Source organism: Ascidiella aspersa, chromosome 1 (assembly GCF_963924565.1).
Source record: "Ascidiella aspersa chromosome 1, kaAscAspe10.2, whole genome shotgun sequence".
In the NCBI taxonomy this organism is placed as follows: Eukaryota; Metazoa; Chordata; class Ascidiacea; order Phlebobranchia; family Ascidiidae; genus Ascidiella; species Ascidiella aspersa.
Genome location: NC_139447.1, coordinates 21,574,956 through 21,647,044, shown reverse-complemented (window position 1 = coordinate 21,647,044; position 72,089 = coordinate 21,574,956). Strand labels below are relative to the sequence as shown.

General features: G+C 35.6%; 2 protein-coding genes across 3 annotated transcripts in view; both read right to left on the bottom strand.

Annotated features, from left to right (window-relative positions):
• LOC146168261 (volume-regulated anion channel subunit LRRC8C-like) overlaps nucleotides 1–1,851 on the bottom strand; it is a 12,316-nt gene extending 10,465 nt beyond the window's left edge. Inside the window, exon 1 of the mRNA XM_083389065.1 lies at nucleotides 1–1,851. This exon is cut by the window's left edge and continues 155 nt beyond it. Within this exon, the coding sequence (XP_083245191.1) occupies nucleotides 1–370 (370 nt within the window). The 5' untranslated portion in view covers nucleotides 371–1,851.
• Nucleotides 1,852–35,156: 33,305 nt separating this feature from the next.
• Nucleotides 35,157–71,753, bottom strand: LOC146168260 (ATPase family AAA domain-containing protein 5-like). Of its 2 annotated transcripts, none has more exons than XM_083388741.1 (11): nucleotides 70,665–71,753; nucleotides 60,485–60,649; nucleotides 57,881–58,026; nucleotides 55,057–55,189; nucleotides 51,921–52,060; nucleotides 47,476–47,634; nucleotides 45,119–45,554; nucleotides 42,858–43,169; nucleotides 42,174–42,324; nucleotides 35,790–35,942; nucleotides 35,157–35,696 (listed from the first exon to the last, which is right to left on the bottom strand). In XM_083388741.1, the coding sequence occupies exons 1-11, from the start codon at nucleotides 71,113–71,115 to the stop codon at nucleotides 35,597–35,599; spliced, it is 2,346 nt and encodes a 781-aa protein (XP_083244867.1). In that variant the 5' UTR covers nucleotides 71,116–71,753; the 3' UTR covers nucleotides 35,157–35,596. The 2 variants fall into 2 exon arrangements, with proteins under 2 accessions (XP_083244867.1, XP_083244868.1); XM_083388742.1 differs by having other exon boundaries at nucleotides 42,858–42,968.
• Between the last annotated feature and the right edge of the window lie 336 nt (nucleotides 71,754–72,089).

Genomic DNA, 72,089 nt, shown 5'->3' with positions numbered 1-72,089 from the left:
TTCTAGAAACAAATGGTTTCAAATCCGACAAAATAAAGTTTTTATGGTTTTTAACAATAGTATCTTTATGGTGTTGCTGGCCTTTATTCCTTTGTTCTTCCAGTGGACTAAATGATTGGTTCTTGTTATACGAACTGGAATTGAAAGAGTTTTTAACAATAGCATCTGAAATAGTCTTGTTCCATGAATACCTTAATTCAGCAACATGACAGTTATGTCTTAATTCTTCCTTTCCAATAATTACTCTAGCAAAACTGATAAATGAAATAATCACCAAGATATAAGAACAGTAGTCCAACAATGATTCTCTTGTAGGTTTAATAAAAGAAGCAGTAATTTTAAAAGCCCAGGATGATCCCATTTTGGTCATGAAAGTGTCAATAGAAATGAGTTGCAGCTTCTTGAAATTGTCTACTTATTATAAGCCAGGATTGGCATTCAGTATGTGTTTCTTTTGTGCTAAAAACTACTTAGAAACCTTAATAAATTCCAAAAATCCTAAATCTAGGTGTAAAAATCTAGCGCTGGCAAGCATAGAATCGACTTTGTGGCAATACAAGTCGGATTCAAAACCTCCATTTTCTTCTGCCTTTAAGCTGAGCAAGTTGATAGTGGATTATCTTCAGGTATATAAAAGTTTATAGCTTGAGCCAATCACACAAATCTACCACTGATCTCTATGAAACCTGTAAAATATGGTAGAATATTTTATCTTTTAAGTCAGACATCATAGCAATCTTAAACTGCCAATAAAAGTAGAAATATTGTAATGATATTCTCAAAAATTTTTTATCAGTCTAGTTTGGATATTCATTGTAACTAAGGTGTTTAGTAACGCTGTCCTTAACAACGGCTTCAAAAGCCTATAATATTACATATTATTTAAAGTTAATTAGAACTTACTGCCGGTGTACATAAAAACACAATTGTACACAAGGAGAAAAAGTGAAATGAAATAAATTACCCTATTTAGCAGATTTTTTCATGGGGCAAAATGGACCCCTGGCGGGGCAAAACGGACCCCACTAATAAAAGATAATTTAATGGCCTTGTTGTGTGAAAATCGGATCAAGGATTTTTGTTTAAGGAGGGCATAACAATTTTTCAGAGATATTTTCACAAGCATAATTCAAGTAATGGTATACATTGCACCTTAGGCTAAACATATTTTTAAAAAGTACTACAAAACATACAAAAAAGCTAAAACAGAAATATGTGTAAGTAGCACTGCATCAATAAAAAAGTTAAATGGTTATTGGCCGTACACTAACTGCCTTACACTTTGCTTATGCCATACCAACTCAGTATTAAAACAATTATCAATTGACCTTTTTACAGCAGATATTGTTAAAATTTCTGATTGTTTGCACTTCCTGTAAAACTAATCTAAACATAAAATAATGATGTATTAAGTAATTTTATTCCTGTTCCAAATGTCCTACTGAAAGGCTTATAGAAAAACAACAGGAAGGCTTCAAGTCGATTTACACTAGTATTAACTAACTAACTGGTGGGTCTGTTTTGCCCCGTTCAGGGGAGCGTTTTGCCCCAACACTATGCATCACATGAAACCTCGTTTCTTTAAAATCTTAAAACTTAAAAAGTCCAACTGTCTCGGATTAATCAACAGACCCTTATGTACAAACTATTTAGCAAAAAAAAAGTAACTTTACCTTTACTTGAACTTAGCAAGCACATAATTTTACTGTACTACTATCCTTATATCAACATCCCCCAAACAAATTTTCTCCCCTCCCTGATTTGTCCGAAATCAAATTAGCCAAAGTCTTTTTGGCAATAGTCACTGTTCAGAATTTTAACGCTGGCAATTTTAAATAACAAGAAAAGTGATGGGTCCGTTTTCTCCTGCCTTCCCCTACTTGAAATAATTTATTTTGCAATATAAATATTTAAAATTTTATAAGTTAGAATTCAGAGTTTTTTCTAAACTATTCTTCTTATACATAGTATAAAGCTGCTAACCAATAGATGATTATAGATCTGTAGTGGTTATTTTGAAAGTCAAACACTACTTTATTTCTTCAGCCCAGTCTGCATTCTGTGGCAGGTGTCCGATATTTTTCTAAAAATAAAGGTTTAATTGTGGTAGGATTTCAAACCTCGGGTGGGCAAAAAAACATAACTGCAGACCTAAAATTTGGCTTCTGCACACAACGATCTCGCTGTGAAGTACCATGCAGACTGGTTAGCAGCTCTAGCTTCCGAACATTTTTTAGGTTATTACCAATTCTTATATATAATTTTGTTGTGGTGCATTAATTTTATTTTACTATGGCCTTTGCTAAGTTTGTATCGATAAATTGATTGTAGCACTGAAGAATAACATGAAACTGATAAACTGCTGGACATTAGGAATAAACTACTGGAGGTCTGGAGGCACAAATAAATTTTATGCAACATTTAATAAATTTCAGTACTGGCATATATCCACATTTAAGTTAATTACTGGAATAAACATGATTTGTATAACAATATTTTTTGTTATGTTTTAATGGAAGTACAGCATAAGATGAAAATTGTCCGAATAAGACCTCTAAATCAGTCAGAATAAGGCATAAATTCATTGGAATAAGGCCTAAATTTATCGCAATAAATCCTAAATTCATCAGAAGAAGGCCGAAATAATGCCCGAACCTGTGGGTATGGGACGTTTGGGTCCATCGGTCTGACATGGGCTGTTTTAGTAACTATGCTTGGACGCCCTAGTCTGACCGGCGCTGGCAGGGCGACGCTGTTTTGGCACCGGATTTCGGGTCGTGTTTGGGGTATTGGTGGGATTAGAAAATGGGTTAGTGTTGAAATTCTTAGGGGAGTTAGTAATGTACTTAGGGGTGGAGTTTGGGGTTAGTTAAGGTGTTGTTTAGGTCTGATTCTAACCTTTTAGTTCTAATTCCGACGGATTTAGGACTTATTCCGGTTTAGACGGTATTAATCCCATTAGGTACTAGTCTTATTTTGGCCTTCCGAAATTGGTTTTGTTCTTATATCGGTCTTATGGCTGGAGTCCCTTTTAATATTTTATTGTGGAATATCACCAATGTCACACTTATATATTTATTATGGCAAAAAAATGGCAAATTAGAAGTCACACTTAACTTTGAAAGATTTAATTTCAAAACGAACACACATCTAACTTTCTTGTCTTGAAAAACATTAATAAGTTTTTTTTGTTTTTTTTTAATCAAACGTATGACCAAATAAATCTAGCCTGCATTTCATTGCACTTCACACCGAGATATAGAACAATGAGGTGTACAGGTTGTCAACAAAGTTTTTTTGCACACCTTAGGTTGAAAATATTACCACAATTTAGCTTTTTTCCCAAATTTAATTGCATAAAATGCCTATTCAGGTATGCACACTAAGGAAAAAGCTATTCATGTAGACACAAAAGTAGTTCAAATCGACATAATCACTCACGCCACAAAAATAAGAGTAATCTGTACAAATAGCTAACAAAGTAATTTAAATATATTACGGAATAAATAATTGACATTATCTCAAACTCCCGAAATTAAATTAAATAGACAACCAACCAAATTCTAACCCTAAATATTTTGCGTTGATTTAATAATTGTTTGAACGCTGTGGTATGGTAGGATTCTAGACCAGCTCTCCAGGCCTAAGACTGAGAGGCAGGCTAAAAAATCTGCAAATTTTGAATGTGCGCCTGCGAAATGTGCACTAAACGTGAACGAAATGTGCACTGAATGTGAAATGTACACAGAATGTGTATTTGCACCTTATGTACAGATGGTCTAGAGACCTATCACAACGAACAATATTCGGGTTAGGGTGTGGGCTAGAGTTTGGGTTCGGCTGGATTATTATAGACCCCAACCACCCTCTTGACCCCAGCCACCCTCACCCAAACCGACACCCTAACCCAAATATTGTACGTTGCTTTAAAATCTGATTGAAAGCTTTGAACTAAGGTGTAGTACAAGGTGCATACTGTCAGGTCGCTTATAGATTTCTTGTACATTCACATAATTCGCTTTAAATAAAATAGCTTACAGCGCAGTAGTGCCTCGTTGACTGGTTTTCAGTAGAATTAGGATACAACTAACGTTGCAGCAAAAGGGAATGCGTTGGGGTCATTCCATGCTTAATTTAAAGGGTCGGAACCCATGTTCTTAGATTTTCCTTATATTTTAAACAGTTAAAGAAAAAATAAGATTGCAACAAATTTGAGCGTTCTGTGATGAGCGGTTGCGAATATATGACATTTTTAAATTTTGACCACTAGGTGGAAATAGGTCGTTTTTTGTTCCGCTTGAGTGCTTTTATCGCTCTGGAGGCTTTATTTTGCAGCAGAAGCCTGTAGTAAATTGCTATTCCCCCATTTATTGGGGTGCTGGATTCAAAAATGATGCTTAAAACACTATGTGGTTATTTCTTCTATATGAAAATTGCATTTGAAGTTTTATGACTTCCAAAGACTTTTCCGAAGCTCTCTGCAGTTTTATTTCAGTTTTTATGTTGGAAAAATATTCTTTAGACAACATAGTATTTGGACTTTCTAAAGTGGTTCTTGGTATTTTACAATTAGTAATTGGTTATTAAGTTTCAAACTTGAACACTTTATAACACAATAAAAAGTGACCAAACTTTAAAATGTGTTCAACTTTACATACAACTATAGTACAGACATACAATAACACATTGGCTGAAATATTTCTATTCAACATATTGTATAAAGTTCTAAACAAATACATACAAGTAATGAGACAAAATATGAAACTTCGAAACATTTTGTCAACTAATAATAGTGTGTAGGTCATGCCACTGCCTGTTACTTGTGAGGTTTTACACAGTATGTCATAAAATTAATTATAGCAAATACCATTGTATCAAAGCTAATAAAACCAGGCAGATGGATCGGATGGCCGCATAAATTTGACCAGAGCACATAGTTGCTATTTTACATTATTTTCATCTAGATTTAAATGTTTTGGTATAATTCTAGATGTAATATTCTACAATTTACAAGATAAATATTTGTTTTAGATTACTATTCTTTTAGTTTTCGATGATTAGACTTGCCTTAATTTTTCATAAATATGACAACTAGATACATTTTTTTATTAATTTTATACATTTCAAATTTTCACTAATTAAAAATTTATTAACTAGGTAGAAAAAAAATCAAATATATGTATTAAAGGCAGCATTATTCAATTGTGTCCTTTGGGCCCAAGGGGGGCCACTGAGAAGTCTTCAGGGGGCAACAGGCATGTCGTTTTTTTAATTTTTAGCCAGTTAACCCATTTTGTTTTGGTTTGCGTTATGTCCAGAGATGTTTTTAGAATTCCTAGGCAAAGGGATCCCAAAGTGTTTAGTGCTAATGGAAGGTAGCCACAACACTTAAGGTTAAGAACCACTGGTCTAAGGCATCAAGCAAGACCCTTTAAGCAACTTTATGTGGCAATATGCCTAATAATATTTATATTTTGTAGAAATATATTGATTAACTTTCTAGAATCTAGATTATCTGTAAACTATCTAGCTATTTCTAAATATAGTTTCTTTAAATTCAAGATATTAATTGTTATAAAATTATTACTATGCAAGTACCTATTTCGTTCTCATATACTTATCCAACATAGAGAGTCATATTGACATATCACAGAAACCCTTTAATTACTTTGTTAAAGTTAGACAAGCCATAGAAATTAAAAGTGTAACTATAGCTGGAGTCTGAGGTATTTGTCATCTGGTTTGTCTGGGGCCGAAGCGATATACTAATGATAGGATCTTGTTTCAGGAATAGTATTTCCGTGGTAAACCTTTTTGCTAACTCCTTTCATGTTGCTTTAAGTATTTTGCTGGAGTTTTGGTACTTGGCTATTTCCACCAATGCTAATTTTACAGTAATAAAAAAACATTGTAACATACAGTATTTGATTAAAATGTGAGCATTTTTGACTAAGTCTTTAACAGGGCCACCTACTCCATCACTAGGAGATATTCGTAGCTAAGAAGATATATTCAGCTTTGATGTCAAAGTCCAATGAGCGACTGCATAGATTCATGAAGTTTTATAAATTTCCTAAATGCTGGGAACATCCATCTGAATAATAGCTGGTATTCAGATTTTATTAGGTTCACTAATTATCTCTTTCATTTAAATGGCCTTGATATGATGATGTTTGCTGTATATTCCATGACAAACTGTGTAAATTAAAAAGCTGAAGTGCAACAGATCTACACATAGTTGCATTTCAGCTTTTGAATTTACACAGTATGTCATGGAATACAGATCAACACATAACAAAATATCTGTGAAGTTTTGTACATTGTCTCATTGTAAGTACTTCTTTCTCTGGAATCTTATACAAAGTGTTGAATAGAAATATTTAAGCCAATGTGTTATTGTAGTTATGTCAAAAGGCAGCGTATCAATACATTTTTAGGTTTATCACTTTTTATTTTATAAAGAGAGGCCTAAATTAGAAACTTAATAACCAATTACTAATTGTAAAATACCAAGAACCACTTTAGAAAGTCCAAATACTATGTTGTCTAAAAATTATTTTGCCAACAAAAAAATTGAAAAAAAACTGCAGAGAGCTTCGGAAAAGTCTTCGGAAGTCATAAAACTTCAAATGCAATTTTCATATAGAATAAATAACCACATTGTGTTTTAAGCATCATTTTTGAATCCAGCACCCCAACAAATGGGGGAATAGCAATTTACTACAGGCTTCTGCTGCACATAGTTGCCATTTTTTTCTCACAGTAATCATCTAGATTTACCAAAAAAATAATCTAAAAACATCTAGATTTTTATGGAGAAATCTAAAAAATAATCTAAAAATGATTTTTGAAAATATTTAATACTTTTGGACAAAAAATCAACATTAAAAGCTTAATCAACGCCTGAGGCGTTGGCTTAATGCCGTATAAAGTTGCATAAAGGGACTTGCTTGATGCTTTAGATTTAAGATTTCTGCTTTATAAAACATTTTACTGAACATGACGAGTTACTGAAATTTCGATTTTATATCTCATCATTTTTTTTTTCAATTTGCAAAAAAAAAACTTTTAAAATTACTGAAATATTTTATGTAATTTAGATTATACAATATTTTTTTATAATAATCTAAAAAAACATCTAACATTTAGATTGTATAATCCTACATCTAGATTCAAACCAAAACATCTAAATCTAGATTAAAATAATCTAGAATGGCAACTACTATGCTGCTGCAAAATAAAGCCTCCAGAGAGATAAAAGCACTCAAGCGGAACAAAAAAACGATCTATTTCCACCTAGTGGTCAAAATTTCAAAACGTCATATCTTCGGAACCACTCATCACAGAATGCTCAAATTTGTTGCAATCTTATTTTTTTAATATAAAGAAAATCTAAGCACATGGGTGGACAAATTTTGAAAAACTTTAAATTAAAGATGTAATGACCCGTTGGGGATTAACTCACCAGTTAACGAGCAGGATGCTGTGAAAAGGAAACACGCCAGAAGAACGTTTACAGGCTTTTTGAATAGGCACGATTCACGAAAAACAAACACAGTAAATAACAAATACAGACGCTGGCTCCTTTACAGGGGCATTGTTTAAGACCTTAAAGTCAAAAAGTCAGACTTTTTGATCCTTTGGATGCACTAATTGTCGTAGACATTTTGCTTAGAACGGTTAATACTAATTTACGGAATGATGAATGGTCGGAATGTTAGGAACGCTAACTAATTGAAGTGTTACCCCGTTAAAACAATTATTAAACCAACGCACAATATTTGGGTTAGGGTGGGGGTTAGCGTTTGGGTGAAGGTGGGTCAAGTGTTAATATATTTAATAACTAGACGAAATACCTGGCGTTGCCCAGGTTAAATAATAGAATATTTACCGGGGCGCTGGTCTACAATCCTACCACTTTTTTTTTTTTTTAGCGACAGAAGGTACAGTAGCAAAATGTAGTTTTTAAAATTTAAATTCCAAAGGTTACAATAAAGCTGGTTAGGCTGGCCACATTTTTCCCAAAGGTGACAGCATTTTTCCAATAAATTTGTACAGGGGGGTATTATCTTGCAAGTGACGACACCTGGCGTATTTTATTACAGGTTCACGGTCATTTATGTTTGCATTTTGCCCGAATTTAGAATTGTGTAGTTGCCCTTGTGCTGGGTCTAGTCCATTCTTTGATGGTAATTTTGCTGGAATATCTACGGCCGCCTAGCATACGAAATTGGATTGACGTGCGCAAGTCTAGAATCCTACCACAATATTTCGGCTTTTTGCCCGAATTTAGAATTGTGTAGTTGCCCTTGTGCTGGGTCTACCCTAATGATGAACGCACCGTCAGAAAGAACCAACCCTCTTCTGTACAGCGAGAGCAAAAATAAACCCCTATATGCATGGTGCGACGCCTAGCGGAACTCTTAGCGTACCCTATATTATAAAATACTTTTCACTAGGTGGCAGCACAGAAACTCTGGTCGAGTCTTGGGGTAGCCTTATTCTATTCCTAAAACGTAATTATGAGTGCTTAGTGCATTAGCCATTCTTAACAGAGTCCATTCTTTGATGGTAATTTTGCTGGAATATATACGGCCGCCTAGCATTCGAAATTGCATTGACGTGCGCAAGTCAGAATCCTACCACAATATTTCGGCTTTTTTCCCGAATTTAGAATTGTGTAGTTGCCCTTGTGCTTGGTCTACCCTGATGATGAACACATCGGCAGAAAGAGCCAACCCTCTTCTGTACAGCGAGAGCAAAAATAAACCCCTATATGCATGGTGCGACGCCTAGCGGAACTCTTAGCCTACCCTATATTATAAAATACTTGTCACTAGGTGGCAGCACAGGAACTCTGGTCGAGTCTTGGGGTAGCCTTATTCTATTCCTAAAACGTAACTATGAGTGCTTAGTGCATTAGCCATTCTTTACAAAGTCCATTATTTGAGGGTATTTGACAAACCATCTGGCTGCAAATTTCTGGTTGACGCAGGTGCTGAATTAAGCGTTCCGCCAGTAACGACAAAGGAACGGCGAGCACAACAACAAGGACCTGATTTGGTAGCAACAAATCGAAGCACTATCCGCACATACGGCACGCGTGTTGCTTCCCTCAAGCTGGTTTCAGGCACACTTTGTTGGAAATTCATTTTAGCGAATGGCTCCCGCCCCCTCTTTGGCGTTGATTTTCTCAGAACACACTCATTATTGGGGGAACTGCGGCGCCGACGCCTTGTAAATGCTATGTCGTTCACTAGCATCGCCTTGCACACAGCGTCACAAGCGCCTCAAGGATTGTACACAGTAGCAAAGTTGAAAAGTCGTTACCGCAGGACCTTCGATTCACGCAAGAGCACGAAGACTGCCACCAGAAAAATTGCAACTTGCAAAAGCTGAATTCAGCAAAATGTTGGAAATGGATGTTATTAGGCGTTCCGCAAGCTGTTGGTTATTAATCACCCTTGACCTTGTGGCGATTATCGTCGACTTAATGCAGTCACAGAACCAGATCGCTACGCAATTCCTCATATACAAGATTTTCCTGCGCTCCTGTCTGACGCAAATGTATTTTCAAAAGTTGATCTAGTACGCTAGTATCACCAAGTTGGAGTGGCACAGAAAGAAATTCCCAAGACCGCAAACATAAGCCCATTTGGCTTATTTGAATTCATACGAATGCTTTTCGGGATCAAGAACGCAGCGCAGGCATTTCAGCGTCTTATGAATACGGTTTGCCAAGACCGGACATTTGTCTTCGTCTACATTGATGATATACTTGTGGCCAGCTCATCTGTCCAAGAGCACAGGCAGAATTTGCGACAACTGTTTCGCCGTTTAGTTCAACATGGGTTAGGTATTAACGCAAACAATGGCATATTCGGAGTCGCAGAAAGTGACTTTTTAAGGCATCATATCAACAAGAATGGAGCAGCACCACTTCCTCAAAAGGTATAAATCATCAGATAATGTCCTGTACCATCTACCATCAAAGGACTGCAAGAATTTGCGGGAATGAACCAGTTTTATCATCGCTTTTTACCGTCTGCAGCCAAAGTTATGAAACCAATTTATGAAGCTCTGGCTGGAAAACCAAAAACAGCATTTTTCAATCGGCATTTTCCGCAGCCAAACACGCTCTCGCCAATGCTTGCTTTTTTTTGGGTTTTTTTGCCAATGCTTGTTTGCACAGCACTTACAGTGGATGCTTCGGATAAAGCTATTGGCGGCGTTTTGGAACAGTAAATTGATGGTGTTTGGAAACCGTTAGCATTTTCAGATCGTTGTTTGCGGCCACTAGAAACGAGCTACAGCATGTTCGACAGGGAACATACTTGTCCTTAACCAGGCGGTCCGATATTTTCGACACTTTTTAGAAGGGCGTAGGTTTACCGCATTTACCGGCCACAAACCTTTAACCTTCGCGTTTGCAAAAGCATCTTATCCATGGTCTGCGCGGCAACAACGACATATTTCTGTAATTGTTGAGTTTACTACGGATGTAGGCCTACAGCATATTTGTAAAAACAACTGTGTGGCCGATTCACTTTCTCGCTTGTCGTCCATAAATCTTCGTCAAAATGATGTACTTAACATCGATTACGCATATTTAGCTGCGGCACAACAATGTCCGGAAGTTACCATCTGCACCAAGCTCCGCGCCTTGCAGCTATTCAGAGGCAGTACGTCACTTGAAGCCAACACCCGTGGCATGACATACGGTGCGCTATGATTGAACTTGCTTTACCAAAGCGTTGATAAACGTGACCAGTTGCTAGAAAGGGGTCAAATGGTTAACGAAAGCATAACAGAATACGATTGCGAACCGATGGCGAACAAGCGTACCCAGGCGGCGGCGACAAGCCTACAGTAAAAAATGAGGTTATGTATGGTTCTACTGCGCGGCTTGAGCGACAGAACGCTCGCCACTGCAATTAGAAAGGTCGCGTCAAAAAGCGCGACTTTATTAAATCCGTAAAGATGGCTACGACCAGTATTGCGTGCCAGCCCTCACAGAATGTAGGCCAAATTAGCAAAAATGCTACGACGGAGAGTGTTGCTGCAGACCCCGTCTTATCAGCTTTCCGAAAGGAATTCCAACGTCAAACAGGGGATTTTATGGAAACGATCGACCATTTACGACAATAGGTAGCCGACCTTCGCTCCGGCCAATATCAGCCACTGGACCAGGACGCTAGCAGGTTTGACCTCGGTGATTTACGTAAACAGTCTATCGTACAAATCGCATCTGGTCAAAGGCCTCATTCCTTCGTTAATATTATGATAAAAAACCTATCAGTGCGCGCCCTTGGTGATACGGGCTTAGCAGTTACCATCATACGAGAAAGGTATGGAACTGTTTTAAGGCTAAAGTTAAACGTAACCTGTCGAATTGTCCCGAAATCCTGTCATTTGCCCATGCCACAAAAGGCCACAAACTAAATATGGATGGTTTACTTCCAGTAGCTGCTAAAGAGATACGTATGAATGTTTTTGTTTGTGATTCTATTTCATTCGAAAACGCTGGAGTGCGCCGTTTGTTACTGCAACAAAGTCATGAAGATTGACAACAGCATCGCACCTCTATTCGATATGCCATTCGTTAACACACCCATGTTATTGTAATGACCAGGGATGCGTGGACTTTTCTTGTTCAGAGAGCGTCAGCTCCGTATGCCCAAGTGAAGAAAACCGCAAGGATTTTACAGACGAAATTGAAATTGATGGCGGTCTTACAACAAGCGAGCTCGCACGGATACAGACCTTTTGCAACAGGGTCACAGATCGTTCGCAACCCACTCTGCAGAAATAGGACGAACTGATCTCGTCGAACATGTGATTAACACCAGAAATGCTCGCCCAGTGCGACAACCCTTTCGTCGGATGGCACCACCTGAGAAGAAGAAAGTGCAAGAAATCGTCCACGAGATGAAGACCCAAGGTCTTATACGTCCATCGTCATTCCCGTGGTCGAGCCCGATCGTACTCGAGAGGAAAATTCAGATGAAACTCGTTTTTGCATTGATTTTCAGGGCCTAAATGAGGTGACAAAGAAAAACAGCTACAGTAGACCGAAGCGTCGATATTTTATCTAACTCCACCTATTTTAGTAGCCTACATTATTTAAAATCTGGGTATTGGCAAATTACCATGGATAGGACTTCCCGCAAAAAGAACCGCTTTCGCGAGCCACATGGGTATGTTCGAGTTCAATGTGATGCAAATGGGTCTTTGCAATTCAGCTGCTGGTTTCCAGCGACTAAAGCGTATTGTTTTGAATGACATAGAACGGTAAGAAGTACTCGCTTATTTTTGATGATATCATTGTGTATGGGCGCACCCTTCAGGAGCATATGGAGCGACTGGAGGGCGTGTTACAACGATCGACTCGGGCCTGACACTCAAGCCCAAGAAGTGCGCTATTTTCAAGAAAGAGGTAAAGTTTTTAGGCCGCATATATATAAAAAAACAGCTCCTCTGGTAAATTTATTTTTAGGCCACATTGTTTCTGCCGAACGGTGTTTTGTGTGACCCCGAAAAAATTGCTGCAGTAAAATCATGACCGGCCCCGAAGAATACAAAGCAAGTACGACAGTTCGTTGGTTTAACGTCATATTACCGCAAGTTCATACGTGATTATGCCAACATAGCTGCGCCGCTTCATCGTCTAAAACAGGGGTCGGCAACCTACGGCCCGCGGGCCAGATACGGCCCGCCAGTGTAATTCATCCGGCCCGCCGCCTCTTTGAAAAACTAGATACGAGTCCATTTCACATACTTTTTGACAATTTTAACTAACTTGTGAGAAAAAATTTTCGAGCTTTGCGCGAATGATCTTTATACTTCCCGTTTGTTTAGTTTTGATGCTGTCTTTTAAACTATAGGTTCACGCTTTACCGTTGCGGCGTGAAAGCCTGAAAGACAAGGGCGGCGCGGACAAACGGAAAACGTATTCAAAAATATTGCACATATATTTTTAACATTTTACTCTTATCAGCAATGTAATAAAAACATGTAAGAAATTTAAAAGAAATGCCAGTATACCAAAAAAACGCGCTCGCTTCGCTCGTCAGGTGCGACCGAACTTAGCAAACACTAAACAAGTTTACCCATTGAAGTTATCGCGTTTCCTCAAAGTAGTTTTATTACACTTTTCATTAGTAGTATGGATGACGACGTGTGAACTTGAATTTTAAACCGAACAAACGCTTTTTTCGCGCTTTGCGTCAACACTTTACTGCCTCCTTAAATATAATTAAACACGTTTTTAAGCGCAAAACAATCCGAGGCTCGCTAGATTCACAGTTGTTCTAACACTTTAATAACACAATTCTTAGCTAAGATTTTGTGCGGCCCACAGAGATCTTTCTGAGGTTGTTTTTGGCCCGCGACTAGAAAAAGGTTGCCGACCCCTGGTCTAAAAGAAAAGTTGAGGCCATTTGCATGGTCGGACGAGTGTCAGACAAGCTTTGCCAAACTGAAATCATTTTTGATAAGATCACCAGTCCTTCACTACCCTGATTTCCAGAAGTCTTTCGTATTAGATACCGATGCGTCTTATTTTGCCATTGGATGCGTGTTAGCGCAGTGGAAAGAGAGAAAAGAACACGTTATAGCCTATGGCAGCAGAACTAAAACAGGACGAAATTATTCCACCACGCGCAAAAAATTGTTAGCGGTCGTTTATGCCACCGAGTTATTTCGCTGCTATCTCCTAAGACAAGGTTTTACTTTGCGGACTGACCACGCTTCTCTTAATTGGCTATATCAGTCCAAGGACCTCTATGACCAGTATGCGCGATCGGTCCAGCACCTGTCGCAACACGATTTTAATCTAATACATCGTCCGGGTGTCAAACATAAAAATGCAGATGGTCTTAGATGAATAGGCGAAGAGCAGTTGACCGACGCGCCGAAAGTTGCTACTGTCGATGTTCGTGCCTTTAGTGCAGACCTGGGCAACATACCGTCCACCAAGCGAATTACTCCGGCCCGCGGCCTTTTTTTCTTGCAATACATAAGCTTAGCGAAAACACGGGCGAGTTTCTACATGTTCGGTTATATCGTACACACTCTTTTCGGAGACGGATCTAGTCGTGAACCCTTTATTTTTAGCTTGTTTTAAATACTAAAATTGACATTGCTTTTCGCCCTTCGAATCTCTTTTGTGTTTCTCGTAAATTCCATGCGATTGTTTGGCATCGTTCCAGATAAAAGTCCTTTGCTCTGTGGCCTACTCCCCGACGAAAATTTAACAAACTTAGCCTAATATTTATTTTTTGAATTTCGGTTGAATGTATTCCGTCTTTAAAATATGAACGAAATATCGGCCGTTTTCTAAACTGTTAAACATACCGATTCAAATTTTGTCAACCTAATTTATTTATTGTCATGTTGTACGTTTCACCCGATTTATCGTCTTTGCAATATGGCCATTGTACCGGAAGTAACACATTGGTAACTAAATTTTCAAAAGCAAAACACACTGCAAGTTTTTTGTGCGAAATATTTACGTATTTAAACTTAATTTTTGGGTCACCCACCCCACAATTTTTCAAACGCTAATATATCAAGTAATGTACATTGATTTTCTGTGTTCGATGGTCGACGTCTTGCTCTCTGTCTAAATTAAAGTTTGCTTTTTAAAGCAAATAGCCTATAGTCGCAATTTTTTTCCTTCTTATAAGAGCGACGCTCAACCCCTAACCTATAATAACAAGTTAATTAGCTTATTTGTTTTATAGCATCGTAATATGACGTCATATCGATTGTATTTGAGATCCTATTTTTGACCGACTCGCCACAACATTTTAAGTTTCTCACGCGGTCTGCAGTAAAAAGTTGCCCACCCTTGCTCTAGTGGGTTGACAATAGATGAGATTGCGGTGAAAGGCAAAGGGCATATGGTGAAGGCAAGGGCATAGACCTCCCCATTTAACACTGTGTCAAATACCTCACGCATGATCAGGTACCATTTTGGCCAATTGAAACTTAAAGACGGTTAAATTCATTTCTGCAACCAGGATAAAACACTTTTAGGACTTATAACTCCGCATGAACTAAGGCTCAAAATCCTTGTTTTACTTCACCATACAAAGCTAGGCGGTGGACACCTGCAATAAAATACGCCAGGTGTCGTCACTTGCAAGATAATACCCCCCTGTACAAATTTATTGGGAAAATGCTGTCACCTTTGGGAAAAATGTCGTCAGCCTAACCAGCTTTATTGTAACCTTTGGAATTTAAATTTTAAAAGCTAAAATTTGCTACTGTACCTTCTGTCGCTAAAAAAAAAAGTGGTAGGATTCTAGACCAGCGCCTTTACCGGTTATTCGTAAGATCTTCCTAAATGACATAAATAATGTAAACATATTTTTTTCAATGTCATAACAAATTTGCTTATGCCTAAACGTTTGAACTGAGTGTCACTAAATAGAAATTTCAAATCATGTGATGTGAAGTCGGTTAACTATAGCGCACAACACTTGGCTAAGCATGCAATACATCTTTTAAGTAACGAAAACCTGTGACGTTTGTCAATTGAGAATAACTCCCAAACGTAAAACTTAAGGTTGCAGCAGCAATTGCTTAGACTTGCTTGATAGCGTCATGTTTAAGCAATACCGACACTATTACATCAGGTATAGGCTACGATCCTATATTATCGGACATACCAACTCTCAAATAATCCTGTAAGTGCTTAATATTTAAATAACAGTAAACTCAAATTCCTGAATAATTATGCATATATACCAATTTTATCTGTTCTGGGGTAAATAAAATAAAAAGGTTTGAACATATTATCTAAATACTATATTTTACAAAAGTTCTGTATAACACACCTAACAGCCAATGTTACTGATTGAAGAGGTTTTGCAGTAATCAAACGCTTGATTTGATTTTGTTACAATTTGTGAAGCTGTCATATTGCTCTCTTCTCCATCTGCTAACACAGACACTCCTCCACAAATTGGTAGGTAAATTTTCTTTAGAGAGGCCAGACCATCCAAAGTAGTGCACATCTAATTGAAAATTTTCATTAACAAATATTTCATATTTTTCTTGATCGAATTCAGAGACGTGGGAAATGCAAATTTGTGAGAAATCTTTTGCATGTATTTTCCATGTATCACTTTTTGAAACAAGACATTTGGCTTGTTTTAGAAATAAACTAAAAGTTTTAAAGACAATAGAATTTTCTGGATTTCGTGAAGTGGGTGGTCTGAGAGCTACCTTTGTACTGGCTGCTAACTTCACTGGCATGTTTAATGTTGGAATTGATCCAAATTTTAACGTATCTCGTTTCTGTCCTGTAGATAAATAATAATTTATGTTTTTTAAGTAAACTAACATAATGACTATTTCTAAAATACACAAACTTTTCCAATACAGGTGTAGAATAGATAAGAAATTGTTTAAACTAACCATGAATAAACTGGTCTGCTTTAAAATGACGACCCCATATCTTTACTACATCTCGTTTATATAAATCCCCAATTGCTTTGTCTGCCCTGAGGCCAAGACTAATTTTTTCCAAATAATTTGCCCACTTGAGTTTTTCGCCTGAACAGAATCTTTTTGCTGGCACATGGTAAAGTTGGTCGGGATATTTACCATCACAATCAGGAATACAGCAATGTTTACTCATTTTCAACTAGTCTATGAAAATAGGAACAAAAGTTACTTTGACCAAGGTAGTAAATCTTGCTCAAGGTTTACAAATACTGGACCAGTAAATAAAAGTCATTGTTAAAGGTAAGTAGGTCTACATGTACACATGTAAGAAGAAGTTTGTCCTTCGCCGACAACCAGTCTGTACTTCAAAGCACTTTACGCAAAAATCACCGAGATCTCCTGTGCACACAACTTGCCTAAAAAAATTTTGGGCGTGCGTTTGCCACACCATACAGACTGGGCCAACGAAATCTCGTTACTGTTATATTATTACTTTGCCACAATCCAAATAAAAAGTAACTATATTGTAATTTTTTCGTTCGTGTCGAAACAATGTAAATATTTTGGTCTTTAACTAACTTTATAAACTGCAATCCTAATAAACATATTACAAAATCTAATGAATCTCGCAGACTACAACCAACGTTAATTGTTGCTTTTGGTAAATTCAGTCAAGCGTGAGACGGCAGACTCAAATATACAGCAAATAATACAGCTACAATGGGCGGGGGAATTCCCGTGTCCATGCCTGTGATATAAGCCTTGGTTTAAGCAAATACGTAATCCCGGTGCTAAACTGCGTCAAACGTGAGAAAAATCCTCATTGAAAAAACTTATGCTTACTGTTAACTCCTGCAATAAACGAAATATTTTGCGAACTCTGCTAAGTAATGCGTGGGTAAACACATAGTAAGAAGTCATTAGGCTCAATCACTATCGCTAACAAACGGCTTAAAAATAAAAATAAAATTCTTCGTAAATTTGCGAACTCTACCTAAATTTTACGCGTAAACAGGCATCAATAAGTTCCTAAACATTTAGTCTTAGTTGGAAACATTAAAATTATACTTTACTAAGGAAATATACACACACACACATCTCACAAACTTTCTCTTTTATTATGTAGATAATACTGTGAGCGTTCCGACCATTCATTATTCCGTAAATTAATGTTACCCCTTAGAGGTTCAGACCCACGCCCAAATGATGTAAACGCAAAATTTTCGCGCTTCGCGCCTAGATTCTTTGTTTTATAGTATGTTTGACATTATGGCATGGCAGTGTTTTAGGCATCAAGGTGCCGTGCAATATTTCAACGTAAAAAACAATGGCTATATCGCCCCCCCCCCCCCTCTAGATCCGCCCAGCCCGTGACCCAAATTTGTGTCACAACCCACTATTTGCGAACCTCTGCTCTACAGGACTCGAAAACCAAACCGATGTGCACGGTTCGGTGCACATTCGAAGCAGCATTTTGTGCACATAATTAAAATCACCCGATCCGTTAGAAATTAGTGCAGTTCTCAGTTCTTAACTGCACTAATTTCTAACGGATCGGGTGATTTTAATTATGTGCACAAAATGCTGCTTCGAATGTGCACCGAACCGTGTTTCTGTAAACTTGAAATAGATATACGATCTCTTATAATCGTCACCCTCACGGCTCACACCCGTCGCCGTTAGCAAAGAGACGTACAGACATATTTGGGCCGCAAGTTTTTCCACGCCGAAATAAACCGTATTAAAGGGTTCATAGCAGTTCTGTTCAACATTATTGCACATGCGGTACTAATAACGCTTTCAAAGTTAAACAGCAGAGTTCCTGGCTGAGAAATATTTTTCGCGCTTGCGTATTTTTTTAACGGAAGTGCGCCAGCAAAAAAAATAAATGTTTTTTTTATAAATTCGATCACCAGGTGTCTCCTGGAGTTTACACGGTCACTATTTTGCGATAATTACTAAATATAATACTTTCAGTACCGGGTACCACTTGATTAATTCGCACAAGTAAGTGTCCAAATTAGTTTTATTCAAGTTACGTACGACCAAAAAAGTTCCCGATTTTTTCGGATATGTATTTCTCTTCAAACCTTGTTATAGTTGGGAGTTTGAAAAACATTAAGTAGGCTATCCAAAGTACCTATAATTTATCGTCTGCCAACTTTTATAGAACTTACCAGGTAAATTCCCTTAATTCTCATGAAGTCTATACAGGTGTCATGTCTAAACGGTTATTAAAATAAATTGCCATACAAAGAAGATGTACCGATAGGTCATCTGCCGCGAACGTGATATTGAATTTAGCAAACTCTAAGAAAGTGAAGACTGAAAAAAAAGCGGAGCGCATTTCGATACTTTGCGCATCGATTTTCGTCTGTATCGCAAATTTTTGGCACCGGCACGCGTGATAAAAGATAGAGGATCATTGTTGAGCGTTATACCCCTACAAAACTCTCTGGCAAAGCAAAAGATATATCAGGTATATCTCTACCGCAAATTTTACGTTTCTATATCTAAAGCGTGCTTTATTTTTTCTTCTATTTCTGTTGTGTTATTCATATCAAGCGTTCACGCGGTCAAAATCATTGAAATACGCAAAGTGAGGCAGCGCCAGGGTTACCAGACTATGAAAAGGTTTTAAGGCCAAAATAATACAAAAAAGGCCAAAAAAGGCCAAATGAATATTTACCCGTTTGTATTCAACATAAAGGGGTAAAATATAATAATAAGTAAATATAATACACTGACACCAGCTACAAATTGAAATTACAGTAAATTTCTAGTTTTGTGCAAGCTTGAAGTCAACTAGAATAACCACAATAATAAATATAAATTGTGCTTTTTAAGTGTAGCCTATATATTAAATAGGTTAGGTTAAAATAATAGAACTAGATAACTTAACCTGCATCTATACATATTTCTAATATTTATTATTATGGTTGTTATCCTAGTTAAATTCCAAAGAGCTGAACACTTTTATAAGAACGCCAAATATGAAAGCAATCGATATGAAAATGTCATCAATGAATCAAGCTAAATTCGTCATTGTATTTAGGACTATGTGAGTAGCCTATTACCACCTTAATTAATATACTTGTTACAAACGAGATTCTTTTGTAAAAAAACCAAAAAGGATTTCTCGCACTGTTGGTGTGTCCAAGAAGATGATAGACACTGCTAGGCCAACAAAAGATTCTCTTGTAACAAGTCTATGATCATATTAATGTTACGTACTCATCACAAAGCATGACAATAACGGTAATTTAAAAGGTATTGCTCAGCAACTGAATTTTGAAAGCGTATAGATTAAAAAGTGAACACGTTGCGTTTCTGTATACCACCAAGTTTTGAGAGTTGACAGTATAATTCTAAAATATGTCTATAATATTCATATTTATCGATATTTTATTACTTGTAGTGGATTTCAAATAAAAAAAAAGCCAAATTAAAGGCCAAATCTAGAAAAAGGCCAAATGTATAATTTCTAAGGCCAACCGCCTCTAAAAAAAGCCAAATTCAAGGAGTTTGGCCTTAAAAAGGCCAATCTGGCAACCCTGGGCAGCGCCAAGCCGTGCCTCTCTTCAGATTACAAAAGTGCTATGCACTGCATTATGCGTGCCTTTTTCTTTCGCTAATTCTCTCGGAAAACATTATGAACGATTTAGCTATGATTTGAGGCATGCCTCAATTGTCACGTTCCAGCTATGAAACCATTTTTCGTCCAGCTTGCCCGCATAGTACGTGTACTTGTTGTAGTGTAAAGCTCTAAAGTTGAAGTCATAAATAAAGGCAGACCTGCTGCAAATTTTAAACTTTTGCATCAGACGACTGGACAAAAAAATAACACGCAACTTTCAAAGAGATTGGTTAAAAAGGAGTAGATGTGTAGCTGTCATAGGCGTAGCCAGGGGGGCCATGGTCACCCAAAAATTTATAAATATTGTACTCTTAATAATAAATTTGTTTTGTAGCTTTTATGAGCAGTAACCTACCACAACAGTCGATCACAAGCATGCCACACCTTAAATTGTCATGGACTGTTACGTCATAAACGATGTAGTCATTAATACGTTTGCTATATTAATGTAGTTTTACTTTTCGTTTTGTTTTTGATCTCTGAATGGTTTTTGAGTTTATTTTTTTTTTATTATTACGATACCGTTTTTGTTAAAGAAAAACGTGACTCGAAAAAATTTGTGCATCACCATCTAGGAACGCACGTCACTGGTTGTACTGTATTTACACTTTTTGCAACCAATATCATTGTCAAAACCAAATTAACGAGAATATCGACCAACAATCGACAGAAAAAACACAGGGTAACGAAAAGGTGTACAAGATCGGGTATATTTATGTACAACAAGTTCCAGAAAGAAAATTCTAGTCAAATATTTTAATTTTACAACTTTGGTATTACTGTTGAAATGGATGATTACACCGTATTATTAGTACATCCTCCAACACCTTTTCCGTCATGTTTGTTCGCAGTGGCGAAAGAATAAATTTTAAACCAGAAAAGTTTTTTTAAGTCTTGGTTCGTTGACATAGGAGGTGAGCAGCGCAGCAATTGAGGCTTGTCCTTTTTTATTTTTGTTTAATTCTCCTCGCCGCTGCTCTGCTTCTTTTTCTCGAGCCTTAATAAGCAAGTGTAAATCGTCATCGGCACTTGATGTTTCAGACGAATCCTTTTCTAACCCAGTCAAATCTACGGTGGGCTCTTGCTGCACAGAATTTAGACGAACCGATATTCTTTACAAATGCTGAGTTGCAACACTTTGGTCGCTTTCTGAAAGGGACATTTTGTACCTTGGGTCTAGGTACAAAGAACACCAAAAAATACAATTCTTTAGTAAGTCAACTTCTCTTCTTTCCATGGCAGACAGCAACAATTGTGCGAGAGGAGAAGTTGTTAATTTTGAAATTTGTAATTTACCCAAATTCCAAAAAAGTCACCAAATACAAGCTGCTCACACTGTAACGATTTCGTGGCAATTTCTGCAGGCTCCAACACTGAAAGAAGAACAGAAAACGTGTTCCAGTCAGATTCTTTTATATAAAGATCCAGGTTTGTTGTCGCCATGTCCTGACACAATTCTTTGAGAAGCATAAGACGGCAAATCATGCCACAGGTCGAATGCCATCTAGTTGGACTGTCCAATATAGGTTTTTTAAGTTTAAGTTTTTAAAAAAAAAATGATGGTGTTCTTAGCTTTTTGCACACCGACCGAACCATTTTGGGTTTGAAAGTTTCGGACAGTGGGACAGCGCTAAGTAAAACTTCCACGTTTATAAATTTATTAACATTATCATCATCTTCTTCTTTTTCGTCGGTGCTGTTTTCTATTTCCCTTTGCCAACCGCTGCAACCAGGCTGATCATCAGTATACGTCTGACTGGGGGCATCCTGCCCAGAAAACAAACGTACCGTACAGACTTTAACATATTGGCACCATTGTCTGTAGTAACGCTGTATATTTGGGTGTTTGAAATGCCATACTGCTCAATGGTGTCGTTTATTACACTTTTTAAATAAATTGCTGTGTGACTCTCTTTCAATTCTTTGACGGCCAAAGTACGTAGTTGAATTTTGCCATCTGCCACGAATTGCAGGTTTATGCCCAATACCTGCATCTACCTTAAACGATAGCAGCTTGCCTTTTACTTCAAGCTTTATGTTATTTCGCACTTCATTTGCTTGCTTAGCGATTTTTCCACGTATATTTTCCGCATTTATAGTAAAATTGCTACGCAGACCACCTAGCAATGGGTTTAAAATATTTCGAAACCCCGAGTCGTCCATTAATTTAAAAGGTCGACCATTCACTGTAACCAGTTCTAAACATGCTCTCTCTAAGGTTTGTTCGACCATTTTAACTCTAATTGATCTTGTAAGAATTTCGTCTATGGAACTTTCACGCTTACGTTTATTTTGGGGTCCGCTGAAGCCACTTGAATCTGCTGATTGTTGTTGTCTGCTTTCTTTGTTTTTAATAAATTCATTGTACTCATTTCCATGAAATCTCTTAACATGTCTCTCCAGGTTAGAAGCATGGTTGCCTTTAATGGCAGCTTGACATTCTCCCAATTTACAAACAGACTTGTTGTCCCTCTTGTTATAGTTAAAACACTTTCGTATTTGATTGGCAATAGTGCGCACCATCACTATCACCCTAACTCAACTAATGTTAACAATATGAACCACTGGACGAAAATGTGGTGGGATTAAATTCCAGTCCCGAAAAACTCTTCGTTATCCCACGTACATGCAAATTACAGGTAAACGATTTAATATAAGTATTATAAATCAAAAAACAGCTCCTCTGGTAACCAGAGGAGCTGTTTTTTGATTTATATTACCATGCCTGGTAGCAACAGTTTATATATTAATATAAGTATATTAATAATTATTATACATAACTAGTAAAAATAAGCTATTCGTTTCGAGTTCTGCATCTAGCTTAATTGAGTCCCCATCTAATTTAAAAATCAAACTCTTCTTTACTAAGCTAGTTTTGTTGACATACTTTCCAGAAAGCTGCTTCTGATAATAATCAGCCTACCTTTGTGGTTCGTTTCGTTTTGTTTGTTGCACAATTTTCTCTCAAATCAGTCGGATTATCCCTTTTATTATGTCATAGTAGTAGGACTTGCGCCAAACCAACGACATAGAAACAATATATGTCGTTGGGCAAACCAAAGATTCTGGTACGCAAATCAAACATAAAAAACATATACTGGAGCGAACCGCTTTATTGATTGGGTTCGAGTTGTTTCCAAATATACGGTTCAGTTTCGTTTCGACTCCTTAAAATCTTACAAAAAACGGTTCAGGTTTGGTTACGGTTCGGGAAAAAATGGCCCAAAACCGGTTCATAAAGTTCGGGTTCGGTTATGGTTCGACTCCCTGCTTTGTAGTGGTGTACGAGCTTATGGCGCCATATAGTATATATTTCAAAAAATTGTAAAATTGGTTTCGTAGCGACGGCGACGGCTTAATTTTGCAGCGACGGCTTAAGTGGCCACACGCTCAACTATATAATAAACGAACTTAAATCCAAGTTCGATTAAAAGATTTTTTGTTTTTAATGCAAATCTGTATCAGAACCAGGTTAACACCAAAACATCGGATAATTCATGCTTTTAATTGAATCGATGAACGTAAAACAATAGATGAGCGAAACGTATGCAAATAATAGGAAATAAACACATTTAGGTGTATACAATGAGAACCAATGCCCCAAAACAGAAGTCGCCTTTCACAAGAATGAATTAACGAAACAGATTCGAATCCGGCTTAAACGTGCATATAAACGGGCTTACTAACATTCTCTCTCGTTTTGGTGCTGGAATGAATTAAGTTCTCTCGTTTCTTAATCGGTCAAAAGGAGTGGTTTTCAATCCGATCGCCGCTTAGTCTGTTCGTTTCGCGGACGGCCGAAATCGTTTAATGTAGAATGACCTGCTTTAACGCAGTATACATCACACCATTTTTGGGGCATTATGACGTAACACGAACGGCTAGTCGTAAACAAAACAACAAGTTTAGTGCATAAGGAAAGAATATTACATACACTCGTTAGATACTAATTTGTGACATATAGGGGCTGGTCTAGAATCCACAAAGTCGAACATTATTTGGGTTAGGATGCGGGTTTGGGTAGGTTTAAATAGTAATACTTGGCCCACCTTCACCCAAATATTGTACATTGCTTTAATAATTATCACAACGCTGTGGTAGGATTTTAGGCCAGCGCCAAATACAGTTTTCATTGGTCATGTTTGGTACATCTCATCACTTTCTTTTGTCCACTCTGCCTTGTATATAGCGCACATAAGCTTAACTTTCCTGCACTTATATTCTGTGTGCCAGGTAAACTGAAGCACTATACAGTCAAAAACATACTTCAGCAAACCAAACTCCATCGGCAAACTCAAGTAATTCTTGTTTTTTTTTCAATTTTAGATTTATAAAAACGAACAGCAATAGATTGCTACCGCAAGAAGTAGCCTAAGCCGAAAAATCGGTTGTGCGTCAGAGGTTTACTGGAATATTACGTAATAATGCATATCAGTGCAGTTTGTACACTTAAGCTGGCTTGAATTTCGCGCCATGTAATTACGACGCTGGAACGGATTACTTTTCAATCCGGATTGAACCGTAATCTAATCTAAGTGAGCATTTCAGAGAGGCAAGACACAATATGTGGTAACAGCTCTCTTGTAACAAGTAGAGATTTGCGCCTTTCTACGAACCGAGTTTCACACAGCCCGACTAATTGCTTGCGTCGGGAGCAATTAGTCGGGAGCAATTAGATAATGTTAGGGGATTATTTTTCAATTCTTGTTTTAGGTGACTGTTTCTCTAGTATATTTAAAAAATAATTGAAGGTCTTTTATAGCATCCATGCTATTTCGGATCGCTTACCTCAATTTGTGGTGGCTTTGCAAAGACTGAGATTAAGGACATGCATACAGCAATGAAAGTAATCGGCAAGAGGGGCGATATTTTTAACTACAGAACAACAGAACAGACCCCAACTCGCTCACTGGACATGGACGCTGCGTCATCATATCCTTGTCCATATCGTAGTTCTAGCCCAAGCTTTTGTACATTACGAACTATAGCCTCTCCTATTGCCTTTCCAGTTTTATTTCGTTGTGATTCACACATTCCGATTGACACATTTCATCGTTGGTTGCGATATCACGTATCAAATCTAATATGGCATCTGGGTCTTCTTTAATAATTGTTGTAGCAGCACTTGTTTTAACATAGCGGATGACAATAACAAGCTGTTCTTTTTTGGCACGAATCCCTGTGTATTTCGTTCGTTTTACATCACTCACGATTTTTTTCTGGACAATTTCTCCTGCACACGTAATTAAATCATTTTGTGTTGTTTTGCTTAAGGGTAGAGTTACGTGTGCAAGTATTTACGTGCTTTTGCAATTCGTTATCCCCTCCTCTCAGTCTGAAGCGCAATAATGCTCTAAAGCAGTGGTTCTTAACCGGGGGGGGCGCGCCCCCCTAGGGGGGCGCGAGCTCGACTTCAATATTTTAACTTTTTGCAGTGTCCTACACACAAACTCTGTTTTTTGCCAACTTTAACATTAAAACTGCAAAAATTTTTCGCGCTAGGCGCGAATCTTATAATTCCCTTTTACAAAATCCACGGTATCACCGCCCTTTTAAATTAACTTATAGATAAACGATAAAAGCTATCGCCCTTTCGGACTATCTTTCATCCATATTTGATATATGATAACAGGCTATAGCAACAATCGAACTTTTTTTGCGCGAAACTATATTTGTTTTTGCAATATGGCCGTTGTATTGTGTGTCGTTACATCTTTTGAAACACGATAACGCAATGTTTAATATTTGCGCTTGACATTTTTTGCGCTCGACATCATACAACTCTTACAACTGTGGAGTCAATGCCCTCGCAACACGTTTGTCAAAATCAGCTCGATAAAATCAATGTGTCGAGCTCGCGCAATTTGTTGTGTGCCCAATGCGAAACGACTCTTCTGTTGCAGTTTAGCCAATTCGACCAAATAAAACTCAAAATATTTCGCGCTTCGCGCGACCAACACCACCCTTCACTATTTTCCTGTTTTCTCAGTGATATTTAATTGTAAAATGTCGAAATATTTTCATAGGGGGGCGCAAGGCATGAGAAAATTACCAAAGGGGGCGCGGCTGAAAAAAGGTTAAGAACCACTGCTCTAAAGTTTCCATTATTTTGTTCTGGTTCTGTTCCATTACAATCTAAAGGGCCACCGTCCTGATGACCACGCATTGCAAGTATCGTTTCAATAATAGGTTTTAATGCTGCTCTGTTTTTAGAAATTTCTTCCTGTCTTTGTTTATCAATAATTGACCACATGTCTTCCTCGCAACCATCAGGCTTAGCTCTGTTTAGAAATTCAGTGCATTTTATTACATAAAATTTGTAAAAAACGCTCTGTTGTTGACGGGAAAGATGGCCCCTTTTTCCTGTCAAATTTGAAAAATCCACTAGTGGCTGGTTCACTAACTTACCCATCAACTGGCCCCCGCCTCCGCCATAAGTCGAACCCCTTCCACCCCCGCTTTCTGATGTTTTGAATAGGCGCACCAAGCACCTAAAAACTTAGGCTCTTTGCTTACAGCAAGCCAAGAGAAGGTATTTAAATGATATTCGCTTATGTAACGCCTTGTTGTTAGATTTACCTTGTGTCGCTTGGCGTTTGGGCCTTTTCTTTTCAGAAAACGGAAATTTTTTTTCTGGGAACCATCTTTCCAATATGAACATTTTCTTGTCTTCGTAAGTAAAATTTTCCCCGCTTTTTATTTTTTTCACCGCTTTGCCAATGTCATTTTTAACAAATTGCGACTGAGATGTTGATGCAATTTTGGTTCACCCGATGACGTAGCCTTAAGAGTTTTCAAAAAGAATGTATCCAATTTCCGTTGCTTTCTTGGGATTTTGGACATTTTCAGTCTGGCATTTAAAAATAGACTTTCACAACTCGAAGTGTTACAAGGTCTGCAACAAGCAAAAAAACAACTGTTCAAGTCATTATGATGGTTGGTTTTGAATCAGGGAGTCGAACCGGAACCGAACCGGAACTTTATGAACCGGTTTTGGGCTAATTTTTTTCGAACCGTAACCGAACCTGGACCGCTTTCTGTAAGATTTTTAGGAACCGAACCGGAACTTAACCGAACCCGAACCTGTTGAGAAAAGCGGTTCACTCCAGCATTACGTCACAACATGTATTTTGCAGAGTAAAGCTATGCCATGTTCGAAATGTTATACAAAAAATGAATATTGATTAAATAAAACGTTAATTTTTAAATTTTTTTTAGCAATGTTAATATCAGCTGCTTCTTTTTTAATACGTCACGTAACTTAAATATAATACGAATTGCAATTCAAAATTATTCTTAACATTTATTGACCCACATTTTTAGATTTAGCGCAACCAATATTGTATCCGAACCGGAACTTTATAAACCGGTTTTGAAAATAAATTTAGTCGAACCGGAGGATAACCGACCTTTTGAATTTGCTCGAAACCGAAACCGAAACTGAACCGGATTCGAAAGAAATCGTTGAACCCGAACCGAACCTGAACCGGAAAAGTCAAACGGAACAGAACAATGTTTGACTATTACAATCGTTTTGAAGAGCACAGTTTGTTAAAACTAGGCATTACCCATCATTCGTGACTTTTGACCATGTTTTTAAAAACTCTCTGTGTTGTGGCCCCACATCAGACTAATCCCACGTATTCTAGCCCGGCAAAAAATCTACCTAACCCTGGACTAGTCTATCACTAAACTATCACAAGTTACAGACAGACTACAGTCACTTCAATTACCTTATGATTGACTAAACTAAAATATTTCCATTGTTGTTTTCGCCAATTGTTACGGCCATTATGTGTCAATTATTACAGCAATTATCTCAATATGGTCGTAAATGTAAGGATTTAAATCACCTATCCAATGTCAGGATTAACTCTGCTTTGAGTCTTGCTCATTTCAGCAACCTAATTTGGCAGAAACCAATTACAGGAACTTAAAAACTGTGTCATGAGAGAAGCACAGCCGACCGCTGCAGACATCGCTATGGTTTTATTGCGACGTGGCCTCGGCGCTTTTTCAGGGGGCATGTGCGCCTTTTCGGGAAAAACCAAGATGTGTAGACAATAGACACGGTAGCGTCTTTCAGCAATGTTCTTCATACCGGGTCACACTAGGAAACCGGCCAACTGTACAGGTTAACCCTATTACTTTTTCGTGATTTCAAAAGGTCTGTTTTTCGCGCTACGCGGAATGATTTGTTTAAGAACCTGAATAATGTTATTTTGCATGAATTCGTTTGTTCGGACAGCCGATGTTATTTTTACCTGAATTATGACGTCACGCAATGACAAACTTTTGTGACGTCATATCTGAAAAAAATTTCATGGCCCTCCCCAAACTAAAATCCTAAATCCGCGCCTGGTCACGGAACCATTAAGTTTGAGTCGCAAAAGCATTATTATATATTTTAATAGCAGCCTATATATTTGGTAAGTTTTTTAATGTTTCCATTAGTACACCGAATTATATATAAGAGAGCCGTCTTCTGTGAGCGCGATTAGAATTGTTACACGAAATATATACGCTAAGACCCGTAGAATGTTGTGAGACCTTCGTTCGATCCAGGTATCGAGAAAGAGCGCTTGCAATCCAAATGCTAAGCCGAAATCTGGGTTTACTTCCTTGTATGTGTTTTTAAAATCTCTATTTTACAACTTTTAGCCCGTTTTCTGTAACCAAAGAGTTGTGAGCACGGTAATTGTTGTCTTAAAATTAAAATTATACAAACTTAAATCAGATTAATACTGTTTTTCCTTAACTCAATATGTAGTCTCTATTAATACGAAATTTTTTGCTGACATAGCCTAACTGGCTTAACAAGTTATGCACCTTTTCACAAACTTTATCGATATAAACAAGCTATTGTAAGACGCTTTTACGCGAATCTTTATGTGGTTAATGCGTTTCTATACAGCTGTGGGACACTAACGTGATGGAAATGAAACATAGCTGTGCGGAAATATATTTTTTGTGTGGTCAAGCGTCGTCCATCTTTGTAAATGAAAAGTTTTGCTAACTGAAACCGATGCAGGTGAGGTGGTTAAGCTCTTAAATAAACTAGTCTTGTATAACAATTAAGGGGGTAGAATCTGATTTATTTTCATACAGTAAAATAGTGTTATAAATAACTTATAACACAGGTACTCATTTTGACAGACAGAGCTTCGCTGTAAAAAGAGAAAGGGTAAAAGAGGCCGAATGACGGTAATGAAGGCTTGGAAATTAAGAAAGGAAAAGGCTGAGCGGTTTACATAAAAGAGAAAGGGAGCGAGTGAAAAACGAGTGGATCTCGTCTAGTGAAAAAAGACGCGACGAACAAATTAGCTGGCTTCTGGACGGGAATTGGGTTAGGAAGCTGAGCACGATTGGATTAGCCATTTTAAACCAAACAAACGAATTTTTTTCGCGCTACACGCGTTGCATGCTGTTGTACTATAACTAGACTCAAGTATAAGTATATATTCACAAATCGAGGGAAGATTTCTTCTCTGCGATAAATATGCATACAAACAATATAAAAATGCAATACAGGCAGCAATAAATTGTCATCTGTGCCACTGCCTTCTATGACTACAACTAGTCAAATGGCAGCCAAAGGCTGTCTGTTTTTTAAACAAGAAGTTATTTGTTGGTTGATCAAACCCTTTTCGACACGAACAAAATTCAGATATTCTTTGATAAAAATGCGATATACGATGTAATAAGTGGATATACATGGCGATAAATTTCATGCACAATTCGGTAAGCCTATAGCATTTGGCTTTATGGTTATTAAGCAAACATATAATTTGAGCCTCCATATGTCGCTTTGCCATCGTTGTCAGTCAGCAAATCTGCCGACGGCATTGCCGTGGATAGTCTATTAACATGCTAGTAAGGGGGGTTGGGTTCCTTTAATTTAAGGGAATAGGTTTGCTTGTGTCTGTGAAGGCATATGAGTGTATCGTCTAGCAAATATGCGTAGTCCACTTCTTGCTGAAAGAATTTCATGAAATGTTTGAAGTTTGACGATTTTTGAGTAAAACGACGTGAATTTATAAAATAATTTACCTTATACTGCTGTAGGTTGCAATTCGTTGCAGTTAATAATGTGTGAAGCATATTCACATCAGCTTGTGCTTTGAAGTTTAATAAAATGTTTACGAAGTGCGTTGTTAGCGGCGACGTTGGAGTAGGCTAATCGCGAATTCCAACTGGCATATGGTATTGATCGGTGTGGGCCTACAGAAAACGCCGTTAAAACAGGTAGATTTAGCTTGAGATGTTCTTCCCAAGGACGTCTATCGGATACTAAAGTTACGTCTCGAATATCATATCGCCAGCGATATCACTCGATTTGTCATCCAAAGTCTAGAGCTCAGCAAAAGTATAGTTTTTCTTTTAAATAAGAAAGAAACTCCCTGCAGGGTTGACGCGTGAAAACGCTTGCGTTGTCGTAGTTGCACTTGTTCCACGTTGACGTTTAGTTGTATTGAACTTATCTAGATTTTGACGTTGAGCTGTTGGTTATTGAACGCTCGTCCTACAGGGGAATGTCGATGCAGCGTGGGGTTTGAATCTCCAGGGGAGATGGTCGCAAACAAATGTCGTTTCTTTGAGACATTGTAGGAAACACCTTCGCTGCTTTTTTTCGCTGTTTTTATTGGTCCACAGAGGGAATTCCTCGGAAAGCTGGTCTGACTTCTTTGTTCTTACCGTCAGGTCTTGCGTAGACCGGATTATTACTGCACGCGTTCGGATTTAGTGTGATGGTAGTTCTTTCTTTCTTCGCTTTATTTTGTTTAACCTGTCCATCCATCTTGATTTATCCTCGAAGCCATAAGCTTCTAAAGTTGCTTGTTTTAGTGTTCCGTACTTGTCAGTTGTTTGCTTTCCCGCTTTCTTTACTTCTGAACAGGGACGTGCAGTCAGGGGAGGCAGTGCCAACATCTGGCAAAGCAAAAAATATATATCAAGCAAAAGTTAAGTCTCTACCGCAAATTTCACGTTTCTATACCTAAAGAGTGCTTTGTTTATTTATTTGTTTAAGAAACACATATTTTGAGACGGGTTAGGTCAAAAAGAGGATCTTAAATACACAAAACAAGTGACCCCGAGAAAGAAACTGTTCAAAAGCAGCACAGAAATAAACACAGTGGTATAAACAATTTGCTTAAATTTGTTGAAAAATTGGTAGCACACTTACTAAAATGTTCCAAAACAATACTAGGCTTCTGCTTGGCTTAATCTTTTGTTTACATGGCTGGACAGCAGAAAGTGAATCATCTGGGTTTTTTTCAAATATTGAAGTACAAAAACACTAAAAGTCTGACTCAATGTTAGGATTCGTCGCAAAAGCTAGTTTTGGTATAATCTCATCATATATGGGAAATGTTAATTTAGTCCAAAACATTGTGTTTATTTATAATATCTATATCTAGAGGTATTTTACATCTTGACTCAAAAATCGTCTTTATTGAAAAAAGGTATACTGCTTTTGGTCCCTCCGTTGTAAAACATTTAAAACTATATGTCCTATCATAAAAATTGGTGACAGCTATAAGAAATTCAGGATGATCATAATAACACGCTTCCAAAAAACTAACTATACTAATTCTCTTCTGTAGTTATAGAAGTAGGTTATATTTGATGCTGTTTCCGTACTTAACTTAACTTTTTTTCTGTCTTATAATTATTTAAGTGAATGTTTTTTTTTAGTAAGACATTTAAGTTTTCTATATCTTTACAGTTTTTACAAGCTCTTCACCTACTGCTTACGGAAATATTGATCAAGTCATTCAGTTGCCCTTCACGAAGAACACATACTTTAAAATACAACTGTAAAGAGTGATTTAAAAAATAAAACTGAACCTTAATATTTACATTTTTTGTTTTATTTTCTCGTTGCTTTATAGTTTGATGTGATGCGGTGAAAGGAAGCAATATACTAAAATTGTACTTCATTAGTTGAATCTGCGGAAACTTTATGCATCGACAGACGGTAAAAATCGTTTTTGAAACACTTTAGTATATTGTTTAGAAATACACGTTTTCACTTGGCTGCAAAACATCTTCAAGTCCTAATCATTTTTGTTTCCAATGGCCTGTGTTCTCATTTACCCGCTGAATTCCTAAAACTTAACTGTAATAAATGTTTTTCGGGCAAACATTGTTTTACAAATTATGCTCATTACACTTGTCTGTAAACTATCTATACATGCCAGTTAAACAAGTACATGACATGAACAAATTTAAGACAACCAAGATGTTTTGTAGCCGCTTGAGAAGGTATTTTCTAGAACGTCTATACTAAACATGTTTTTATAGACGTTTATTACCGTTCAGTTTTAGCTGGAAAATAAATAAAACCAAGACGAATTGCCAACGAGTTTTAGACGAGTTAAACAGTAAGCCTTCAAAAAGACATCTTATCTAGATGTTTTTAAGACGTTTATGTCGCTGCTGTTTCAAATACGTTTACTAAACGTCTTTCAACACACGTTTATTACCGTTACGATTTTAGACCTTCTGTAGACCAAAATAAGACCAAGACGAGTTTAAGACGATTTGAAGATATATTGAAAACGTTTTGTGTTCAATGGGAAATGGTTAAACAACACTAACAAGTTAAATGGTTAAACAACACTAACAAAAACTAAAAAAAGTTACTTTCTTTCCTGAAATATATGTTTTTGTCTACAACTTTGTTTGTACTGCACGTAGCCTGCTCAAACTTTCAATGGCGGAAGTGAACCGAAAGGCGCATGCGCATTGTTAATCACGTGATTCTAGTTTGTCCATGGGTGGCGAAATTTAGAGTGTTACAATCGACCCGTGTTACTTTACGCCCCGGTCTCCCCTAATATAAAGCTACAAAGGCACAGTCACCAAATGTTTGTCCTCATACACTCAGTGCAAACCAACTTCACTATTGCAATAAGCAATAAAAACACCAAAAAACAACAGTTCGGTGGCCATTTTGCTGCAGAGCTATCATCCATTTCTGACGGTTCACCCCTGCAAGACTTTTATTCACCCTGGGGTGAACCATTCACCTGTTTAAGAAACACTGGTCTAACCTTCCTGCAAAACCGATAAAATAATGAGATAGGCCTATTAAGTAAAGTTATTCCACTTAAAACTTAAGATACAGTAGTAATAACTAGGGCCCGCAAAAGTCAATAAAGTTAAAAAATTTTAAGGAGCTCGTCTGTCCACGAATCAAAGAATAAAGTTGTTTTCAGCACCTATAGGGGACTGTTTCTAAGAAGTTTATAGGTCAAAATAAAGTAAAATTTACAATAAAGTCAAAATTTGTCCAATAATGACTTTTGACAACGTTTTTGTGTTTCTTGAGAGTAATTTTTGTAAAAATCTTCGTTGAAGTATTGTAAATCAGGAACTGCGACACAATTAAACCATATTAACCCATAAAAGCAGGCAAAATGTCACAATGCCCACTTGGATCAGCAGTAACTTTTATCGCAAATTGTCTATTTTTTTATTCATAGTTACGCATTTAAATATTTCTTATAAAACACTTCCTCTTCATAAACGTGGTCTTTTCGAAGATCAACAGTTTGTATTTTAGAAATAGCCTACTGATATTCTGTAATGCAAAAATGCCTAAGCAAGCTAAATCTATTGCCATAAAACAACTTTTGACTTTGCGACATATTACGTTTGGGTCTGAAATCGGCAAAATATTATGTTTGGGTAACTGACATCATTTCAAGGAAGAACTGTAGCCTCTACAAATAAGCGATTTGGTTAAGTTAAAACTTGATAAAAAATAAAGTCAAAAAATTGTTTTTTTAGGTTAAAATAAAAATGGCCATAGTAATAACGAACTAACTAGTGACCGGTCCGTTTTGCTGCAACACTACTGTATGTATCGCATGAAAACCCGATTTCTTTAAAATCTCGAAACTTAAGAATTTCAACAGTCTCGGTTTAATAAACATAGGCCCTTATCTACAAATCATTTAGCAAAAAACTCATCTTTATTTTATTTTTAGTAGCAAACACATAACTTTACAGTAGGCCTACTAACATGAAGATCCGACATTTTCTCCCGTCTGTGGTTTGATAAAATCATAATCTTGAGTGATATTTGGCCACGAACTTATTTTTCGAAGATTACCGTATCACTGGTAAGCAAATAAATATTGACGCTGGCCAAGAAAAGTGAGGGGTCAGTTTTACCCTACTATGCAGTGTTGTAATGACTTAAGTCACTGTTTTCAAATGACTTGACTTAAGTCCTTTGACCAAAATGACTTGACTTAGGTCTTTTGGTCAAATGACTTGACTTGAACTTGTCATTTTGGAAAATAACTTAGGAGTAAATTGAGTGTTTTTCATTCAAATTTATCTCAAGTTTTGCATATTAAACACTTTAATTGCTGTGTATTATTGCGTATGTGTTTTTTTAGTTAAATTGTTGCTTATAATCGGACGAGTTTACCAATTTCAATAGTTTAATAATTTACTTTTATGTCAATGACATGACTTGAAATTGGCTTGCTCTCATAATGACTTGACTTAGGCAATCGATGATTTAGACTGGGACTTGTTATTTTTGAAAAAGGCTCGACTTGGACTTAAGTTATTTTTCAAATGACTTGACTTGGACTTAAGTCATTTCAAAATGACTTGTTTAACTGCTACTATGTAAATTTTTACGATGCGTCTTTAATCGATTTCAAGTAGCCTAAATCCGTTCATATCAAAGGTGCTACGTATATTACAGCATGTAATATATTGCGCCGTGTTACTAATAACATCTAAAAAGTCCAATTCTGTTAAATTAAGGCATTATTGCCGGTCTTTTTAAGAATATGCGATTATATTTGGCAAATTTTGCCATTTAAGTCATCTCTAACAAATATTCTACTGGCGGCCGTGTGAAAAATAAAGACTTAATGCAAAGTGCAAACGCGAATTTTTCTGGCGACGCCTTTCTTTTAAAACTTACATTTAACAAAATGTTATGTTTCTGCATGTTAGATAATTAAATATATTGAATGTTGTCACCAACTTTGGGTATGACTAATTTAATTTCTGAGTATGACACAAGGCACATATCCATTTCTATAGAGGAGTGTGGTTAAGGTTAGGAATTACTACCATAAAGAAATTAAACTGAGTAATATCGGATCACTACTGTTTGGGATACAAGTTTTTGTCTTTTTAAAGTATATTAAATTTCGCAATCTTGCAGTATGTTTATTAAAATATCGAGGCAGAGAAAAAGCTAGTTAGTTTATCTTAATTTCTAAAACAACAAAATTATTTTTGTTCATTTTTTTCGTGGACAATCACAACTGTAACTAATAAAATTGGATATAAAAAAAACTAATTACTCAATAGAACAGTCACATATTAAGAATTCAGTAAAACAAATATGAATATGGTGCTAAGTCGTAATTACGTCATAAATTCACAACGACAACAGTTCCATAAAAATCTGTTTGAAATAAACATCCCATAACGATGAGGGGAAAAGTGCATCTGATAAAATAATTAATTTTTCGGTTGTTCCTTCACGGCAAAGTCGTTGGTTAGTTTGTGAACAACGTCAGAACCTGGGTGAAGTTGGATGTCTTCTAAGTAGTGAAAAAATCTAAACAAAATGATATTTCCGACAAAGGAGATAATATACAGGGAAAGGGTTCAGCAGTAAAGTTAACACTCACAAATAAAAATAAAACAATACCTTCTTGATGTTTTTGCTTCTTTTCGCTTTTTTTCGGCACGACAAATCGCACGAAGTGCGGGTGCATAGTCAACATTGTATATGCTGCAGCTGAGTTGATTAGCACCCATTCCATTACAACATGATATTTTTTGAAACAGTTTATCCGGTGTGCTAAACGAATGTTAAATAGGTTTATTATTACTTCCATTAATTAATTTTTTTTCGTTAAAAGAAACTCCCAGAAGCGAAAACAACAATATTCTTCTCTATGTTATAGTAGTGATTGCCAATTAGGAATTCACAAGGTGGTACCCATTAAAGCAGGGGTCGGCAACCTTTTTTGCAATGTGGACCGGTTTAAAACTAAAAAAATTGTCGCGAACTGGCCCTAAAAAACAAATGTTTAGTAACGGAAATTTATTACAACTTTTTTCAATGCGAACTTTAAGCTTGTTTTGCGCAGAGAAATGTTCCCATCTGGGAATTATTGGAATTATTGTACTTAATGAAACCCGCGAGTGGCTGACCCGCCAAGCAATTTAACCCAGCCCGCGGCCTATTTCAATTAAACTTTTAAGGCTTTACGTTTTTTCTTAAATTACAATTGTATATCATTAAATTACACTTGTATACAGTGGCGGGATTCAAATTTTGTCAGCCAGTTCTATCACAAATGTCATATTTTTCAGCTGGTTCTGTTTTTAAAAGTCTTATTACTCGGCAAATAAACTAACTATTTGTTTATATATACGGCAGAATTCCGTTTGACAAAGATAAATAGAAGACAGTGCAATAGCAAAATAAAATAGCAGCAGTCGTCTCTGAATTGTACTTATTACGCAACAATTCAAATTTCAGACGAACAATCAGAAAAGGAAATTACTAAAACTATAAAAATTCCCCCCATGTATAACTGTTATGAGCGAACTTGACCATCGCACATTTTGAATAAAACACGTGAGCTACTTGGATCTCAAAAATCGGTGTATCAGATGAGATGCAATAATCCATTGACAGTAATGCTAACCAGTTGGATGATCTCATAAAATTTTGTGAGTCGATCGGTTCTATAGAACCGGCTGAATGCCACCACTGCTTGTATAACATTATTACCTATTCCTACTCTCACTAGCTTGTCAAAATAAGGGTTCTTAAAGCATTCTTTTAAAAGACGTTACACTTTGTACTATATATAATGTAGTTTAGATCTATTTTTTGACCAGACCCTACAAGACATTTTGATTTAAAAATATAAAATAATGGCAATATTAAAAAGCACGAAGCACAGAGCAACACCTAAAAAGTATAAAATGTACATACGTACAAGAATGCCAGATCGGCTTTCTTGACAAAATTTTTTTAAAATCCGGTATATTTTAAACGTGGTTGATGTCAGAAAAATCATCAGGCCTTTTGGCCTTTTTCTGTCATTTTTATAGAGGCTAAAACTATAGTTAGAGGCTATAGATAGAACTTGCTAAAACGAATTAAAAGCATTTCAAAAATTTTTCTGTTTAAATATCAAAACAATAAATTATTTCATCATGGAACATTGTTTACAAACATTGTTTGCATTATTTTATTCTATTGCACTTTTTGGTCAGCACACTTGAACATCAAAAAACATGATATTTTGGCCAATTTTTTGTTATTTTGTAAGTACTAGAAGGGCGAATCACTGACCCGCCACAAATTTTCGATGTCCCGCCACTTGTCTCTCTAGAAATACTGAAATGTTATATATCATCTTCAGCAAAGAATAAATGTAAAAAAGCAATTCACTCTGTAAATCGTGCAAAACTGTTTTAGGGTGACAAATAGGCCTACATTAACTACACTTCAACAAATGTGTGCAGAAAACCTGACAAATAAAAGCATTTTGTTTATCGCTGTAAAACGTAAAGGGTGACAAAAGGGAGGAAAATGATAAGCTCACAAATTAAAATTTCTGAAAACCCTGGTTATACCATGCTAAAAAAACTTTCTGCTGAACACCTGTATTCCCATAAAAAATGCTGCAGCATTTGTTACCTATTTAGGTTCTTAATTTTCGTGGGAATCCGAATTTGGAAATCGTCCCAAGACCTTGAAATACCAACCCCGAAAATAACACTTATAACGACGCATCAGCAAAGTATGACCCACTTGTGCATTTTGTAAGGATTAAGGTCGTGTTTGTGACCCGCGCGACGAAAAGGTTCGCCATCCCTGTACTAGGAGTTAAAATTTGCAATAAAAATGTGCATTTTTGGATGTTGTGAACGTGATAGGCTGTATGTAACTTATATGACATAGCACACTAGTTGTTTTGAAGCTCACAAAAGCTGGTACTATAATTGTGATATTTGATCATACCAATCAACCATGGAGCATATTTGAACGAAAGTGTGTTTTAATAATAAAAATACATTGAATTGTTTTTTGACTTTTTTCAAATCAAAATTTTAATCTGACAACCTTTCTACTGACCAGTAACGGTTGCCGACCACTGCATTAAGCACTAAAATCCAGCTCGGTAAAACCAAACGACGTTTCATTTTAATCTTGCTATAACACTCAGTTTGTGTTAGCTCATTTGGAAGAGCGACAGACCTTTTTATACACCTATTAATTTTAGTAAGCCCAAAGAAAATCGATATCCTATTAGTTGCAACATATGTAAGTGTACCCGTATGGCGCATGTCATAAATGTTGCGAAGTTTCCTTAAGTTAACTGCGAACCTTGATATCCATATATATTTCGGAACTTGTCCGCCAGAAAGAAGGTCGGAATGTTTGCTTTGCAAGAGACGTAAGAAGGTAACAAGTGTCATGCGAAAAAATTGGAAAGTAATTTATCACAGACAAGCAGAAGAACGATGTCTGGCGCGCTCAAACAAGATCTTTATAAAATGTGCATAAGCCAATACCCCGATTTTTGTGCTATTAAAACAACGTAAATGTAACTAGATTTTTGTGATTTTCTGTTCGCTTCTCACGAAACTTATTTGTGTTCGCTTCGCGCCAATGCTTTACCGCCTACTGAATTAGATCCATTTTTAATTTTCCAAACATCATAGGTCGCCCTCAACAACAAAATCTATTTTCAGATTCAAAAATACAATATTGCATTTTGGTTACATGTTACATTTCCACAATATTTTTTTTAATTACAGCTATAACATGCGTGAGTGTTTTTGCATTTCGCGGTGATCGGAGAACATTTAGCCTACATTATAAAACGAAAACAGCGATGTTCGACCCTTGACGGTTTGCTGCTGTTTGTGTCTGAAAACTGAATGCTTTGAGTATTTTGCGTGGTTATTTAAAATAAAACAATTCATTGAGCCGTGGGCTCTTTACTATTACAGATTGCATTGTAACATGTCGGTGTAAATTTGCTGGCCTCGTGGAAATTAGTTTGCCTCGTGGATAGACCATGACTAATACTGTGAAAGATGAATGTCGCAATTCACATGAACAAATAAGTGATATTACAGACTCGTCAGGGGGCTAAATAAAGCGAAAATAGATTCCAAATGGCATAACATTTTTACTTGAGCCTAAACGTTGCATTACGTTGCGCTATACATTCTGTAAATATAAATTTTATAACATATGATATATTTTTTTGCATTTCGCGGTGATCGGAGAACATTTAGGCTACTTGTAACACAAAAATGGCGATGAATATCTCTTGACTGTATGCCGGTGATTGTGTCTGAAACTGAAAGGGTCTAACTCAGGGGTGTCCAACAAGCGGCACGTGTGCCAAATGTGGCTTTTTTTTTAAGAACACTTTTAAGACCTATGTGGAAGCAGCAGCTAATCGACTGGCGTGGTATAAAAGTTTGAAGCCGTATGTTACAATCGATAGATAAATAAATATTGTGACAAATTAACACCAAAATGCAACGTTGTGTAATGTTTGTAAAACGGTACGACTAAATATTCACGCAACACTGGGCTAAGCGTGTCACACATCTCTTGTAAGTAACGAAAATCCGTGACCGTGATATTTATGGATCGGGAATCACTTTCAGAATTAAAACTTTAGGTTGTATAGCAGCAATTGTTTAGACTTGCATGAAAGCGCGATATTCTAGCAAATACGTAATGCTAAAGTGCGTCAACCGATAAATCCCCTTTGCACTTGTGTGATAGCAGTATGTGTTCGTAAGCTGTCAACCGTCAAAAGCTACTACGACTCTACTTTGAAAGCCATTTGCTTTACCGCCACCTACCCGAGAATAACGTAATATGCAATAAAAATAGAGCCCACAGCGTGATGGATTGTTTCATTTTGTTTCACCAGGCGAATTTTAGGTTGATTTCGCAAATTTACGCGCTTATTGCAGGTGAGATTAAATTGCATAGTCGGCACAACTACAAGAGGCATTCATCAGTTAGATTTAAAATACTCTATTTAACCTGGGCCGGGTACGCCGGGTATTTAATCTAGTCTATATAACGAATAATAAGTGTTTGTCTGTCTGTCGGTATGCCTGCTAACATGGCATGGCATACGCCACCCACTCGCTGCGTTCCGGTTGCCGCTACTCCCTAAGCAAAATAGCCTGGCCAACAAAATGATCCGTTGTATGTAAGTGGTACTACTCGCTTTCGTCAAAATAAAATTAAATGTTTTAAATTACTTTTGGGGTCACGCTTATGTTAAAAAAGTGTGAAAATGTAGACTTAATCTGATAAATTTGCAGATCACCGAATCTGTCGATCAATGATGCAAGCAGGACAGGCCAGAAAAACAACTAGCCTGCAGTGAGGTTCGAACTCACGACCCCTGGTCATACCGGGACCGTCGCTCTACCGAACTGAGATACAAAGGCTCAGAGAGGAGCGAGTCGAGAAACAACCATACGCCAATGCTCGCTACATTCTGTTAGTACAAGCAACGTTGGTCAAAAAGCAGATTCAGAAGGGCTGAATCACATGTAAACACACATATGTTTCATTGAATTACTTACAAACCAGTTATAGTTTTTTAACGCAAGAGACCGTTTGCGTTGTTTCCTGTTTGTACCTACAAGAGAACAATTTGGCACCGGGATTACGTATTTCTTTAAAATAACACGCAAGTCGATTAAATACCTCTTCGCTGTTCTATAGGTATAACATAATGGCAATTTCTAGTGAGTTGGATTTAATACGGTAGACGTAAACGGCAACATGAAGTGGTGGAGGGCGATCGGTCAATAACGCAAAAGTTTTCTTAAAACGTAATTTTTTAAATATTTTAGGTATATAATAATCCTTGTACAAAACGTCACGACAAGATACTATACTATAGAGAGGAGAGGTCATTGAGTTATATTAAAAATGAAAAAAGTAATATTAAATTTAAAAAAATCGCCCGGCCAAGTTACTAAACCGTCTGAAAATATATTTTTGGGACATATCTTGTTTTTGCCGCTATTCTTTTTTGGTTTGCTTTGGTAGGTTTTATTTTTGGTGTTTTTCTTAGGGGCCGTAAATTGGGGAACAAAATTCGTAAAATAAGTGTGGCACGAGAAGGGTGGTTTATATTAGATAAGATAGGGCATCTAGCCAAGGATTGCAATTCGCGCGCAATGCCGCCGAGGACGATGAAAATCTCAAACTCGACATCTTGCGCACCTAGGAATGCTGCACAGTCGGATCACGAATTTAACTTGCCTCTCTTGAAAGGTTTAGTTGGCGATAAAACGATGATTGTATTAAGAGACACCGGTTGCACAGGTGTTCTGGTTGATAGAAAATTTGTTTTTATGTTTGCCTTCACAGACAAGCAACTTTGGATGTCTGATCTAAAAGTTTGTTACAGAGTTGATCGCCACTACATGTTGTCCTTTATCGTTTTAGAGCGCTAATTTGCAATTTGTTCAAACAACGCATTGTTTTAATGACAATACATCTCAAAAAGTGCAAACTTAATATGTAAAAATGAAGATATCTCCTCGTCCTAATGCACGTTAATGACGACAATTACTTTGAATGGTTGCAAAACAGTATAGACTTTCTTGTCTCAGTCAAAATCAGTCAAAAAGTTTTAATTTCTACCACCATGGTTTAAGTGTTTACATTATTTTGTATTCGTTTTTTAGAGACTGATGATGCCGTGATTGGCGAAATATATTTCTCTTTTATAAACTAGAACCTATAGTGATTGATTTTGAGTGAGACAAGAAAGTCTATACTGTTTTACATCTCAAAAATATATATTAATTTATTTGTACTATAACTGCAAAAAAGTCAAATAAGTAAATAAAAATTACGACTTTTTAAGCTCCCTGAAAGTATGTTTCACTTAATTAACGCTTATTATTTGGCGAGGTAATTCATATATTATACAACTGGGAATAAAATGTGAGGTATTACTAATAAAATAAATTATCAGTTGGTAACAGAACTCTTTTAATAACTTACCGATCGCAGTAGGAGTTGTCCAAATTCATTGGAAAGGAAATGCATGGAGTAGTATTGTTCATTACTCCTCGAAGTGAATTCACTTGGAGGTAGGCTTGATGTTTAAAGAAATTCAACATTACAGAATCCGGAGGGTAACAATTCATGCCATCTGACGTGTTTATACAAAAAGTAAGCCATTAGTTTCTCTTTTAAACAGGTAAGATGCTTTACTGGATCTTTATTTGGGAAAATTTAAACTATTCTAACTGCAATTGGTTGTTTTACAAAAAAAACAAGTTTTTACTAAAAGCAAGTGTTGTAAAAAGTCATTGTAAAATGACTTAAGTCCCAAGTCCAAGTCAAGTCATTTGTAAAATCACTTTTCAAAAAACCACAAGTCAAGTTCCGTTCAAGTCATATTTAAGGATGTGAATTACAAAGTCAAGTCCTTGTCATAAAAACAAAACGTTAAACAACTAAAATTAGTAAACTAGCTCGATCATGAGCAATATCTTAGCAAAAACGCAACATAACAACCACTTTAAACCAAGTCATAAAGACTAGTCTTTCAGACATAAGTCAAGTAATTGAAAAAAAAAATGTTTACCTTCTGTTCACTTTTTAACCTTTTGTTGATCAATCAAATAAAATAAGAAGTTATACAACAGAAGTTAATTGCAATAGTTTTAAATTTTGCCATACCTGTTTCATCAGATAGTCCATCCAGAAGTTGACATATTCCAGCCTCCTCGGAGCTACCAGGAAATGTTTCAGAATATTTAAACAAAAGCATATCGTTCAAAGATGTAGTTTCTGAATAAGAGCAAAAACTTTCTAGACCAACACTGATTTTACACTCATCTTGAGTTTTCAAGTTTAACAATTCTGCATGGGGAACTTTATGAGACTTTTTATTAATTTTTAGCTGCAGCCTTCCATTGTATGCAAAAGATAGCATGTCAACATCTATCCCACACTCATCAAACAATTCCATTCTTGAACCTGGTATTTCATCTGGATAAATGTTTTACACATTATATTTTAAAAGTACCATTTTTTTTATAGCCGAACTTTAAAATATTTCTCTCCTTTTAAATGAACATTTGAACATCTAAATGAAACTGTCCTTTGGTTATTGATTAATAACACGCAAAACTAGCGGATGTTTTTGCTCCCACTCCCTCTTCTAATCCTAATTTATACTATATTTTTCTTTTTTAAAAACCAATACATGGCAACCTCCTAGACCAGGGGTGGGCATTTATTTTTAACCGTGGGCCGCATGAGAAATTTAAAATGTTGCGGCGGGCCGGGTCAAAAATAGGATCCCAAAAATACGCAATATGACGTCATACTCCGACGCTATCAAACAAATAAGATAACGGACTTGTTATTACATTGTGTGTTAGCACAAAGGTGCAATTAACAAATGAAAAAAATGCGATTATAGGTTATTTGTTTTATAATCCAAATTGAAATTTAGACTTGGAGGGGGAGTGACGTATTGAGCACAGATAAAAGCTTGTTCGACATATTGGCATTTATCCAGTTGTGGGGAGCGTTGATCAAAAAATTAGGTGTTAAATACGTAAAAATTTCGCACAAAAAAGCCTACAATGTTTTTTTTTTCCTTTTGTGGCTTTAAGTTTCCGATATGTTACTTTTGGTACAATAGCCATATTGCAAAGACACTATAAATCGGGAGAAACACACAACATGGCATTAAATAAATTAAATTGACAAAATGTGAAGAGATACAGTGAAGCGTGAAAACACTTATCATTTTAGCATTTAAAACTGGCAAAAATAGTTTGGCGGGGTCATGACTAGATTTGTCCACAGAAAGATTATTTTTGACACAACCAAACATGTAGAAACTTGCCCTTGTTTTTGCTTAGTATACCTATTATAAGAAAAATTTTAATTTTATGTGAAAATACAAATCTTTTTTATGAGCTTAATACGTCAGGTATCCTTTTTTAATTTTGGCAATTTTAGCAAACAAGTGCAATTTTTTCGCAGTTTGAGTGATTAGACTGCTTTCCTATGAATTGTGCTAAAGTTAACTTTGTACTGTCATCTCTTTTTGTTATAAATGCATAAATCTTAATAAAACTACTTTTATGTTGATATTTTGCCAGTGAGATCCACAATCACAACAACAAGACCTGGCGCAAATTGCAACCCTTCTGTGTTCAGTTTCTTTAAAATTAAAAAAGCTTGACCCTAAAAGTTTAGGATCATAGTGATATATATGAAAACTTAATTAAAACCTTCTAAAATTTAGCTAAACATAAAATGATTAAAATATTTTTGTTGCAATTTGTGTATTTACCGTATTTTACGGACCATAAGGTGCAATTTAAATCCTTTTTTTTCTCATAAATTGATCGTGCGCCTTACAAGCCGGTGCGCCTAATGTACTGATGCAGTTATACATGTTTACTAAGACAGGGAGACAACAGCAAATTACGCAATTATATGCCAATGGATCGTAGATGCGTGGGCAAAAATATCAGTATCCACTATCATGCGATCATTTATGAAAGCTGGGATAATCACTGAACAATTAAATACTGATAATAGCGATGAGGCAGGCTCTGACAGTGACGAGACAGAAGAAAACATGTTGACAAAATTTGGCGGGCATGCTCTGGCGGCAGCTAGCGGTACAGAAAGTTAAAGGTAATCGCAACACAAGAAAAAACGAAAATTTGGAATCGTAGCGAACCAGTCAATGAGCTTTAATACGGTAACCCAACTCCTTAAAATATGTTGCGTTCTATAGCCCGGTGCGCCTTATGTATGAACAAAAAACTAATCAAAGCAATTTATTGACAGTGCGCCTTATAATCGGGTGCGCTTTATGGTCCGTAAAATACGGTAGTGACTCTGACAGACGGCTTATAAGCACGAAACCATCCATGAAGGTGCCAAAAACGAATTTATCTAATATTGAATACCTGACTTAAGATGTATCACTAAAGGACTTTCCATATGTTGAGTTTGACCGATGTTAAAACTGTTACCAAGAAGGTAATGTGATGAGTGATAAACTAGTATTTGAAAAACAATATTCTCCAAAGATTGAATAACTTTTTCTTCTGGAGCGATACCCTGTTGAAGTTGCTCAAACAAATTTTTCACTGTATTTAATTCATCAAGCATATTTGGTAAACCACAATATTTTGCTATAGATTTGTGTTTTATAACAGAAGCAGTGTTTTTTGAATTTCTAGGTTTAGGTTGATTTGAACAAGGTGACAGCCAAAATTGCAGTAACAGGATGGAACTTCTAATGTCAGCAACCAAGGAGGTGTTTGAAAATTGACAATCACTGGATAAGAGTGGACAACCTTCTTTTATAGCAACAGAGCAAACACAGGATTGTACTTTGATCTACAATATAAGAAAAAATGCTGAGTTTACAACTTTTCAATCAAACAATGAGATAATGGTTGGAGGTTGAGAAGTAGTAAGATTATCAAAGCCCATACAGAACTACTTCCGCATGGGCTTTAATTTTCTTACTAAGTCTATCGAGCAATTTCATGAAAAAGCTATTAGGTGTTGTTTAAAATATAAGGCATTTAGATAAAAAAAAACAGAGGTAAAAGAGATCTAAAACAACATTATTTAAACACAGAAATACTGCAGTTATGTGCAACGGCATTATCAGTTCCGCTAAAAACTGTAACACAGAGAAAATAAAAAATGCTTTACCTATTTAAAATAGAAATATTAAAAACAAAATGGTGCATTTTTTGTTGACCAACACACTGGTTTTCACATAGTACGCAGGTACCGACATAAATTCTGTAATTTACACCTGTCAGATTACATTCAAGTCCGTTAGATCCTTGTGAAGTGGAGGGCGATTTACCATTTAATTTTAATATTTTCCAAGATTGCCACACAAAGCACATTTTACACATGGGTCCAACATACAATCACCAATTGTTTGGGTATTCAATGCTAAAAAGCGATAATTGGTTAGAATTTATCAGAGTGTTTGCAGGTTTTTAGATGTCATTCTAGCTATGGGTACTAATTCGTTTTCTTTAGCCGACAGTTTCAATAACTAGGGAACTGTCATGGCCAAACTGATATTTCTTCTGTTCTTCTTCAGTAGACCAAAACATTCCTTACATGCACTCTGTACAAATGATGTCATCAACCATGTTTTTGGAAAAACCTGATTAGCGTTCTTTTAATGATAGTGAAAATAGTTTATTTGAAGTCGGATGTTCTATTTAAATTACAACCAAACAATATCATCAATAAATCATTCAAAGATTTTCTGTTCTTTTCCGTAAGTTTGCAACTGAACATATGATATAGTGCATGGCGGTGTTTGCCATGGATACAGTATAGTTGCCCTCTGATACCATATGTTTGTTTAAAGTAGCAGTTTTTATTGTAAAGTTTTATGATTTACAAGTAAAAACATGGCCAATTCTACAACTGTGGTTATTGCTCTAGAAGGGAATGGAAAGTGGTGTTTCAATGCACAAGCGAGCAACCGTTTTACCAGTGTTCGACTTGCATTTGGATAAGCGATTTTTCTACAATATGACTGAAAGAAGTAAGTGCTTAAGAAGTGCCGTAAATCTTGACATAGTGATGTTTCCTGCTGACTGTAACAATCGGACAGGTTTGTCCTGTCTGCAAGTAGACAGTTTGTTTCAAAATCTACGTTATATGTGTGCTTCAGCAAAATAATCTACCAAAGCTAGCAATTCAGGTCAGACACATTAACCAGATCTTAAAACATATGTATATATTTCGCCAACTAAGGCATCGTCAGTATACCTTATTCAAATATAATTAAGGGTCGATTTCAATATGCAATCGTGGCATGGCCAAGGTCATCATCTCTCCTTGGTCATGACGTTCTGGAATTCTTATTTTTTCGGAAGTTGGTCCAATTATTTTTATTTAAACATGTCCACTTTCGAATGAGTCCAGTTGAACTAAACCATTTACCACTTTCAACATTTTCTGCTCAATTTGAGGTTGAAACAAAATTCAATTCGTTGATCAACAACAATTAGTCATTTTCTGTTAAACCTATTTTAGATTTATTTACAATCATTCAGCTTGCTTTTTGTATTTTTTCGGGGTAAAACTAAGGATGCCGTTTTGGCAAAACTGAAGTGTTATGTGTTTTAAATAAAGGTTTTTTAGATCTTTTTACCTCTATGGTTCTTTTTGGATCTTACAATATTTATAAAGATCTGCAACTGACACTGTTGGAACAGGCCTCATATAAGCAACATAAATAATAATAATATTATTTAAACAACTATAAGGTACTTACATTTGACTTAGTTTCAATGTATTCAACTTGATATTGTGACGCTAAATTTTGTAGTACAGAATCATTTGTTGTTGTCAGTATGATTGGTCTTTTGGTAATGCTTGTAAAGGATTGAACAGCTGGCCAAAATCCTTTGTCATCTTCAAGAACAGCTTCTACCTATGATGATACACAAAGGCACATCTGTTTTGTTGATACTTATATTTTTCTCATATCAATGATTTTGGTACTCATATTATCATGTAAAACTAGAAAAAAATCTTCATATTAGGGATATTTTCAACATTTAAATCACGAGTTAGCAACCTACGGCCTGCAAATTAAAACATGTTTAAAACAAAAAAGTTAAAAACTTATTTAACCCATACAATCAACCTCAAGTTAAAAAAAAATGTTGGTAGTAAGTTTAAAAATAACACATAGTCTCAATACTAACTTAATGTCCAATTTAAGGTCTATTTTTGAATTGAAAATTTAATCTAATGACTTCTCAAAAAAAAACTTTTGAAAGTAAACCGACTAATATGTCTGAAATACAACAACTTCCAATACTATTGACTTGTAAGTTATTAGATAGACATATTTTTCAAAACTTTATGCAAAATATATTTTCAAAAGCTGAAATCAGTAATCTATTTATCTACACTCTTACAGTCACACAGAGTGACATTTAAGAATGTCAAATGTCTTTGCATGCTTAGAGTTTTTATGACTAAGGTCTTGACAATTGTTGCAGAAGATGATAACAATCACTACGGAGGTCACATAAATTTATTTCCAGATTCTTAGGCCAAATGGTGCAGTAAGCATGAATTAAAATATTAAGAGGATAAGAAAGTTTAAGAAAAGTAGTAGGCTTTAATAATAATTAATATATTCTCTGAATGTACAAAGCAAAGGTCCTTTTTTATTTTTGGCATTGGCAGCAACGTCAAGATTAAGTTACATAGAAGAGGTCTTCCCAAATGGGGCCATATGTGTTTTCACCTTAATAAAAAAAAAATTGTCACACTAAATGAAATACAATACTTTTAAGATCAGTCAATTTTGAACTGTTTTCTGCTGACACCAATGTGCCGTTTTCTGCTGACACCAATGTGCCACCAGGGATTTGTAGGTGTTCCATAAAACTATTATTTTTAATGACTTGTTGTGGTACAAATATATATATAGGCTAGCATGCAAGGCTGAATGCTTACTATCCATTGTAATATTGATTATAATATGGTATTTATCCATTGCCTAGTCATGTATTATGGCAATTATCAAGTTATGATATTATTGTTTTTCAGAAAGTGTGCCGCGGATATTTATTTCCTGTCTTTATGAACCACAAGCCAAATACTTGAGAGAACCACTGCTTAAGAAAACATTAATTCATCAAATGCGGATAAAACATATTACTATTAAACTGCTGCCATGCAACTGCATATCAAATAAATTCATTAGAATCATAAAAACAAAAACAAAAAAATGTAACAAGCTGTGAGAAAATCCATATCACAATAACAAAGAGTTGAAAAACATCCAGTTTCAACATAAAAGGTGCCCCAAGACGATCCAAATCCAAAATAATTTTTGCCAACAGTACATTGAAAATCATTTAACAGAAGTAATACCTTGAAATAATTTAGCCACTACTGGCAATTGATAACCAACATTTAATATTATTATAAGATCAAACCTGAAAATGCTCACATGCTAAACCACTTAAGTGACATGTTGCTTTTTTATGACACAGCTGTGAGATAGTCTCTGGCTTAAGTAAAACGCCATTTGCAAGTAAAGCACCATTTGCGGGTAACACTAATGATGGCATTTGAGTTGTGAGGAGGAGCTTGCTTTTCATTTAGTATATAACTTAACAGTTTAGTGTTTTATTAGGGTATTGTCATACAATCCTTTGTTGATTGTACCAGAACACAGTAGAGCATGTTGTGCTGACTTTAGGCAGTCAAGGATAAGTCCATGTACCCTTAAGATCTATTGTTGCCAACTTTAACTACCTAAATGAAAACTTTTTGCTTATTGTGCAATCTTAACTTCAAATGGAAACCTAAACCAAGACTGAAATATGTGATTATTTTTGGTTCAATTATAATTTCATCATCAGCAGCGCAGTTTTCTAATTTCCATGCATGAAAGTACGCTAATATATGTGCAGGCCTTTTAAACAAACTTATTTTTCCTGAGTGTTACCTTAGTTGCAACATATGCACCGTGCCTGCTGTGTGCCAAGTCAGGGAAAAATAATTGTGTGAATTGCCCACTAATCATGTGGTATTAAACATGTTTATAAAGAAATTTTTTGTGGTTACTATTATTGCAGAAAATTAAGACCCCAAAATGAGCACGCATTTTAATTTTTGTCTCAAACTATCTGAAGACACTTGACCTAATTACATCAAAAACATTCCAGCTATGAACAGGGAGTTGAAACCTGGTAAAAATGAATTAAAAACAAGATTAACACTTGAAAAATGGATCTGCCATTGGATTACTATGCTATATTATTGCACTTTACACAAATCTTTACGTTGTGATTGTTGTGTTTATTTACAGTTGTGCCAACTGTTTTGCTAAAAAACATATTTTTGTGCAAATTTTTGCCTCATTTATTTACTGTCCTGAAAAGTCAATGAAAAGGTTTACAAACTAAAAACAGATAAACATAAAGTGTTTTCTTGCTCATCTTCAACTAAAACAAGCAAATTTCTTTTGAGTTATTTGTGTTATGACAGCTTTTGACCAGGATTTGCACATGGTGCTGACTATTCAGTTTGTTTTCTCAAAACAGCCAAGTTGAGATTTAGATGCAAAGGAATTATATCATCCACTTGTGGTATTTATAAGTTATATAACCTTGCAAGTCATTTGTAAAAAAACTTAGGACAGAGTCAAATCTTGTCAAGTACCAGTCAAGTCATAATTAGAGCAAGTCAATTTCAAGTCGGGTTGTTTTTCATAAAATTTAACATTAAGCAATTACAAATGGTAAATCAGTCCGAATATGAGAACTCAAAAAAAAAACTACTCAAAATCAAAAAATCAAACTCGAAAACGCGACACATACCAAGCAAAACTTAACATAAATTACCCCAATTATATAATGAAAAATGCTTAATGAAAACACATTATTTCAACAATTGTCCTAAAGGCTAAGTCTATTCAAGTCATTTGTCCAAAAGAATTAAGTCAAGTCAAGTCATTTGAAAACAGAGACTTAAGCCAAGTCATTGACTTAAGACAGGGATGTCCAACCTGCGGCCCGCGGGCCGCATTGCGGCCCGCCTGATATTTACGTGCGGCCCACCACTAATTCTCACTTTCAGTAACCTTTATTAAAAACAGTTGTTTCGAATATCATCAAAACGTGAAGATCGCGCAGTATTTGATGTAGGCATAATCTTGTGTTTTTTATAATCGAGTCTAATGTCGCATTTCAACATCCATCGAGCACTTTGTGCACCCATCATTGCTAAGTAAGATGTTTGTTTTTCTGAATGTGTGTTTTTCCGGACAGTTTTAAGGAAATATGTCAGCCCAAACACGAGAAAACTTAAATTTTTGCATATTTGCGCATAAGTTCACTCTTGAAGAACGGGTGTTTATAAGTTAGGTTGTTTTATGACGTCACGATATGACGCAACTTATGACGTCACCCCTTTAATTTGAGAGATTTTGCGGCACATCGAAATTTTTAAAGTGGCAATGCGGCCCATTCTGCTAAAAGGTTGGACATCCCTGACTTAAGACATTGCAAAACTGTAAACTCGCAATGCTTTTGTTTGCTTGCGAATAATCAAGCAACAGATGCTATTAACAACTTGTGCCTTCAGAACAACTGAACACCGAATTTAGATGTCTCAGTAAAAATAAGACATTATTATTTGCCAGTTTGTAGCCTAATAACATTCAAAATTATGTCAAAAATAATGAAAACAAACACTCTACACAAAACACTTTTACCTAAAAACAACTTCTAAAATATTTGGTTCGCATAACAATATTGACTAAAATTTTTGTGTTGCGCCATAAAACATTTGCGGGTCACTGTCATAGAGCTGGAGTCACCAAACTACAGATCGCCGGTTCAATTATTCTGGCCGGCTACATATTTTCTTAATAAAGTACAGTTGAAATGATGAGTGCAATTCAAAACTAAATTTCAAACTCTACAACAATTTATCAAGGCCCACTACAGTTGTTATTTCATAGTTGTATATTTCCTTCGTAAAACAATAATTAAATTATTAAAGTTTGACAATTTTTGTTTATATCCAGCCCGGAATAGTAATTTTTCAGCTTTACGGTTATGCAAGTTTGGTAAACCCTGCCATAGAGGATAGTTTTTAAAAACTTAAAGCTGTCTAAAAAAAGGTTGGAGATAAGGGTATATTGGTTCAATAAAAAAGGATGAAATGTTATTTTCTTTAGTTAATTACCTCGTCAAACAAAATCAGTGAAGATTGATTCATGCTGTTAAAGTTTGTTTTATGGCCTTTGATCTTGTTTGTCACTGGTTTATGTCCAAAGAAATGATTCATCTTAGACGTTGACTTTCGATCAATCTGCATTTTTTTATCTGACAACAAGGTAAGCATTTCTCTTGAAAACTATTATTTAGGAATATTAATAATGTCTTAAAAATGTATCACAGCATACTTAGGTAGTGGCAAAGTACACCAACAAAACCACCCACAGATAAGATATTTAAAACAGACCTTGAACTTGGTAATAAGCTTTAGTGAAGTCAGACCCTAAATTATATTGCATTTATTTACAAAAAACTTTAAATTTGTACTCATTAAAACCAATTTCTCATAAAGCAATTATCATTTACACCATGGGTGTGCACCCTGTCGACCATTGGCCAAATACAGTGGCAAAACTAAAATATGTGACTTTTATGGCTTAGGTTTGTCTTACAAGATTAATACTCTTACTTGTAATTCTATAGCCAATTTAATTGAACATGTTAATAGCACAGCTTATTTAGCCAGCTTTTGATCTGCATAATGACTAGGAATAAAAGCACTTATTCTGATTAATGTGTCATGGCTCACTTTTAAATTGATACAGAACATAACTTTGCAAAAAGTTTATTATAACTGTCTACATTTCAGTAGTTTTTACGTGCTTAATGACTAATGTGTTGACATTAGTACTAAGGAACTCATTAAAGTATACATACATTTATTTAATTACTAGATTATGGGGGTTGATATTTAGACTATAAAAAAAAACAGGTATAAAATTGTAAATTCATTTCATAAAACTTACAGAAGAATATATTTCGCCATCTTAAAATAGCATCTTTATTCTCTGTACAAAAACCAACCTGTAGAAAAATGCCAAAATGTAGTTGAAAATTATGATACTATTACTTAACAGATACCCTGTGTGTAACCTTGCAAGATAATGGGCTAAGGTGGAACATTGGTAATGTTAATGTGTATTAAGGAAAAACATGCTTATCACAACAGCGATCGGCAATGTTACAAATTTGGAACATTTATAAATGCCCCATAACATTACCAAAACATGTCAGGCTAGAAAAATAACTACAACAAACAATCCTGTATTGTTTTCAAACTCATAACCTTTGGCCATACCGGGACCAATATTGCTACACGGGCTCAGGGGAAAGCAAGCCGAAAACAACAAAAAAGCCATCATAGCATGTTACTACAAAAACTTCCTGTTAAAGGGGATTATTCGCTTAGGGCTCTGTGTTTTACTCCATGGCCTATGGTCAACTGTTGCTTTTGGTATTATCCTGGTTACATCAGAAAAATCAGAAAAAATTCTTATTTAAGCCCAGAATTTTTGCTACATGCTAACCTGGTGAATAGCCTTAAATATCTTGACTCATAGTGCACAGTTAAGCAAACTTTTTTCAGAAAAATAAAACATGAAATGTAGTAGTAAAAAAATTGGTCTACACCAGGGGTCGGCAACCTTTTCCTGCTCGCGGGCCAATCCAAACTCAACAATTTCTCGGCGAGCCGTAATAAATTTCCACCAACAATTTTGTTATAAAAACATGTGGCTTTCAAGCATTTTGATGTTACTCCTAATCCTGGGCGAACCTAAATTTTCATGCAATTAAAATTAGGTCAAAATGTACTCAAATAGCAGGAGACGCGCGAAGCGCTTAAAAATGCGTATGTTTGACTAAAATTGGTAAATCTTTTGATTTACAAGGAGACGTTGCACATTGGAAACACATAAAATAAAATATTTCTTAAATCATAGATTAACTTGGAGGAACTTTAATTTTAGAGTTCCATGCTTTGAAAATTCCACTTAAATATAGCTTCCATGCGCATGTCGCTTTTGGTCTGAAAAACCTCTCTCAAATCGCTATCGCTAGCCTATTAAAAACTCAAATACAAAAACGATTGCAGAGCTCGAAAATTTTTGGTCATTTAGTATACTGTAAAACAGGGGTCGGCAACCTATGGCCCACAGGCCAGGTCATCCGGCCCGTCGTGTTTTCGCACCATTAGACACCATTAACATACTTTTTGACTAGTTTAACTACGTAGGTGCAAAAAATTTGAGCTTCGCGCGAATCATTATTCTACGTCCGGTTTGTTTACGTTTTGATGCTGGGTTTTTACCTAGATCAGCACTTCTTTACCGTTGCGCTGTGAAAGGCAGCAAAGTGCGTCACGGTAAACGTATTCAAAATATTGAACATATATATTTTAACATATTTTTAATTTGGCAATGTAATAAAATTTAGGAAAAATTTAAAAGAAATGCTGATGTACTGCCAAAAAAAATAAATATATATAAAATGATTTTATAAACATTATTGAATACTTTTAGATTTTCTTTGTAATCAAGTCAACTAAGTCCGAAACAAAATTTTAAATCTGGGCTGCGATTTTTAATTTACATTAATCAAACCCTTACCAGTCTTGAAAGTTATCCAGCCCTGAAAAAAGTTTGGGGGCCAATGTTCTAGATTTGAGTACCGATACTACTGTCACTTGGCATCTGGTATTGCCTCTGATCTGATAGCATATAACAGGGGTATAAAACTTAAATGGTCTAAAGGCAAAATAAATCATGTATATTAAGGGCAAAAAAACACTGGAATCTATTGCTTATTGAATAGAAATTATAAAGCAAAACAAACACATTGTTGTGCATGTTAATGTCATATTTATTTGTCCTCTTTTATGATGCTTCCACACACACTGAGCCTAGCTTAACATCAGCATTTGGATGCACACCTTGTATGGCCCAAAACAATGACAATGAAAATTTGATTTAGGCCTAAGAACACAAAAACATGGTAAGATTTAAAAAAAACACAAGCTGCAGAAAATGAGTCCAAAGGTCACACATTTGAGACCCTGGGTTTACAACAAGCTGCAACAACAATGTAACAACATTTTTAAATAGAATAGTTTTATTTTTATATTTCCTAATGAGTTTTTCAAACATATGCAGTTGGACAGTAGTCCAATTTTAGTATAAATATACTGTTGATATTTGATTTTCTTGAAAATAGTGTGAGTGACCAGTACTTAAATCTATATATGCACATTACTAATATTTACATACTTTTCATTTCTAGATGTTGTTCACCACCGAAATTGTCAGATTTTGTCATAACAAGGTGTGACTGGGTTGCCTCTTGTAGCTGACACATAACTTGCTTGTAATTCCTTTGACTGGATGCATTTATTTCTAAGACCTTAAATATATATATTTATGTCATGAATTGGGTAATGGGTATAGATTGTAAGGTATAAAAAAATGAAGAATGCTAAAACATACCAAGACCCCAATTGAAAAGCAGTTTAGCCAGAACTAAACAGTAAAGCCTGGTATTTTGTTTGAGATATAATTAAGCTTACCATTTGGTATGTAAAATAATAAGCATATTGCTAAGTGATGACAGACTTATTTAATGCAAAGTTTTACAAAATTGTTGTCGTAAAATTATTGGGTTTACACATAAAAAATGTTTAAATATTAGCTATATAATAGGCTTATTTATGCTTAGCATCAGGATAAATATAAGCTTTACAAAAAAGTGAGCAAGTTTTATTTTTGATTCAACATTAGAAAATTATTTTTGCATTTTTCAAAAAAATGTGCTTTTGCTTACTGTTTATAGCACTTGTCTAAATCTACAATCAGCCCTGGCATAAACAAACAGACATGTCAGTATAGGTTGCTAAACTAACTTTAAACTGAAAAGTTTACTTGTTAGAAACAATCAATTTCCATTACATGATAATAAACTTTTTTCATCTCTTTCCTATTGTTATTCGTTCCGATTGGCTGATTAACAAGTGTGTATTCAACAAGGGACGATGCAGAGTCAAGCATTCTTCCTTTTTTTCAGCTAAAAACGTTGAGTTAGGCAAATGTTTCCTGCTTTCTTTAAAGGTGGTCTAATTGTGACTGTTCAAAGTCACCTTTTATGTAATGATAGTTCCACCTAAATTATTCTCTATAAGCATATCCTAAGGCCACGTGTTTAGTGTGCAAATGACACTACTTATTTTCTCTCAACCGCATGTTGTATTTTGCTGACTTGACACACTGCTCAGTGCAGATGTTGTTGTGCTAATCGTGGCATACTAACACCTGGGAAAAATAATTTTGGTTTAGTATTGCAGGTGGCAAAAGACATGTTTGTAATTTAGCGTAGTCCCGTATATGGAACTTAGGAAACTGCGCTGCTAATAGTCTAAGCATGATTCTACCAAAATCAATCACAAACATTTCACCTTCTTGGTTTAGTTTTTCGCCTGAAGTAAACGATTGCACACTAAGCGGTTTTGATCCAAGTGATCACTTTGCGTCTTAAAGGTTCGCTTTTGCTGGACGTTAATTGGCTGTGTATGATTATTTTTTTATGACGTCATTGCAATCACTAGTTTATTACATCATACCAATCGCCTGTCATTATTCATTAACCTCAGTTGGAAAAATAGGGAATTCCCTTGATTGAAATTTTGGGACGCCCCCCATTGTAATTTTCTGGATACACCGCTGTAAATATAAATATATTATATATATACATATATATATATAAATAAATACCTATTTACCCAACTTGGAAGCTTCAATCATTGAAAGACAAAAATAATGAAAAAAATCGCATATCATAATATACCATTTAGTGACAAAACAGCAAAAAATTTTTGCAAAACAACAACCCACAAAGGTCAACATTCTAAACAATGGCTATTTGATTTCTCAAGCAATTCTGAAACAAATATATATGCCTGATAAATAGGGCAGTTAGTTTTTGACTAGTCAAAATTTACACATTCAAAATTGAATAAAACTGCACAAATAGCATTTGTAAAATAAATAAAAAACTTCAATTAGCTTTTAGAAATTGTGGCATTAGGTTGAGTTCAAACTTTATTTTTGCTTTATAGTTGTGTATCTCTGATTTGGAAAATGTATTGAACAGTATTTGCTGTCTTTTTGCGCTTGTGATGTGCAATTATCCCATTTCCTATTTTGATACGATGCTAGGTCTTTGTTAATTTTCTGCAATTATTTTTACCTTGTATTTCAGGTGTTTACACAATTTTTTTAAAAATAACCAGTGTCTTGTTTTTCTTTTGCATTTTTATAGTTGCTTGTTGTTTTTAATTGTTTTAAAACGACTGGTAGTGAGTAAAAAACAAAAACATATAGTCAAATCCAAGAAACTAATTCAGTAACTTTATACAACAATATGTTGTTCAACTTTTTTCAAAAATATTTTTAGGTTAAAATTTTAATTTTTTAGGACAAAAGATTATTGCCCTACTACTAAATCATGAAATATAATATGATACAAATACCAGGTTGTTGTCAAAATTATATAGTGGGTGAAGTGCAACACAATGAACTCGTAACTAATTCTGTCCATTTTATAAAACACTGATTGTGTTTTTGTCCCACTTTACTCTAAACATGATCAGTTAAGCAGTCAAGTAAAGTGCTGCAAAAATATGAAGTTCCAGGAATGTGCTTCCATTACTTGATAAACATGCTGTACGAAAACTCAATCGATATTAAACTAAAATTGACCTTGAGTAAAACCAGAGCAAATTTGGGCCAAAACCAGTGTGTTTTACAATAATATTACACTTTACAACTTAGCGGGATTTGCAAAATTCTCTGCACCTGACATAACGCATTTAGCTGCTCGCCCAATAATCTTATCTCAGAATGGCAAAACAAGCACTACAAACGTTCACCACAGCAACAGGACCTAATTCAAATTTCCCACTTGCATATTATGTGCTTTTATGTGAAACCTTCTGTGTGAAACCAAGAAATTGTAGAGGTTTCAATTACCCAATAAAATCGACGGAATATAATTTGAATACCTGTAGTTGTAGATACTTTGACATCTCTAACCACAACTAACCTTATAACCAAGTTCACTGCAGCATGTGTAAACAGTTGCAGTCTTTCCACAACCACTTGGGCCAACTAGCACAAATATTTTACACAGTTCTTCTTTTCCAGTTTCTTCATCCGATAAGTAGAAATCACTATCCGATGACAGATTATCTGAGTTATTTTGAAAACAATAAAGTAAATATATAACAAAAAATGCAACAATCTTGTAGTGTTATAACGTTTAAATGATGGCTCCAGATGTATTCTTGACATGTATTGTATGTCAGCGAGATTTTAGAAAGTGCCAGATCAGAGCAGCACACATAAGGGTATTGTTTCTGCAGCTTGATATAGTAATAGTAATTCCATTCAATCAGATAAATATGTACAGAATAAATAGCAGGTGCTATAGATCAGTGATTCTTAACCTTTTTGTAACGCATCCCAAACATGTAATATGGTAATCCCATCAGACAAATATGTACAAAAAAAAGCAGTTGAGAAGCATTGCTATGAGTTTCATTTATATGACATTCGTGAACTATGTCGCCAGATTGGACCATAATTCAAAAAAAGAGAAAGTTTTCTTAAAGGTAAAGCTTTTAGGGGTCAAGTGCCAGTTTGTCACTGTTTGTCACTTGGAATGGGATTTTTGTTCTGTAGCGGGAAAAATAAAACTAAACTAGACGGGGTGCGGTTGTTGTATATTTTGTCAGGGGGTATATTTTCAGGGCTTGGTCTTTTTTTTTTAATTTCAAATTTAAATTTTTTTTTTAAATTTTTTTTTATATATTTTGTATTGTATATTTTATATTATATATTCGATTTTTTTCCCTAACTTGTTTCTGCAAGCAAAAACAGATATGGGCCGAAAACTTCCCCACTTAACTTCTGGCTTTGATGCGAAAGGGGTTCGGGACAATGAAACACAGCATGATGCCAGCAGCCACTTAATCGCTTCGCAAGCTGAACCAAGGAAGCGATATGAACAAATTCTGTATTGAATTTTCTCTGCCGCTAGGTAGGAGTAGATAGCTACAAAGAGCTAAAACGACGACGTCATAATATTTTAGGTTTTTTGCCCCCCAGTCAGAGGCCCCGAGGGGAACAGCCCCATAAACCTCGGCATCGCAATTACCAATCTACGCCATGTCTGAAAATTTGAAAGTTCTACCATGTCTACTTTTTCTATAAAGCTTTGGACAAAAATCGGTCTGAAACATGCCATAGGAACCTATAAAAGAATAGCGGCAAAAACAAGATATGTCCCGAAAATAAATTTTCGGCCCATATAATAAATAAAATATCTTGATAGCAAAAAGATTCTAAAATTAATTTTAAATAATCTTTACTAAACAAACATATACATAAAAAAATAAAACACTACCCTTTTCACATCTAGTTAAGTCAGGAAAATTTTCAGGTAATATACATATCTGTTTTTGCTTGCAGAAACAAGTTAAGGAAACTATAGAACAGCGGTTATTAACCAGTGGGCCATGGCACTGGCAGTCCATGGAAACTTTTTAGATGGGCCACAGACCAATTTAAAAAAGCTGGATTTATTAAACAATTTAGTTTCATTTGTGTCACTATACCTAATTTTGCAGGAATAATGGCTTGGGGAGGAATTGAGAAGGATATAAATAAACATAAATTTAATGTTCAGAAGCAAGTATATACCTCACTAATGCACGGTTGAATAAATAATCTGTAATAATATATACTCAGCTATTTTTTGTTCTAAACCGTTTTTATAGCTTGTTCTTTCATAAAAATTGATTGGGCCACAGAATTTTTGTGAAACGAAAATGAGCCACGAATGAAAAAAGGTTGAGAACCACTGCGATAGAACATGCAACGTTTATACTAAACCACAAACCAAAGTCAAATTAATAATATTTAAAAGCAACTCTGATAAGTAATGTTACTTGTAACGCTCCATCAACCTCCCAAAAATCAATAAAAATAAATAATTAAAAAAATTAAATGCTAAACTCTAAAAATATATCCCCGATAAAATATTCAACAACCGCACCCCCACCTAGTTTTACCTGTTGGTACAGCGGTTCTCAAACTTAGGGTTCATAAACACCTTGGAAGTTTCAATGCGTCCTTATAACATCTCTAATTATATAGGCTAATAAATAATATTAGTCAAGAGTATATTTTCCTTTTCAATTTTGTGATACTAAATCTTTGACAGCTTGCATACAGTAAATATAGTTAGTAAGAGAACAAAAATGAACATTTGTGTTATTTTGTACTGCAATTTATTCAATTTTATTGCTGTTGAAAATAAGGGGTCCGTCATTATTTTAAGAAAGCTTTAGAGGTCCACAAGTTTGAGAACTACTGTGCTAGTAGTTCATATGACAACTAAAATTCCTTAATGAAGTACTTTAATGTGTATCAACCAGCCCATTTATGTGTATCAACTAGCACATGGATTAATGATGAGGGGCAAGTATAAAACCCTAATTACCTATTATTCAGATTTAAAACATTACTAGTTAGGAAACCTGCTGCAACAGGGTTTCACCTATGCATAAGTTGACATTATACTTGGTATTTTATCTGATTGGCATGAAAAAATAAATATGCTTTATAATATAGTATACAAACTAACCTTTGTTTGTATCATATTTTGCTTGCTTTTTAATGAGGACACATTTATTTTCAATTTGTTTTTTCCAGTTTTGCAACCATTCTTTCAATTTTGATAGTGACGCTTGGTTGACGAGCAAATCATCGCTGGAAACTGGTTTATGCTTTTCTGTCCACAAAGGCAATGCTGAAAAACAGAATTTCACAAAAATGATGATAAAAAAATGTTGAAGGGGCCATGAATTACATGCAATGTGCTAACTCGTTTAAACCTTCTTTCTCTGCCCCCTGGGAATGTCAAATATAACAAGAGGTTTTGAATTTTTGGTCAGGGTTTAACTGATTGTTCGATGTGAAAAATTTTTATTGTAGTTCGGTCATGCGTCTTAAGCTTTAGAATGCAAAACAACAATCAAACTCAAAATGTCGTCTTTCGTTTCTTGTTTACACAAGGGTTGGCAATAAACGCAGGATATTTGTTACTTTTCGTTATTGTTCAGGTCGACTGATTAGCAAGTTTGTATTCAACAACAATTGACAATGCCAAAAAAAATAAGTTAAACCTTCATTATTTTTTTTTCTCTAAAAATGTCGCGTTGGGCTCATAGAAGCTAAAGTTCCTCTTTGTTCAACGTTTGCACAAACATCCGATGCAATGGCATTTTTGTAACTCTTCTCTTATAGAAGGTCCAAGTGACGGTCGTGCGCATTTTAAAGTCGCCATTGTTATTTAATATTTGTTAGCGCACAATTCTTTTTGTTAAGCATATTATTAGACAACATGTTTAGTGTGCAATTGATGCAACTTATTTTTTATCAACCGCACCTTGTATTTTAGCTGACTCGAGCCACGCATTCCGTGCAGATATTGCGCTAATCGTGGCATAAGAACAACCATAAAAACAATCTTTATTGCAGGGTGGCTCTGTATGTTTAGTTCCTATTTATGACATTATTTAAATCTCTATTTTATGACAGTATCAAAATCACTTTTTTGTTAGGACATTGAAATCACTATTTTATGATACCATACCCGTTTTTATTTTACGAAGTCATTATTCATTAAGTCAGATGGAAAATACGTTAATTCCCTTAGTTGAAAATTCAGGACCCCCTTGCCTGGATACGACCCTGGTATCGCTCATACTACAAGCGTAGCTCTATCAACTGAATTCCTTAGGAGCATTTTAGGATAATAATAAAACAGAATATTCAATAAGATGCAGTCGGCCACTGGGGTTACTCAAGATCAACCTTGTGGCCAATATTCAGCTTAATTTTTGGAATAGTAATGCATAATTGGCAATAGTAAATTTGCAGTCTTTAAACCAAATCATGTGCTACTTTACAGTTTTTTGTAACCTATACAACACTTGTAAAAAGTGTTCACTTTTTTTTAATTTAAGTGCATCAATTTTAAAACCCTTATTCTCTAATTAAAATTACAGTAATACTTCTTTTCACTAGTTTCTAAATTTTTGATTTTTGATTAAATCTAAACCCCATTGTGAATCATTTATATTGAATGCTTAAAATATGTTCATTCAAGAAGACTTTACAGAATTTTTAGGCTTTGTGAAATATTTTAGGATTCTAAATGCTTTTGCCTAATACAGTGTTTTTAAAGTATGGGTCAAAAAATGAGTCGCTCTATGGTGATTCAATCCTGCGCAAATATTTTTCGTTTCAGTTTTTTAGTATTTTCAATTCAATCATGACTGAACTATTGCATCATAAGCATTTCATGTGGCAACTTGGATTATTGCATCATAAGTGTATAGCCATAGCCAACTACAGTAGTTGCTAAGACTGGTGTAAGCGGTAGCCGCACAGTTACTTTATTGCTTTGTTTACTTTTTTTAGAAGATTATTCTGCTAGCTCGTATTACACACATATACCTCCAAATTCTGTTAGACTAGCATATTTATAGTGCTGTCTGAGTCACTAACAAACTTGGGATTAGAATGGAGAATATTGTAATATTTATTCGCAACTTGAGGTACTTATGCGTTTCAGTTCGAGCTATAGGTTTGTTTCTTTTCGATGCTAGATAGGTTTGTTCGTTTCAACTTGTGAGGTTATTAGTTGCAGAATCAACAATTTGTTTGTAATAAATCTTTGTTTCACAAAACTGTGTAGGCTTTTACATCTGGTTGTCTGTGTCTTTTCTATTTCATGCATGTCAGAAAAATACATTTTTGATGTTTGAGGCTAGGGTCGTGAGATGTTTAGAAAACTCAGATTTGGGTCGCGCTTAAAAAAAGTTTGACAACCAGTGATGTATTAAAGTCCAATTGATACAATTTAAATAATTTTCCATGTAACGCCAGGTGGAGAGATTTTGCAAAGTAATTGAGCTTTACAAAACACATTTCACCACAAAAGTAGAACACATTTGTAAAACTTGCTTAAAAGCCATTTTGTCAGGCATCAGCAAATTCTACCATTAAAAAAATTGTAATTATTCAGTTTAAAATGACAAATGTTCAATCAGAAGGTTTATATACAGTTTGTTTATCCACAATTTATGTTTATTTAGTTAAACAGATAAAATTTAATAGAATGTATCATGCATTAGGCAGACTTTTTTTAATGCAATCATTATGTTATTGATATTTGGTTTGTTTTTAAATAACAAAAAAAAATCGTGCAAAAAAAACAAAAAATGCATTTGAACAGATCAAAGGTCACCAAACTGAAACCTCCATGCCAGAACTGGACTTGACAATAAGTTTTGGTCCAATTTTTTCCGAACCGTAACCAAACCTGAACTGTTTTATGTGAGATTCTGATGAGCCAAACCGGAACTGAACCCAATATTTTGAATAAACCTGAAACCTGAACCTTAACCAAACCTGTCAATAAAAGCGGTTTACTCCAGCATGACGTCACAACCTCTATTTTACAGAGTTAATCTATGCCATGTTTAAAATTTTATGAAAAATAACGAATAGTGATTAAAGCGTTATTTTTTTATTTTTCAGATATTTCAGTAAGCCCCGTAGCTCTACATTTATTGACCCATATTTTCATCTCATATTGCATCCAAACCGGAACTTTATAAATCAGTTTTGAAAATAAATTTAGTCGAACCGGCACTTTTAAAATGCTCGAAACCGAAACCAGAACTGCACCGGATTCCGAAAAAATCTTTGAACCCGTACAGATTTATTTTATCTGTACAGACTTATTATACAGATTTATTTTATCTTTCCTCCATTTCACAATCAATAAGTCAATTAAGGTACAAAAACTTGGAATTTTAATCCCGATTCTCAGTCAAAAGTAGTTTTTAAGGACTTCTGGTGTAAATTATGTTTTTAAGGACGACTGGTATAAATTATGTGTGCAAAACTTTTATTAAAGAATACCATGATTCTCACAGTGCCTAAATTCTTTAAAATGAACCAACACCCACAGGTTAGGTACAGTGGCGTATCCAGGGGGGTTGGGTTGGGTGTCCGGACCCCCCCTTTTCGTTAGTGATATTATCATTTTTTGTTCGTTTTTGTCAGGGTTTTACTCACCGTCCTAAGCAGCAATGTTTGTAATGTAATTAGGTCACGCGTCAGCTAATGCAAAACCATGAAATAAAACGCAAAACTCTGTTTTTCGTCTTTTGTTTGGTCGACCGTAAACGTAGGTTATTTTTTCTTTCATTATTTGTTCAGGTTGGATTGGCAAGTGCGTATTTGACAATTGACACACTAAGACAAACCTTCTTTCTTTTTTTCCAGCCAAAAACGCCTATTTAGGCAGCTAATTGTCCTCACTGTTCGCTGTCTGCGCTAATATCGGATGTTTTTTATGTTACGATAATTACTGCAATTTTTTCCCTGTAAGCATATTCTAAGACCATGTCTTTAGTGTAAAACTGACGCAACTTATTTTCCCTTAACAAAAGCCTATATTTTGCTGACTTGGCACACTGCCCGGCGCAGATGTTGCACTTATGGTGGCTAGGGATGTTCAAAGTAGAATATCGAATCCAGATGGGATTCGAATCCAATTCTGTCGTTTATTTCGGGTAATTGGAACCGATATAATTTAATGTTTTACCGCCGATTGTTGCGCCTAATTGTACAAACGTGTGCGGTAAGTTGGCATGTCGCTGCGGCGACCAATTTACAGTGCTTGCTTTAAATGTAACCCGTTAGTGCAGTGTCAGCGTTTTTTAGGGCGACCAATTACTTCGCGTCTGGCGATAACGTTCGTCTAATAATTAAGTGTCAATCAAGCGTTATTGGGCGAGCGACTAACGTGTAATGTCAGGAGCGGAGTTCACAATTTCCCTAAATGCGTTAAGTAGCAAAAGTAACACGTGCTGGCCATCGAGAAAATGCGCTATAGGGTTACTTAAGGTCAACTTTAGGCCAATATTCAGCGAGGTTATGCAGTTATGCACAGCGTAAATTGTCAAGTATTCGCTATGTCAATAGTAACTTTGTATTCTTTGCAGTGCATTATTTGACTGCATAACAGATCAATTAGTCAAAAAAGAAGCACCCAACAATGCTTTTAAAAACTGTACCGAATTGCTAAAGAGTTCTGTGTGCAGTGTTGCATTGTACTCACTATTGGCAAAATATAAGTTTTGGCAACAACCTGGACAGTGGACATGTATTACAGTTCACACAACTGCTTCAAATGACAGTTGTTAAGAATGTAAAACATTTTTTATTATAATGTACACATGTTAGCAAATATTTGGGCGATTTATTGCTGTAAATGTTGGCCCTGTAGGGTAGAAAAAGATTAATCCATTCCCCAAACAAAATCGAGGTTAAATAATTTAATAAAAATATACTAGGATTCGCTATTCAGGATTCGTTATTCTAGATTCAAAACCTATTATTCTAGAATACCTTGGTATTCTACTTTGAACATCCCTAATGGTGGCATAATAACACCCAGGAAAAATGATCTTCATTTAGTTTTGCAGGTGGCAAAAATCGTGCTTGTAATTTAGAGTAGACCAGTATATGAAAGTTAAGACACTGCGCTGCTGATAGCCGAATTATGATTCTTCCAAAATCATTCACACATATTTCACGAGCTTCGTTAGTTTTTCGCCTGAAGTTAACAATTGGACACTAAGCGGTTTTGCAGCTTGCGCCTGACATGAGTGTCAACGACGCACATTTTCGCTTTTGCCAGACATTAATTGTTTCTGGTTAGTTTTTTATGACGTCGTTAAAATCACCTTTTTATGACCGTCAGACAGAAAATAAGGAAAATCCCTAAGTTGTCTGGGTTGCTTCATCCCCTAATCCCTGTTTACTTGCCATTGAACAGTGCATCTTGTCTAACTTGTAGATTATGTTAAAACGTGTTGCCAAACGCAAAAAATAATGTTTTTATTAACTATTAAATATATTTAATCTGTAATTATTTTGGGCTTAATTTGTCCATCGGACAGATGTTCGTTGCATGGCAAAAAAGGAGCAATATCAGGGTTGGGCTTAAGCACTCGCCCGCTCGCCAATGCGAGTACAAATCGCTCCCGGCGAGTGCTGATTGACACCTACTCGCCCGACTGGGGAGTGGCTTCGGCGAGAAATTTTTAACTTGTGTAAGCAACACTACTAAGCGAAATGTTACTTAGTGCCAGTTATTTTCTTAAACAATAAGGCGCAAATACATTCAACACTACACAAATAATAAGGTTTTAATCGAAGTCACGTTCGAAACTCGTAATAAAAATTCTTTGTCCCGTTGTACATCGTAATAAAGACTCTTTGTCCAGTTTTAAAACAATCGTTTCCCGGCAATCAAAGACGTCATTGCTGCAATGGTAAATAGTTGTGAGGTTGATTGTTTAACTTAAACGTTGTTAATTTTTAAATGTTTAACCCAGTCGTTAACGCCTTTGGAAAACTTTACTAAACCTGCGATGTACCCAGCGATAATAATTTTACTTTTCTGTATTTATTGAATTGTGTGCATAAGAAAATTATAAGCAATTGCTGCAGTTTTGGTAACAATAAGTTTGAATACAAATGTTTTATGTTATTTGTAAGCAGTGTTTTTTAAGGCGTTTTAAGAGGCCGAAACGGCCCACTGAACACTACAGTATTTTAAAAACTACAGCTGAAAATTAGCAATTAGTCTACGTAAGTATGTTGTTGCGATTTCTAAAGTTTATAGCGCAGCACAGAACCTTTGGTGCATATGTTTGTTAACTGTGCGAAAGAATCGTTTAGTTGTAAATTTACAATTATTTTGTGATTATTTGCTGTTCAACCAGCAACTATAGTGTTAGGCGAAGTTTTGCGTTTTGTTTCTAGCGCGAAGCAACCTGCGGCCAAACGTCCCTCAAGCATAGAAAAACCAAAACACGAAAAAAAATGCGAGCATTTTAAAAAAAAAGGAAAACAGACAGGCCGTGGCTACTGAATTGTCAGTTTTATTTTTTTCACTAAATACTGCAAAAAGTATTTTGACTAGGGATGTTCAAAGTAGAATATCGAATCCTTGGATTCGAATCCAATTCTGCCGTTTATTTCGGGTAATTGGAACCAATATAATTTAATGTTTTACCGCCGATTGTTGCGCCTAATTGCACAAACGCGTGTGGTAAGTTGGCCTGTCGCTGCGGCGAAACATTTACAGTGCTTGCTTTAAATGTAACCTGGTAGTGCAGTGTCAGCGTTTTTTCGGGTGACCAATTACCGCGTCTCGCGATAACGTGCGTCTAATAATTAAGTGTCAATCAAGCGTTATTTGGCGAGCGACTAACAAGTAATGTCTGGTGTGGAGTTCGCAATTTCCCTAAATGCGTTAAGTTGCAAAAGTAACATTACGTTGTAAAACTTGATGGCCGTCCACAAAATGCGCTATAGGGTAACTTAAGGTCGCCGACTATGTGCAAGAGCGGATCCGTGTACGGCATACCCCAGCTCCCATCCAAGCCATCACTGGCTCAACTTTAGGCCAATATTCAGCGAGGTTATGCAGTTATGCGCAGTGTAATTGTCAAGAATTCGTTAAGTCAATAGTAACTTTGTATTCTCTGCAGTACATTATTTGACTGGATAACAAATCATGTTAGTAAAAAAATAAGCCCTAAGACCCAACAATGCTTGAAAAAACAGGACCGAATTGCTTAAGACTTCTGTGTGCAGTGTTGCATTGCACTCACTATTTGCAAAAATATAAGTTTTGGCAACAACCTGGACAGTTGACATATTACAGTTTACAGAACTGCTTCAAATGACTGTTGTTAAGAATGTTAAACATGTGGGAGATTTTTTTTAATTATAATGTACACATGTTAGAAAATTGTTTGGACGATTTATTGCTGTGATTGGGGGCCCTGTAGGGTAGATTAAGATTAATCCCTTCCCCAAACAAAACCAAGGTTAAATAATTTAATAAAAATATACTAGGATTCGCTATTCTGGATTCGTTATTCTAGATTCAAAACCTATTATTCTAGAATACCTTGGGATTCTACTTTGAACATCCCTAATTTTGACTAAAACATTGTTTCAAGCGTAAACTGCTTTATGGGTCATTAATTTGGTCATTCATGCATGGAGATAAACGACAAGACTTTTAGAAAAACTAATGTTTACGTAAAGAAACCATAAGACAGGTTAACGATAACCCAAGAAATAACCGCACTAGGACGGAAATTTGCAGACGGCGTGCCAACAAATTTGGCGAGTGTTATTTTGGCTGGGCGAGTGCTGATTGATAGCCGCTCGCAGGCTGGCGAGTGTGAATTTTTTCTTAGGAACAACCCTGAATATGCGCGGGCATAGGCGCCGAACGTGGGTGTGCAGAGCGTTTTTTGACGCCCTGGTTTTCTCGCAGGGTGTCAAAACGCCCTGGAATTTGCCCAAGTTTTGTGTGCAACTCCATCTTTGTAAACATTATATTGCAGCTAGGGCAATGTACATCGCCTGTAGCACAATCGTGGTTCACTAACAGTATGTGCTCGACTTTCCTGAATTACATGGGGAGAAGTACATTCTGCAAAAGTGTTCGTTTGCACCTAATAATAAACCGAAGCCGCGCTGAAAATATGAAGTACCAGGTCGCGCTAACGTAGGTTAAACTTAAGCTGATAAGAAATTTGTGTTCAGTGAAAAATTTTCTGTGATAAAAGATGAGTCAAGCCAATTAAATAGACAAGTGTTAACCTAGTTCCTAACTTTTAAACGTCGTAACACAGTGCTTCGTCTGGCGTCACAATTCATATTGTTAAATATGCTGAGACGTTTAGTCACTCATATCGATAAATAAACGAATAATATTCCGAACATAAGCTTTTCGCCAAACACATATAAAAACCTTGTTCAATAACGCCGACTCCTCTCGCACAAGTTTCTTTAATTTTTAATATTGTTATAGCGCAAAAAATTTGCCCTCGCTTCGCTCGCTCCTTCTACATGTGTCGTATATGCTATGGCGGATGATAAGTTACGAACACTGCTCAAAGCAGATTGCCACTAACCTTCGTCCTTCATCATTTTAATACAGGACAAAGCACGCATTAGCTTGAAGTACAATTAATTCAGACAAAATTACATGAGACATATTCGGTTGGTAGTTTGTGTGGCGACCTTAGCCAAGTGTAGCACGATTTTCATTTTAATTTGAAGGGAGTCACACTATCATTCAGTATTGACACTCAAATTGTGTATTTGAACTCAATATTAGAAAATTGTATCATTTGATTAGTTATTTTTTTAGTACAACAAGTTTTATTAAACATCGTGGTATACATTTATCTTGAGAAATGCGAGAAAACCCTAGTGCAGGGGTGCCCACCTTTTAGCTGTTGACGGCCGCATTGAAAGTCTTTGTATATCTCACGGCCGCATGTACAATTTTTTCAGAGATGACGTCAGAAAGAGTCATATGTGATGTCATAGAACAATTATCCTTCAACATACTTGTTGTTGTCTAGTTGCTCAAATAAAACAAGTAGCTCGCAAGTGGGGAAAAGCGTGCTTGTAATTTGGCGTAGACCCGTATATGAAAGTTTACTGCGCAGCTGATAGCCTAATTATGATTCTTTTGGTCACTTTTTGTTTCATACGTATCTTAGATAAAACTAATTTGGGCCTTTTTTTGCTCGTAACATAGCTCAAAGAAAACTAGTTTGGTCACTTTTTGCTCGTAACATAGCTTAAACAAAACTAATTTGGGCACTTTTTTGTCATACATGGCACTTTTTGTTCTGTACAAAAGTGGGATAAAATTAACTTGGGCACTTTTTACAAAACTTTCTTGAAGTAATAATGGGGTAACTAAGGTATTATATGTAATAATCTTTGCAAAATAGTGATAATGTGGGCTTCATGAGATGGCTTGAGGTCTAATTTTCTGTGAAAAAAAAAAGAAGCGGCGACTATGTCAGACAAAGAATCAGCCAGAAAACCGAAGAATTGGTACAAAAAAAAATTTTATACAAAAAAAGAAATAAAAATTTTTCTCTGAGCCTTTGTAGCTCAGTTGGTAAAGCGACGGTCTCTGTATGACGGAAGGTCGTGAGTGCGACCCTCACTAAAGGCTAGTTGTTTTTCTGGCCTGCCCTGTTTGCATTATTGATCGACCAATTTGGCGAGTCTGCGATGGCTTTTCGGTGTACTGAACTAGATTAACTATTAAAGTTATCCTGTTTCTTTAAAGAAGTTCTATTACACTTTTTATTAGTAGTATGAATGACAACGTGTGGACTCGAACTTTAAACCCAACAAACATTTTTTTTCGCACTCGCTTAAATATAATTAAACACGTTTTAAGTGCAAAAAATATTCGATGACCGCCTGATTCACAGTTGTTCTAACATTTTAATAACACAATTATAAGTTAACATTTTGTGCGGCCCATGGAGACCTTTTTGAGTTTGGTTTTGGCCCGCGACTAGAAAAAGGTTGCTAACCCCGGTTTTAGGTCTTATTCTGACAAATTTAGGACTTATTCCAATTTAGACGAATAAGATTAGGTATTAGTACTATTTTGGCCTTTTTTCAAATTGTGTTTTATTCTGAAAAACAAAGAATTTAGGTCAAAAATGCTTGTCACCAAAAGGCTGGAAAGATTCTGCCAGTCTAGGCTCACTGATAAAATTATAGTGGTTGCAATTACGCAATATAACAACATAATTGGCTACAAATTCAAATCTAAGGATTCAACATTCTACTTTAATAATCTCTACTTAATTACTACAAAATACTTTATTAGTTACCTTCTTTTTCATTGCATTCCTGATTGCCATTCCGAAGAGCCGAGGTTGCACGTTCTGTTAATTTGACCTCAATAACATCAGCAGAGCTTTGTCGTAGTTTAGCTGTTTTTTTATTTTTGGCAACAGGTTTCTTGGGTATACAGACATGACCAGTTGAGTTTATATCCAATTTTAAAGGCGTAACAATACATTCATTGTCATGGATTCTTTTGCGTTTTGATAAAACACCTAAACTTAAATCTGTTTTTCTCTTTCTTTTATTTTTCTTAGTGTGCTTATATAATGTAACTGGACTGCAATGAGATTCCATTGGTTTTGACACACATTTTATTTCTGTAGCTTTTTCTTTTTTGTTATTAATAAAATCAACAAAGGAAACAGTAACAGGATCTCCTTCAATTGTGGATGAATTATTGCACTGTATATATTTATTGTTTTTGCATTGCTTCATTTTTTACAGAATAAACGTTTCTTCTAAGACACACAATTAGGTAATAAAAAACAAAGAACAAAGTAGTAAATATCAAAATATGTTATCTTTCAGGTAAAATTATGGCGCTGGTATAGAATCACACCCATTTTTTTGGTGCTGGTGTACAATTACTTTTCCTTCAGATGGTTTATATTGATAACATTATTCGGGTTAGGGTGAGAGTTAGCGTTTGGGTGGATCAAGTATTAATTATTATATTTATTCTCCCATACTTATTTTAGACTTGTAATTTTATTTTTGACAACCCGTTTCGTTAGTACTGTAAAAATAAAGTTGAAGGATTCTAGACCAGCGACGTTTATAATGCTAACATAACTTCGGTTATTGTGCAAGTTAATGTTTGGGTTATCGTTTGGGTTAGGAAGGGGCCAAGTGTTATTAATTCTATCTCACACTTTTTGTTATCCTTTGAAAATTAAAAAAAAATATTTTTAATTTATCTACGCCAGGAGTTTACCTAAAGGTCCAATTAGTGGATTGCCACGACCTCAAGGTCTAAAAATCAGACTTTTCTGCCATGCCCGAATTGTCTTAGACCTTTTTGCTTAGCAAATGCACTAATTTTTAACGGATCGGCTCCAGGTGGGTCAAGTATTATTATTATTATTGTATTCATTAATTAACCATTGTCATTTCGGCGAAATAATTTTTTTTATTTTTTTTTTTATTTTTAAAAACACGTTTACCACAATTTTCTTTCTCATATCGCACATTAGCGCCAAAGAAAGGAAAAATAAACAACTTTCCGAACAGAGGAATATTTCTAAATTCTAACACAATATAACAGGGACATACCTTAACATTAATCCGCTTTCATTTTTATGCAGCGCTTCAGATATTTTCAACGAAATGGGTTTTCGTAGAACACTCATTTTACTGCCATGTACGGCCTATTGTGATTGCCAAGCGTACATTGGCGAGAAAGTAACGCA

Bases quoted from the DNA above. Each gene is read 5' to 3' on its own strand.
- LOC146168260 (XM_083388741.1), bottom strand. From the start codon at position 71,115: ATGAAGCAATGCAAAAACAATAAATATATACAGTGCAATAATTCATCC. The intron at 58,027-60,484 runs GTTAGTTTGTAT...AAAATAACTCAG, and splicing joins AAAATATGATACAAACAAAG to ATAATCTGTCATCGGATAGT. The intron at 55,190-57,880 runs GTTAGTTGTGGT...TATATATTTAAG, and splicing joins GCAGTGAACTTGGTTATAAG to GTCTTAGAAATAAATGCATC.